Below are 67,060 nucleotides of genomic sequence, written 5' to 3' on the forward strand. Positions count from 1 at the left end.
ATCAAATCAAAGAACCTCTTCCTGTGAGGCAACAATGCTAATCACTGCACCACCACAGCCAACAATGTCATTGTGTTACAACTAAGCTTGTGAAATGCACTTACTGTATTCCAAGCAAAGGAAGCCCAAGGCATTCTAAACTCTGAAACCATGATTATTGTTAAAGTTCCTTTAATATGTAAGCAAAGGTTAGTAACTGTCAGAAAGTAAATGAAATGTACATACATGATGGTAGAAAAGACAATTGCCTTACACATATAATGCAAACAATTGTATGGCAATTGTTATATTCTGTGGCTATAAATTCTGATTTGACTCATAATGTAATATTAAGGAAATATTCTCCCCATTTAAAGCACTATAGAAATATGAGAAGATGGAGTATTCACAGAGGAAATGTAGCAGGCTAATACACTTAAAAGAGAGATAGAACACAAGCTTCATACACCCTTTCATTATAAGAATGGGGGAGAGCTAAATAGTGACACCCCCACAGAAGTCTAAAGTCAAAACCAGGAGAAAGGAGTTAGAATAGAAATTACACAAGGGGCAAGAATTTGGTTGTAGTTACACAGTGAAAAGAATACTGTCTGTTAACCTGTTTTCAGAACGCTGTCTCAGTGATGGAGAAAGAAAAAAACTGTAAAATATTTCATTATAGAGACTGAAGGTGAACTGATAGAAGACCCTGAAGTAAGAAGCAGTACAGGACAGAAGTCTGCACAGAGACTTACAAGTCGCATAAGCAGAGAAAATGAGACAAAAATAGAGGAAATGGGGAGTCATAGAACAAAGTCCTAAAAGGGAAATCGGAAAGTGTAGAGTTCCAAACTCTTTCTGTTAGTGACAAGTAGAAAAGTAAGTGCAGACTCTAAGCAACGGATATCCGTACTGTAAAAAGGAGAAGGAGTAAAACTGAAGACAAATTTTATTCTGAGATACTGTTTGCAGAAGGAATGCAAACATAGTGACGTGAAAGAAAACAGCTGAGAGGACAGTATCCACTCATACTAAAACAGAAATAGAACAAACTAAAAGAAAGGCGAGGACTCGAGGCTTATGCACATAACAGGGAAAGTGAAGCCAAACAATATTTTTGTCTAGAACTACCCCTTGTAATGAAAGACATAAAAGAAACTGCAGTGTCAGGGAGAGGAAGCTAAACCTTCCACCTCAACAAACATTTCTGCAGAAACCCACCTTGAGTTGGTAGAGTTAGCGGTGAGCCTCATTAATTTTAAAACCACAGTGGGAAGAGGTTACTTTAAGAAGGGCAAGAGGGAATATAGCCATGGTTGTAGAGATTATAACCACGGAAAAGATAGTAAACACAATGTACCCCATTACTTGTTACTCCTATTTTCAGTTAAAAGATGACCTCTTGATGTTCAGTACATAAAGAAAGAGAAGAAATTAAGCTTCTTTTACTAGTGCCAAAACCTTATAGTTACTAATAATGAAGATAGACAATAGTTGCCTGTTAGGAGGTCACCTGGAGATGGACATAACTAAAGTAAGGGTTTCGACTTTTTACTGGACATGAATAATGAGAGATAGACTACTTCTGTGCATCTTATCCAGAATGCCAGAAAAATGCACCCCTGTCTGGATTTAAGAGTCTAGTAATGTCTTTCGGCTTTTCCTAGTTAGTGGTCACCACAGAGGATCACCAGTCCACTTATGATTGGCAGTGGATTTTTACGGTGTTGAGTTGCCAGCCCAGCACCCAACCTTCAAAGAAGGCACACCCACTAACACACACACCTACTTGCATGTCTTTAAAGTTGTCTTGACCACAGGGAGGACATGCAGACTACACACAGAAGGTGCTCCAGCGGAGAATCGAACTAGAGAGTCTATTGCTGTGAGGCGACAATGCACCACCATGGCCATATAGTCTGTTGATCCCAAATGTATATTATGAAGGTGCTATTTTAATGTATTGATAAGGGCAATATGGAGCTACTAGTAAAATCCAGCAATCGGGTATTAGTGCATATTAGTACCAATTGACTATTCTACAAAAGTTCCAGAAGTCATGCCATTGCTCACAGATAATGTAAACTAGTAATGTTATTCTCCAAATTTGTATCCTTAAAAAGATACTTACTGACCAAGGTACTCCTGCATCATTTTTATGTCAGTGCTTTAGTGTCAAACAGTTGAAGACATTAGCCTATCAACCACAAACTGATAGATTAGTAGAAAAAGTTCAGTAAAACACTGAAATTTATACTTAGATTGTTACTGATGCAGATGATTAAAACTGGTAACAGTTTTTACTCTATTTAATATATGCAGTCCAAAAGGTACCATAAACTTCATCTGTATTTACCCCATTTGAGCTTTCTATGTGATAGGCATCCCAGAGGACTGCTTGACATTGCAAAGGAAACCTGGGAAGAAAAGAAGATGTCATTTAAAAGTATGATAGCATACTATGTCAGTTTGCTGGATAGATGGAAGCTGGTTATGTCCATAGTAAAATAGCACATAACCAAAGTCCAGGAGATGCAATAATAAATTTGTAAAAATATATGCCCAAATCAGAGAATTAAACCCAGAACATAAAGTATTAATGTCAGTACCCTCCATGGTTAAGTGGCAAGGGCCAGTTGAGGTGACAGAAATAATAACTGTAGTGAATTATAATGTTAGACAGTGAGGTAAGAGAAAGAAGAATTCTATTATATTAAGGTACTGAAGACATGGAAAGAACTGGAATGCTCAGAGGTGCGCTTGCAAAGGTAAAATTCATACACTAGAGCTGAGAATCTCTATCTGAAAGAGGAACCCTTGTCAAAAGTGCAGAAAATGGGAAGTAAGATACCTTATATTAAGAAATAAAGGCGTGTTTACAGACATGCCTGGGAAAACTAAAGTGAAAGAAGATAACAAAGAGACAATGACTGGAAGCAGAAGTTGCAGAGTACCAGTCAGAAGAAGTTAGTAAGAGAAGAAGTTCAAAAGATGTTCAAGCTAAGAGTGATAAGTGAATAAAGCAGCCCAATAGCGCTAGTTCCTAAATGTGATGGAAGTATTAGATCCCACAAATGTCTTTACGAAACTGAATAGGATATCAACATTTGATAGTTATTCCTTGCCCAGAGTTGACAGAGAACCTAGAAAAAAACATGTACTTGACAGCTCTAGACCGGATAAAGTATATGTGTGGCTTCAGCTACCTTTCAGAGGCTGATGGATATAATACTGATGGCTCACTCCTGTTATGCTGCATCTTAGAATGATATGTCCAGTCATTCAAAGGGCTATGAGTCTCATCACAAGTTTAGGCTGTGCTGCAATCCAGAAGGCAGGCACACTTGGCTGTAATAGCTAAGAGAAATAAACTTAGTATGGTGGAAGTCACCTACTTAGGATACCTTATAAGAAGAGCAGTGATAAAGGCACAACTTGAAAAAATACGAACCATAAAAACTGGTCTGTAACCTCCACTGAAAAGCAGGTGAAGCCTCTAATTGAACTGGCTGGGTACTACAGAAAGTTTGTACCTAAATTCGCAACTACTGCTTGCCCTTTGACAAATTCCCAAACAAGAATACTCCAATGAAGGTGTGATGGTCTCTTGAAGCAGACAACACATTTAAGGAACTAAAAATTATCCAATGTTCTGAAGCCATGTTAGTGTGTCCAGATTTTACTAAATAATTTATACTATGTACCAATACACCAGTGGTAAGTTTAGGAGCAGTGTTATTCCAGAACATTCAAGGTGAGGTGAACCCGCTACCCTGAATCAGCAGTAAGTCGAGCAGTATGAAATTAGATACTCACTCACTGAAAGAGAGTGCCAAGCACTAAGGAAGGTTTTCTATGCCCTAAAGTACAATTTATTAGGCAGGCATTACACTTTAGTAGCTGACCATGCCACTCTACAGTGGCTAAGTAAGCAGATGGGCAGCAGTACCAAGCTGTGGTGGTAGACAATCTCCTTATAACTCTTTCAGTTCACAGTGCTGGGAAGGGGGTCATAGCATTTTGGTTTGACAAAATGCATATGTGCCTTTAAAATTATCATGTGAATAATAAGTTCCCAAAGTATCATTCAGCATACCTCTCAACCTCTTACAGCAAGAAATCTGGACAAAGCCATAAATAAAAGTGGGGCAAAGGCCCAAAAATAGGGAAAAGTTTTAAATCTTGCTCTTACAAACTTAGAAAGTTGATAGAATAACAGGTTTTACATTAGCATGGATTTTCTGAAGGGTATGAAGTCGGAAACTTAACTATTTGTCATTATTCTCTAACTGCAGTCTTTAAAGATTTGCCACTAATTTGCCAGAAAACCACACTTTTATGAAAAATGTACCAAAAATATATGGCAAAAAGTCTTGACATTCTGCGAAAATCTGTACAGTTGAGAGGTATGTATTGAGTAATCTGCCTGTATTACCTAGCTAGCTAGCAAGACACTAATTGACAATTATTGTGGTATATAAAGAATTAGCCTGCAAGCAGAAAACAGGAAGTTAGTTGCCCAAATAGAGCATCAAAGCGGAAGAAATCAGGACCTTGCCTAAAGGCACTGAAGGTATAGAGTACAATGGCAGAGTCAAGCCCTGTTGCAGAGGTGTACCAGGTGGAGATACCAAACACTCAGTCATAGAATCTGGACCTGAGAGAGGCCTGCAGCCTTGGAATTTTCTTTCAAGTGAAGCCATTTGCTGAATTAGCCAAATAATTTGTATATATGTGATGGAGAAATCCTGGTAGGCACTGTTTCTGCTTATTTTAGAAGCCATGAGAACTATTTTAACATATATAATAAAATGTGCACTATTTTATATTTGCTGCCTCCAATGTTTCCTTGGACATTACTATATATATATATATATATATATATATATATATATATATATATATATATATATATAATTAAAGCATGAAATAGAAAACCCATAAGAGAAAATCATGTGGTGTGAATGTGTATAACATATTAAGATTTCCAATGGGGAAATGCTCATAATTTATGTTACAAGAATAGCTTCTGCTGCATTCAGAGCTAAAATTGAGTCAAAATTACTTTACAAGAAAGCTGTGTGAGTCACAGTGAAAAAAAAAATGAAGTGAATGTTTGGGTAACCAGTAAGCAGAATAAGATATGATTATTTAAGGAGAGAGGGGGATATTTAAATGAGTAGGTCAGAAGGGAGCATGATCCACTTCGGATAACAGAAATATCTGTAGCAACATCTAATGATAGGTGCTTCTCTGTGCTTACTGTTTACCAAGTAGACTGACAAGTCAAGCTAGCAAAGCTAGCTCCAAACTGTACACACTCAATACATTTCTGTGCAGATTTTTGATGTCTCTATTTGGAATCCCATAATCTATAGAAATATTCTAGAGTGCTATAGCTAATACAGTTGAAAGGCTAGATGGTGTAGTTAATACCATTAATGATATCTTAGTCTAATGTGCCTCAAAGTAGGTACATATCCATTGTCTAGCAAAACTACTAGACAGACTATGGCAGAAAAGCTAAAAGGTGAGCAATAGCAAATACTGAATCTTTATAACCTCACTCAAATGTGTGGTCATACATTGTCATCAGAATGGATTACGCCTTATCCTGATAAAGTAAAAGCAATTAGAAACATGCAAAGTGTCATGATAAATCATATATTTTGCATTTCAAATGATACAATTTGTCTGTAAACTTAATATTTACACCATGTGGTACAGTGACAGTTATAACATCTAGAAAATGATGTAGCATGGTTTTGGTCCAGTGGACAGGAAAGTAATGTTGCTATGTTAGAGTATCTAGTCAGAGCAGTGCCTACAATCAAGTTATATGACATTTCAAAACCAAAAGACATTGTCTTTAGATGTAAACCAAAAAGAGATTGGTGCAGTTTTGTTCCAGGGAAGTAGGCCTATAGTTTATAGATCAAAGGCCTTGACAGATTCTCAACATTATGCTCACATCAGGAAGGAGATGTTAGCCTTAGTGTCTGGTTGTCAACATTTTGATGACTATCTCTATTGTAGAATAATAATAGTGGAATTAGATCGTAAACCACTGTATAGTATATTAAAAAATGTTACTTAGAGCACTTGCAAAGTTCCAGGGAATGCTGCTATCATTGCTGGACTCTGTCCTGCAAGTTCAGTACAAATATGCTAAACTAGTATATATAAGCTGATACATTGAGTAAGGTGTATCTTCAGGAGTGGGCAGATTTGCTTAAGATAGACCTAAAGGTGTTGCAGGTTGTTTAACAATTGCCAATGACTATCAAGAAGCTGCAAGAACTCAAAATATACAAAAGATGACTATGAATTCCATTTACTGCATGGCATCATTATGTCAAGATGGCCTGGTAGTGCTAAATTACATCATCCTATGATATCAGTTTAACAGCTTATTTTCCATACAATGATGTGCCCTTGTCTTCAAGACCTACTATTTAAAGAAAACAGTTATTATTCCTCCATTTTTGTGAAGAAATATGCACAGTAGAATTGATTATTCGAATCCAAACATGACTAATTACAAACAAGAGCTTGTGATTTTTTTTATATTGCTCAGGTATGTCTGACATATAGATTAGATTATTTGAGATTATAACGTAAGCAGTTTGTTTAGAAATCAAAGCCAAAAAGAAACAATAATAAATCATGATACTTGTAGATGCTTATAGTAAAAACTTCATTTTCATCACTAGTTCCAGTAATCATCAACAGAGTTGCTTCAAGAAAGACAAAGGAGATGGAAGTACTGTTTTGATAGATCAGCGAGAAATCTGGCTGTTGTACAAAAAAGGAGAAAGAGGGGGTGCATGAAAGTGAAAGTACAAAATCAAGATTTTGGCAAAAAAAGTACAATGCAAGGCATAATACTAAGTGAGAAAAATTAACCAAAATCCTATCTGATTTAAGGCCAGGAGAGCAGAGTTTAAAGACAGAATCACAAACACCTATGGAAATTACCAAAAGTAAGAGAAGACATTTCATTTTCATTGTGTATGCAGCCTACTGCTAATCAAAGTAGTGTAAAATACCTTAGTGATAACTTATTGTCTAAACCTGGGTCTGAAAAGTTGTTGTAAGTGTCCACAAAGGACACTGATTAAATGATGAAAACTGAATTGCATCAGACGTCTGCTGCTGCATTTCATGATAAAGCACTACAGAACTCCTAGCTGACTGAATCATATCTACTGTCTGGTCAAAATAGTAGTTTGGGATCAGAAAGAAAGTAATTTTAATTGATATGATGAGCAACTATTCAAGATATTACACAACTATGATGGGATGCTGATGGCAGCTGCCCCAGGTGCATGTTATTTGGGGGGCATAATTAGCAGTTGCCAATATGGCGAGAGTGCAGTACCATCATTATTTTAAGAAGACAGGTGATATTGTGGGTTCTTAAATGAATGCCAGTATGCATTCACAGCTGTTTGCAATAGTGACTACAGCCAGTTATTTCATAGTTATAGCAAAGCATGTAGAGTTTACATTTTTTTTTGTCCTCAACTCTTAAAGAGTCAGTGACTGTAGATAGCTAATGGTGTTGAAAATGTGTGTTTTAAACTGCAATTGATATAAACGTACATCACATGACACAGATGGTTTTGATATCATGTGTGTATAAAAAAGATTTTCTTTTAAAATACATGGGAAGTCACATATAGCAACACGTGAATAATGAGGATATTTATTTAAGAGATAACATTAGTGGGAGTAGTCTGATATGTAGTCTGTTGCCTTGACTCAGTCTACATTACAATGTCATTGTGTCAAAATTGAAGTGTGTAAGCCCCTTCACTTGGCTAGAGTTGATAGCCTGTGATCTTTATAGGCATAGAAGTGACACCATATTCTGTAATCTCTGTTTAAACTCAGTTATTACATCATAGCCTAAGTACATAAGCAGCATATCTCTCATCTGTCCAGATTTTTGCAGAATGTCCAGATTTTTACCTCACATTTTTGGTCTGTCCGTCATAAAATTTGTAATTTTCTGGTAAATCACTGAGGACTGAAGTCACTAAATAATGACCCATACTTGATCGCTCGAGGCCCGGGTTAACAACGACTGCCACCAGTACTGTTGGCCAACAGGGTGCTGGCGGAAATTGGGCTACTGTTGGCCGAAGGAGGACAAGAGGCGAAAGGCATGGCCGAAGGCACGTAAAGGCTAGGACTGTGATAGTGAGGGTCGGAACTTTGAATGTTGGCAGTATGACTGGTATAGGGAGAGAGCTAGCTGATATGATGGACCGAAGGAAGATTGGTATATTGTGTGTGCAAGAGACCAGATGGAAGGGGAGCAAGGCTAGGTGTATCGGAGGTGGGTTCACATTGTTTTATCATGGTGTGGATGGGAGAAGAAATGGTGTAGGCATTATCCTGAAGGAACAGTATGCTAAGAGTGTTTTGGAGGTGAAAAGAGTGTCGGATAGAGTGATGTTTATGAAGCTGGAAATTGATGGTGTAATGATGAATGTTGTTAGTGCATATGCTCCACAAGTTGGGTGTGCGATGGATGAGAAAGAAAAATTTTGGAGTAAGTTGGATGAAGTGGTGATGACTGTACCCAAGGGTGAGAGACTGGTGATTGGAGCAGATTTCAATGGGCATGTTGGTGAAGGGAACAGAGGGGATGAGGAAGTGATGGGTAGGTATGGTGTTAAGCAAAGGAATGCAGACAGTCAGATGGTAGTGGATTTTGTGAAAAGGATGGATATGGCTGTGTTGAATACGTATTTTAACAAGAGGGAGGAGCATAGGGTGACATACAAGAGTGGAGGAAGATGCACACAGGTGGATTATATCTTATGTAGAAGGGCCGGTCTGAAGGAGATTGGAGACTGTAAAGTGATGGCAGGGGAAAGTGTAGTTAGGCAGCATAGGATGGTGGTTTGTAGGATGACATTGGTGATCAAGAAGAGGAGGATGAGTGTGAGGGCAGCACCAAGGATCAAATGGTGGAGATTGAAAAATGGTAATTGTGAGATGATGTTCAGGGGAGAGTTAAGACAGGCACTGGGTGGCAGTGAAGAGTTACTGAATAGCTGGGTAACTACAGCAGAGCTAGAAAGAGAAATGGCTAGAAAGGTGCTTGGTGTGACATCTGGAAAGAGGAAGGAGGACAAGGAGACCTGGTGGTGGAATGAAGAAGTACAGGAGAGTATACAGAGAAAGAGGTTGGCGAAGAAGAAGTGTGATTGTCAGAGAGATGAAGAAAGTAGACAAGAGTATAAGGAGATAAGGTGCATGGCAAAGAGAGAGGTGACGAAGGCTAAGGATAAGGCGTATGATGAGTTGTATAAAAGGTTGGACACTAAGGAGGGAGAAAAGGACCTGTACCGATTGGCTAGACAGAGGGATCGAGCTAGTAAAGATGTGCAGCAGGCAAGGGTGATAAAGGATAATGAGGGAAACGTACTCACAAGCGAGGAGAGTGTGTTGAGCAGATGGAAAGAGTATTTTGAGGGGCTGATGAATGAAGAGAATGAGAGGGAGAGAAGGTTGGATGATGTGCGGATAGTGAATCATGAAGTGCAGTGGATTAGCAAGGAGGAAGTAAGGATAGCTATGAAGAGAATGAAGAACGGAAAGGCTGTTGGTCCAGATGACATACCTGTGGAAGCATGGAGGTGTTTAGGTGAAATGGCAGTGGAGTTTTTAACTAGATTGTTTAATGAAATCTTGGAAAGTGAGAGGATGCCTGAGGAATGGAGAAAAAGTGTTTTGGTACCGATTTTTAAGAATAAGGGTGATGTGCAGAGCTGTAGTAACTACAGAGGGATTAAATTGATCAGTCACAGCATGAAGTTATGGGAAAGAGTAGTGGAAGCTAGGTTAAGAAGGGAGGTGATGATTAGTGATCAGCAGTATGGTTTCATGCCAGGAAAGAGCACTACAGATGCGATATTTGCTTTGAGAGTGTTGATGGAGAAGTACAGAGAATGTCAGAAGGAGTTGCATTGTGTCTTTGTGGATTTAGAGAAAGCATATGACAGGGTGCCTAGAGAGGAGTTGTGGTATTGTATGAGGAAGTCGGGAGTGTCAGAGAAGTATGTAAGAGTGGTACAGGATATGTACGAGGGTAGTGTGACAGCGGTGAGGTCTGCGGTGGGAGTGATGGATGCATTTAAGGTGGAGGAGGGATTACTTCAAGGTTCAGCTGTGAGCCCTTTCTTATTTGTAATGGTGATGGACAGGTTGACAGACGAGATCAGACAGGAGTCCTCGTGGACTATGATGTTTGCAGATGACATTGTGATCTGTAGTGAGAGTAGGGAACAGGTGGAGGAGATCCTGGAGAGGTGGAGATATGCTCTAGAGAGAAGAGGAATGAAGGTCAGCAGGACTAAGACAGAATATATGTGTGTGAATTAGAGGGAGGATAGAGGAATTGTGAGTATGCAGGGGGTAGAGGTGGCAAAGGTGGATGAGTTTAAATACTTGGGATCAACAGTTCAGAGAAATGGTGAGTGTGGAAGAGAGGTGAAGAAGAGAGTACAGGCAGGATGGAGTGGGTGGAGAAGAGTGTCAGGAGTGATTTGTGACAGACGAGTACCAGTAAGAGTGAAAGGGAAGGTCTGCAAGAGGGTAGTGAGACCAGCTATGTTATATGGGTTGGAGGCAGTGGCATTGACAAAAAGGCAGGAGTCAGAGCTTGACGTGGCAGAGTTGAAGATGTTAAGATTTGCACTGGGTGTGACGAGGATGGACAGGATTAGGATTAAGTATATTAGAGGGTCAGCCCAGGTTGGAAGGTTTGGAGACAAAGCCAGAGAGGCAAGATTACATTGGTTTGGACATGTGCTGAGGAGGGATGCAGAGTATATTGGGGAAAAGATGCTAAGGATGAAGCTGCCAGGTAACAGGAAAAGAGGAAGGCCTAAGATAAGGTTTATGGATGTGGTGAGAGAGTACATGCAGGTAACTGGTGTGACAGAGCAAGATGCAGAAGACAGGAAGAAATGGAAACAGTTGATCTGCTGTGGCGACCCCTGACGGGAGCAGCCGAAAGAAGAAGAAGACTTGAATTTCCGACTTTATATCCATTCAGGAAATGCATGCTAAAACAAAACCTGTTGTTCTAACAACTTTCTAAGCTTATTAGAACAATAGTTAAAATGTGTCCCTATTTTTGGGCCTTGTTCCCCTATTATTTAAAGCTTTGTCCAGATTTCTTGTGCTAAGAGGTTGAGAGGTATGATAAGCAGTGTTGCTGTATCTGAATTAATAAGAGAAAGCTCCTGCCATTATGGTACATATTTAGCATAATGCATTCTTCTTTCTGCACCATGAAATGTGTCACCACATGATTTTTAAATATTATTACTTGCTCTTTTACTTTTAGAAACAAACACATTCTATTTTAGCCTGTTTTCTTTCAAGCATATCTTATGAATGTTGACACCATGGGCATATGCAGAGTTTGAACTTATAGATCCCCAATTTTAAACTTCAACCAGACTGTTCTGGTAAATGGCAAGATATTTATAGATAGTACTAATAGATATCAGGATTTAAAATACAATCATTACAGCTGGCTGGATAGCTATGGACTGCTGTAGCTAGGTCATCTGGTTCATATTTTCATAGATTAGTACTAGACTAACTGCCCTTCTCAGCCATGTTAAGGCCTAGCCAATTACCCAATATGAGAATCAAACCCTGCACCTTGTGTTTGTAAGGTAAACACCCTAACCATTACGCCAACCTCCCACCACTGAACAGCAAATCAGTGTTTTGTGGCTTAAATTCAACAATGGGGGAGGGGTGCATATTTTGTATAAAGGGACTGCTAACAAAGACACCAGCATGCAGAATGAGTCAATGTGGTCTGTTAAGGTTACCATCAGTTGCTTGGTTGCCTTCAGTATTAATTACATCTGAAATAAATGTTATATGATAAAGAATAACAGATTTGATAAAAAGAGCTGTTATCTTTCTTTGCTATATAATGGTTGCTTGCTATAAATATTATGTAAGTAGATTCAGGTAGCTCTACCAATTAATTTTATGTTACTTATTCCTCATCGGACCTGTACATAGTGCTGTTGACAGCATAGAGACTGTGGAGATGGTCAAGCAGGAAAGGCAACAGGCATATATAATAGGAAGAATGTAGAAGCCAAAATAAGATATGTAAAATGAGTTGGAAGGAGACAGAGAACTAAGTAAATATGGTTACAGGTATAATATAGCATTCATTTATATTTGCAATTTATTTGCTTGTTTATTTAAAAATATTTAAATGCTTGCTCCTATATACTTCACTTAACATAGGCAATACACACTCTAAAACTTAAATGTATCTACAGATCACTCATATTAGCATGGCAATATCAACAAATAAAATTCAACAAGACCCCCAATTAAAATTCTAAGTTCTAAAAGTAAAATGAATGGCCCAGCTGAGACTTTAATAGACTCTCCTAAAAATGGTATTTCAGGGGCTTTCTAAAAGAGACCTCTAACTTCCATGCCCAAATCAAGGAAGACAGATGATTCCAAAGAAGTGGGGGGGGGGGGATCCTGCCAGATGTCTCCAAATGAGCTATAGAAAAGCCAGAAACCTATTAAGATGAAAACAATAAAATTACTTTTAGTTATAATTATTGGTTAAAACTAGACTTATTACAAAAATATTGATTGTTTTAATATCAATAATTATTAAATCTGTATGACTTGTTATAACTGTCTTATAAATAGTCATATTGTTTGTTATTGGTTAGGTGTAAAATTTTAATAAAATTTGTCGACGAATAAAAATAATTGTATATATTGAGTACTACATATTGAATACAAACTGATCTAATTACATAAAAGCAGAAGTTATACACAGCTACTGAAATACTTGGTACTTCAGGGGCTAATGAACATGTGTGTTGCTGCTAGATGGACTACATGGGCACCATACATTTGTTCTCCTTTTAACAAGTTTTCACAGTGCCAGCAGGCTTGCACATGCCTTTTTCAGTGATTCACAACATAAACTTGTACAAACAAAGGCCATCACAGTTCTAGCTCTGTACAGCATAAGAATATTTGTGCTGCCTCCTTACTGTATTACATACTAATAAATACAATGCCTTCAACAGCTTATGCATACTTATTACCACTGTAAGTGCTAGTTCTTTGTTTATTTTTTTTTTCTATATTCCTTTTGCTTCTATGGCTCTCAGTCCTCAGTTTTCTTCCAAATGAACTTCAACCCATTTATTCATCTATGATGGGGTAGTCCCCAGAACCAAGAAAGGAGTGACAGCATTCAGACAGCCATGAGGGTTGTTTCTGTCCTCATCAGCATCCTGCAAGTGAGAGCATTTCAAATTCCTAACCTCATGCCCTGGATGAGAGGATGAGTTCCCTGAATCACCAGGGGGGGGCCCACAGAACCATCCCCATCTTTGTGTATGCTCACATGCACTCCTTAATGATGACTATTACCAGATGGATCTTGGTAGGTCAAAAGCCCACCCCCAGTATATATTCTGTTCAACTTCTTCCTTCCCCCAGGATGGGCATGCCAATTAGCTAATATACCCTGCAACTCTGTCAAGTGCAAAGCCTTTAACTGAACTCAGATCATCTGGGCCATAGTCAGGACTTTACACTTCTGTGCCACTGGATCTGACTACTTCTTTGTTTATTCTTTAGGCTTTTTACCGCCAGTTCCTTTATCTTAATAAAGTTGGCTTGATAAACTAGAGCTTATGTCCCTCCAATTGTACCACAACAGGTGCATTTATATTACACAAAATACCCTAGGAACTTAGCTTTACTAGAAACCACATTAATCAAACCACAGACAAAGGAGAACTGTTCTTCCATCTTTATCATCTATCTGCTCCTACATATTAATAATGGGAAGTTGTGCAACCAAAGCTCTCAGAGGTAAATTCCCTCCTAAAAAAATAACTCCTGTTAAATGCAAGCTTTAAAGTGTTCACTTGTACAGCTCACAGATAGTTTTTTTTGAGAGACTATACTTGAAGTACAGTCTGGGCCACCCACGCCAGCACTCACAAACTCAAATACTTAGAGCTCAGGATGCAATATGAACTAACAATAAAGTAGGAGAATCTGGTTATTTGATAAATAAGCAATCCATGTTATTTTCACAACCAAGCAGTTTTTGAAGACAATAAAAGAAATCTCCAACATAAAATCCAAACAAAGTAACACATCAATAACAATTTAAATAAAGCAAACTGTAAGGACTTAGCCAAATATATTAGCAACACCTCCACAAATATACACTAAACTGTTGCAAGTAATAGCCACCGCTTTCCCCATCCTCCCTTCCACTCTGCAGCCCAACAGTAGCCCCCCTCATCACATCCTCCTTAAAGAGCAATAATTTAATTCCCCCTTTTTAACTGAGTGCAGTCTCAGCTACAATCATTTAAAATGCCTCAGAAATTAGAAAGAAAGCAAAATCCCTACCCTAATGCTGTACACCCATCTTTCCTCTGATTAGCTGCAGAGCAAACAGCAAAGCCTCTAGCTAACAATGTTAGTCTATTTCTGGCCTCAGGTACTGTCCCACTGCATCTCAATATGGGTCTATTAACCCTAACCAAATATCTCATCCCTATCTTTGCCCAATAATTGCAGACAAGTTTCAAATTTTTACACTATCATCATCATTTAAAAAATACTATATAAACAAACAAGAATATTTGTAGACCAAAAAAGTGCTTTCAGAACTATAGACTACTCACTGTTGTCGATGAAAGTCAAAATCAAGGTTTCTGCAAAAACTACAAGTTGCTTCTAGAGCTACTTCCTTAATAAACATTCTACATGGATGATGAAAAATAATACCTAATCACAGGCACCTTTAAATCAGACTTCACATAGGGATCAGTCTTAGGCTCCATACTCTCCTCTTTGTTTACCAATAATATTACCAAAAAATATACCACCCGACAGTATTACATTGTATGCTGACACTGTTATACTTCACCATGCCAGCCCCTCCTACTGAGCTGAATAACAAAAGTATTTCAACAAACTATCCACGTGACTATGCACAAATGGGCTACAGTTTAACGTAAATAAAATTTCCACTATACTTTTCAGAACATCAGAGATTGAAATTAATACCACCCTTACATAACAGAAAATAAATGTGTGCCTTACAATGGACCTTTGTTTTAATTTTCAAACCTAAGTGGAGCACTTTACAAACAATATAAACATATCTAAAAGCCTGCAACTTGTAAATAACCACCTTTCACCACAAACATACATAAATTACTAGCCGTAGCATGTGCCTTGTCCATAACCACTTTAAATTCTTGGCAGAGTATGTAGCACTAGTGCAATTTATAGAACACCACTGGACCACACAGCAAAAAAGCCATTTGGCTCCCTGATCTAGCCACAGCATGTATCTTTTTTGCAACTTTAACTTTCAAACTGCTAAACTCTAACTACTGTCATGCATTTAAAAATAAGTTTAAACTGAAATCCTCCCATTACAACCTCAGACAGGACAGTTCAGCACCCTTATCTTATAAAAGGCCAAAGTTAGAAAAGGCAATAAAGAAAAACGTTTTTCCCAAAATATGCCCGGCTAACTGGAACCATCTTCTCTGAGTCATCCTCAAAAACAAACTTTATACATAGTTTAGAAAACAGTTACAAGCTCACCTTAAAAATGCACCCCAGCTCTTGTTTCATCCAAAACATAATACCTCCTTTTTTCTTAACTCTGAATATTAACAACCACTAGATTATTATGCCTCCCCCCACAGTGATCTTCACTGGCCTCATACAAAGACTTGTGGATATAAACACATGAATAGTTCTATGTAATTATAAAAATAATTCATAATAAATAGGTTCTACCACCATACTTCTCTTCCCCTAGTGCCAACTCCGTTTACCACCTTAATGACATTAGTTAACCTTTACCATAGCCTTGCTTCTGCCCCTAACCTCAACCCTACTCAGTAACTTACAAAAAAGCCTCTCCCAAACTGTACCATTTCACAAGTCACCCACACAAAACCACATAACTATACATGCACAACACTAAATCTGTTCCCATACCTAGCCCTGACTCTAACCTTAACCTGTGATCACGTGCATGCTCACACCCACACAATTAATGTCAAAACTTTCAGAATATCCAAACATTTTGACATTAGTAAACAACACCTCTTACATGCACACAAGCAAACCTTACGCACCAAATGAAAAGTTAATGCTCCTAATATTGACAATTCTGACATTCAACATACACTTCCAAAAAAACACAGCAATTCACTTAGTAAATATTAGCTGATTTGATAAAGTAGACTGTAAACCAAATAACAAAGTATGCTCTAATACATGTGAAAAACTATGCATGTGTCAAAGTATATAGAACTTGTCTTCTGGCCCAGGTCATATCTGAAAAGGGTTACTGGCCAGTCCATTTACCTGGTAACAAAAGCATAAACAAATTAAAAAATATATCTTTATTTAGTAACCGTCTCCATGGTGTAGAGAATTTGAACCTTAACTATGGTCAAGACAGCCTGAGGTTGACTAGCATCTCTGGCTCTGGAAGAATCAGGGAGAAAGGGGTGGGAAAGAGTAGCTTTGCCAGCTTTCCCTCTCTTGGTGGGAGGGGCTTTTGCCTATGATGAAGACATATCCCCAGTGATGGAGCCGAGCCATAATCATGGAGGCATATCGCCATTAGAACTATGGCATCTGTGAGGAGGTCCAGATCTAACTGACATTACATTGTGAATTGAATGATTTGGATGACTAAGAATATGTGTGCATGGTAATTGGACTGTAGATACATCTGAGGGCAGCATACAAACTACAAAACTGGACAAGCAGGAAAGACAACAGGCATGTGGCAATAATAAGAAGCTTGTAGAAACCAAAATAAGATACATAAAATGGGTTGGGAGGAGACAGAGGAGTAAAAGACGACACAGCCACTTATTTTCTGTTATCGTGATAATGGAAGATGGCTATAGGTATAATAAGGGAGGTAACATTAAAACATATATATATATATATATATATATATATATATATATATATATATATATATATATATATATATATATGGGATCACTACATAATAAGTTTGAAATACCGAATTTCAAGCTTCAGAGACTATATAGCCGAAACCCCTTATTACCGAAAGACTAGAAGCGCAAATTTCAAAATCCCGATCATTGGGGGTTTGACATTTGTGCTTCTGGTGTTGCGGTATGGTGGAAGGTCAGGTAAGTATCGATGTTTAAATGTGTTGGTTAGGGGTTTAGTGTGTAAGTGTGTGTTGTGACTGTGATGTGTGTGTGCGCGAGGGGAATGTAGGTGTGTGGTGGTGTTTCGTGTGTTTGTGTGTGTAGTGTGACCTTGGAGTTAGAATATTTAAGTAGGAGGGTGTGGGGGGCACAGGGGGGCTTGCCCCCCTGCTTGTCTGTAGTTTAGGTTTGTGTGTTTGTGTTCTGGCGAAGGTGTGGGTATGTGTATGTGTGTGGTGTATGTTGAGTTTAGTTTTCGGTAGTTTGAATTTTGTGGTTTTGACGTTTCAGTATTTTAGTGTTTCGGGTATTTGGTCTTGAGATTTTGGGTGTCGGTAGTTTGGGTTTTTGGGATTTAGTAGTGGTTCTATATATATATATATATATATATATATATATATATATATATAAGAGAGTTTATATATTTTTTATATATATATATATATATATATATATATATATATATATATGAGAGTTTATATTTTTTTGTTTATATTTTTTAATTTATTTGCTTATTTACTTAAAGTATTAAATGCTTACTTATATGCATTTTATTTAACATAGGCAATGCACACTCTAAAACTTAAATTTATCTACAGATTACTAAAATTAGCAATATCAGTAAATAAAATTCAACCAAACCGCAATTAAAATTAAAAGTTCTAAAAGTAGAATGAATGTCCCTGCAGAAGTCTCAGAAGACTCTTCTAAAAAATGATATCTCAGGAGCCTCCTAAAGGAGACTTCTGACTTCTATACCCAAATCAAGGAGTATAGCTGATTCTAAAGAACTGGAGGAAATATCCTGTCAGCTGTCTCCAAATTAGCCATGAAAAAGCCAGAAACTCCTCACCCGATGATCTGAGCTGCCTTAGAGGGATATAGATATTCAGCAGCTGTTTCAAGTAAACAGGACCCAGATCATGCAGGACATGGAAGGCTGGATTATATGCTTGACAGCTTGATGGTCAGACCTAGAGATCAAAGGAAAAATAATAAACAACCACTCTCCTTACTGACAAGGAGCAAATGAAGAAGCAAGACAGCATCATGTGATGTCCTGTATGCACCATAGCCTTATAGGATACTTAAGATATATTCACACACACACACACACACACACACACACACACACACACACACACACACACACACACACATGCACATTTGTGAGGAAAACATGTCAATGTGGAACACTTATACTTCAGGTAGGCCTGTCATACTGAAACATGTAGAAGGTTAATGGACAAGATGAGATCCAAGAACTTGAAACCTAAGATGGCAGGGTAGACAGATAACCAGACTGCCAGAAAATAATGGATGGTAATTAAAGTCTACAGAAAAATATAGCCATTATGAAGTTGCAGGTCACACACACACACACACACACATGCACATTTGTGAGGAAAACATGTCAATGTGGAACACTTGTACTTCAGGTAGGCCTGTCATACTGAAACATGTAGAAGGTTAATGGACAAGATGAGATCCAAGAACTTGAAACCTAAGATGGCAGGGTAGACAGATAACCAGACTGCCAGAAAATAATGGATGGTAATTAAAGTCTACAGAAAAATATAGCCATTATGAAGTTGCAGGTCTCAGGGAGATGCAGGTTCTGTTTGCTGAATTTGAATGCAGTTTATTTAGGGAGGAACAGAGAACATGGTTAATCTGTTTGCCTGTGAAAATGAAGTAGTCAAGAATGATTCATCTTCAGTAAGAGTAGAATACCAAGAAAAAAACAAGATTTACTGTAAAGATAAACAAAAATGTATTTGGCAGGTGTAGAGAATAAAAATAAAAAAAAGATCTATGAAACACTGGAGGAAAAAATGTAGAAGCCATCATCATACCTAAACAAAGCTGTGCATTACAGTGTGAAATACTTTGTCAAAGGACAGCAGGATGTAGGTGTGCAGGGCAAATGTCTGAATGCAAGGGAAGCAGGTATCTGTCTATCAATTTGTGACATGGCAGTATGGCCACACATATAGCATTTGTGATATTGTATATAATGTATATGCAGCAGCAAGGTGATGAATTGTGTACACAGCAATGATATGCTTACAGGAATGAGACTACGAGGTACAAAAACACTCCAGTTACTGTGTAGGTACACTGTGATAGCAGAGGTATGTGGGATCATAATATGGAATCATGATGATGAATTAAAAGCACTGAACGTCCGTGAGTATGTACTTCAACAGGTAAAACTCTGCTTAAGAAGCAGGATACACAGGTGAGCTGATTAACTGTCTATTCTAATAACAGGGGTGACTGTAGGGGTGATCAGTCATTTATCCATAAGTTTCTTCCCTGGAGCAACTTCTTTTTGAACTATCCTTTGACTAGGTGACATAATCACTTAAATAATGCTGAGATTCTCCAAGACAGAATATATAATATGCACGCCAGGTGCATTGGTAATGACCCCATATTTAATGTCAATAAATGTTGCTTCATGAGACATGTCAAAAAAGTGCAAAACTTGCAACTATAAGATCTGAGGTTAGCAATAATTAAAACTTGTACCTAGTGTGTAGCTCCCAAACTCAGAAAAAAAATTATGGCTCATCTAACTTTAAACAGTATGTCTATTTAAACCAGGAAGTTCATTGTACGTATTACTTTGTATGTCACTGAGCTTATCCATTATTGAATACAATGCTGCATTTTGTATCATTCCAACCAGCCAGCTGAAATAATTTGAAAAGGTACACTGTCAGCTACAAAAATCATAGGCTTCAGGAACTGTGTGTGTGTGTGTGTGTGTGTGTGTGTGTGTGTGTGTGTGTGTGTGTGTGTGTGTGTGTGTGTGTGTGTGTGTGTGTGTGTGTGTGTGCTGTCAATATTTACATTTGTGTACATATGTATATTATGTTTGAAAGAGAACATAGCAACACTAGGCTACAGCAGAGACGCTTCTTGAAAGTCAGTAGGTCATAAATTAAATGAATGAATCTATGAATCATCCTAATAGCAAGTATAAGTATGGATTAAAGTAAGAAGAACGGGAAGGGAGAAATGGGCATAGGTGGCAGCTTGGAGGGTGAAACTTCAAGTTTAACTTTAAAAAAGGACTTTTGTAAGTAAAAGAGTAGTGAATCTCCTGAAATAATCTGCCAGAAGAAATAATGGAGAAATAATGGACTGCAGGTTAACAGATAGTGTCAATGTGAACTTGAAATGAGTGGAAGGGGTAGAAGGAGCAGTTTAATAGATAGTTACTACTACACATGCTCAAAACACCATAGATCTTCTGCCAAAGACTTGACTGTATGACATTGTCAAAGGGAGAGAAAGTATTTTGCAGATGGCAACAAGATTTCAGAAAGATCTTACTAGAAAACTGAATAAAGGTGCTTGATTTCCTGGTCTAGGCAGTGGATGAATTCAGAGCTATAGATATATCTGGCATCTGACACAGTGTTTAACACCCTCTCCTCACAATAAACACATATTACATTGTTGAACAATCTTAATACTGTTACTGTGAGTCCTAAATGCAACAAATGTGCGGTCAGCTGGAGAGGTAGATGGTGTTTGCGGTAGCTCTCCGTATTAACTGAAATGATTATAATCATCAGTGACAGGCTAGCTTAGCTATGAGCTCCATCTGTCTTAGTGACTTAATACATGCCATTATTAAATGTATGCAAAGAATACTTAAGCTAAGAGACAAGCCATTAGGTGCTTTCAAAAGATGAAACACCTAAGTAAACTGCAGAAATATTTTTATGCATGTAACTGCAAAAAAGCAAATAAAGAGTAGAAATGACTTCAGCAGTCTAAAAGCAAGGAAAAATAGTGGATAAAATAGTGGCATGACTCAAGAATGCATTAGCTGAGGGTATGTAATCAATAGATAAGGTGGAGGACGGCAAAAATGAAGGACCTGCAAAGACAGTGTCAATAGGGATGAAGGTTCAGAAGGGTATCCACAGTCTTCCTTATCTACTATCACATTCTCTATCTTTCTAGATAGCTCTTCCTAGATAAAAAGGCCTTCTAGTACATGCATCTCATGTACAATTTTTCAAAGCAGTCCCAAAGAAACAGGACTGGATTTATTAATCCTGATGATCAGTAACAACCTTAATCTCTCCTGCTGCTTTTTGGAGACATTCTGTCTTTGTCTAGCATCCTGCCTTCTTTTCACTTGGTGATGCATAGTAATGAAATCATAGTTTTGCATTTCAGACTTCTCTTGTGTATTAAACAGATTAACTATAAACTTGAGATTCTGTCACATCACATTCAAATTTGAAAAAGACTGTTACAGTTCAACATGACTTGTCCAGTACTTAGAAAGGTCCTTTTCTAATGCAATAACCATTTGAAATAAAAGAATAGTTAATTTCTCATGTATAACTAAAAGAGATCAGCACACCACCTGAAAGCAAAAGTTTATTATCCTCTCAATTCATCTAAACACATACCAGTTTTCCCCTAATTGAGCGCTTCTTCAGTGTAATTAAATAAAGCCTTCCGCCTCCTATATCCACCTCAATCATGACATAACTATCCATTTAATACAATCTAGAGGATAATAAATGATTGTTTCAGCCCACCTGTTGGTTTCTTTTGCTTTGAATTTATTTATCCATGCACTGATTTGGTGCTCGCATCCACGCATATCTTTTTGTGCATAATTTGACATGTATTGCCATGAGTTTCTGCTTGTTTCTGCCTAGTCTCAAGCATTGATTTTCCATTGTACGCCGAGCGCTTGTTCTTGGGCTCTATATAAGGTGCTTTTGGTAGAAATGTGTGTGTGAGCATGTATATTTAGGGTCCTTAAAGTAATGAACTATCAAAGTATCATTAGCATATAGCATAAATATTGAAGCATCAGTACAATTAAAATGATACTCATACAAATTACTTGGGCAAAGCACTAATTTATTAACGTGGGGGAGAAAATACTACAGAGGGTGATAATTGAGTAGTTTTTTGTCTGTCACTTTGTTATATACTGATGTAACTTCAGCTTTCCCTTGGATAACAAAAACAAGCAAAGATATAATTTGTCTGCTAACAAAGACAGTAATGCATTGACACCTTACACAACCAAGTAAACAAGTGTGACATAATGACACCGTACACAACCAAGTAAACAGGTGAAACATCCTGTCACCTTCTGAAACCAGGTAAACAAGTGTGACACACTGACACCTTATGCAAACAAGTAAACAAGTGTGTTATCCCACTAACAATATGGATGTGCAACTGCTAGGTGATCTCCTGCTGAATCATAGGACTACACTGTGAACAACAACAACATAGCCACTAATATGAGGAACTGGAGTGTTTCCATATGTACCACTGGTTTTCTAGTGGTGTTAACAATGGAGGTGAAGGGCAGGAACATTATAGCTTGCTTTTTTTGCAGTTCAGCGGGCATGCATGTCTGTGTTGAAATTATCAAAATGTTTGGTATTAAACAAGATGTATATCCACAAGTAGAGGCTGTAACTGGAGTGTAACCAACGCAAGCACAACACCTCCCTCTCATACTCATGCTCATCCTCTTTATGTCTTTGCTTTCTGACTCTCTCTCCCTTTTTCTTTCTACCTCTGTCTTCAGAGTCTTTTCAGTTCAGGAGGCTCCAAGCAAAATTAAAAAAAAAGAAATGGTTAAAAGGAATGCTCCATCCTGATTGGACAAGGGTAAAACAAATGGTTAAAAGGAATGCTCCATCCTGATTGGACAAGGGCAGCTTTCACCTGTTTCGCAGACTTATTCTAATGGAAGAGCTAAAGATAGTCTAGTTAAAAGACATGTCGCATTTTAATAATCATAGTGAACAACAATCACAAAAAGGCATCTGGGAGTATATTATGTTGTGATGACAACTCCTTTTGAAAGGAAGAACCACAATGCGGTTTACTGTTAACAACATAAGCCATTATTTCACAGATGTGTACCCTAGCTTATGCATTAATACAATGGAAACTGAGTCCTTCTTTAGTCCCATTGGCAACATACTGTGCACTGAATGTAGCCAAAACACTCAGCAGTTCAGAGAGCGGAACAACTGCCATAGTCTAACAGTATAACTATCTGTTTTACATAACTCTGTAAATCCTTATAAAATGTATACATTTTATTAAAATCATACCAGTTCAGGTATAAAGATACTTCGGGAAATCATGTTCATCATAGTTACGAATAAATAAAGATCTAAATTCAGGCAAGCACTTTTCAAAACAATGCTGTTCATGGAAATCAGTAGAAAGGTTAGGGCATTCAACCAGACATAGGCCATAGCTGCAAGGGGTGGACTTGCAATAGAATGGGTATGTTGCTTGGTCATAAGTACTCAGTCATGTATTGTAGATGACACTTGTCACCCACAATACTGTAAATATGACCTTGAAGGGGGAATATTTAATTTGATAGATGTATTGAAGGCACAGTCCTCCACGAGTGTGTAATATAGTGTTTTAGTTTTAATGAACATTGCTTTCAGTAAAGATATTTTTCCAGGCATGATTTTATCAGTTGTGTTTGAAATACTAATGGCTTGATAAGAGTTCCCTAATGCTGCTAAGCTGAGTGCTATGCTTTCTATCCCATCCCCACCACTATACCCAATTGCCTTCACTCTCCCTTTCTTTCTTGTGTTCTTACTGTCACTCTGTCTGATTGCATCATTCCTCAGAGGGTTTATTCAAGAGTGTGCATCATGCAGAATATGTATTTAACTTATACCTTTGTTAACCAGGTAACCCCACTACATGCAAGTGTCCCTTTGTAGGGATGATGTGGAAGCACAGTCTGGTTAAGTACCCTGCTCAGAGTTGCACAGCAGGCAAATGGAAGTGAAAGGAATCAAACCCTGCACCATTTGGCTAAAGAAAATATTTCATTAACTGTTTAAAGCCTTAATCCACTGTGCTAACTGCCAGAATAGCACTTCTCGTGCTTTATTTGCAAGATTAATGATATGCAGTACTTGAAGAGAAAAATGGAAAGAAGACATAATTTCAATTGGAAATAATACTGAGCAGTGTGCTTCTCCAGTGACCTCGGAGTTCACTAGTGAGTACAAGCAGCAATGCTGAGTCAATCCCAGAAAAATCCCCCTTGCAGCAATGTCAGTAATTCCCTGAAACAGTGTACAGAGGTGATAACGGGGAATGTGATCCTAATGAACTGGCTCATTTCCCAATCTATGGAATAAGTTATCAATCTAGTAAACCAATAACCTATGTTCTTCGATCTCTTAAGTATCCTTCCCCTCAGTGAAGCTGCATGCATCTATCCCTTATATTCTTGAGCTTTTCTACTTTTTTAAATGTAAGACCACGCCACCACCCTCAGGAAGACTGTTTAATATATATATATATATATATATATATATATATATATATATATATATATATATTTATATATATATGGATCTACTTCAGTAGATCGAACTTTTACAAGTTCGAACCACATATGGCTGGGACCATATGTTCAAACTCGTAAAAGTTCAAACTGAAATAAAAACACATAAAACAAACAAACACAAAACTAAACATCTATAGCAGGGGGGCTATGCCCCGCTGCTCCCCCCATACCCCCTTACTTAAATATACCAACTCCAACATCGCACTGCATTGCGGAAATGGGAAATCTTCCCTTTCCACTCTGTACGGAGATCTCCATTCAGTCCAATCAAACTTTTACAAGTTTGAACACATGGTCTCAGCCATTTGTGGTTCGAACATGTAAGCGTTCGATCGACTGAAGAGGACCATATATATATATATATATATATATATATATATATATATATATATTAACACAAAATGCTCTCATCTATTCTGAAATTAAAAATGTTTTTTTTATTGTCCTCATGATGTCTTGTTACCCATCTTCAGAAAAGCATTACCCTGCATTGCAGGATTATTTTCCTAAAAGATGTTTCCTGACCAAATGCAATCAATAGGAAAGGATTGCTCCTTCTAGGTTAATTACAAATTTCAATGTGCTTCTATGAGTCAGAATGGACAGGCTGAGGGGCCAGTGGCCATATGGGAAAAAAATTCAATAATTAGCAATTGCTTTTTCACTTATCATGATGAATACAGGTGCATGCAACAGCAGTCTACAGAAACCAATCACTTATAACATTTCTTGATCTACAACATCAATATAGCACCCATTTAAAGGAATGACATGTTTTACTGTTTTATAAAATTTTATTTAAAAATGGCCATGATATAACATTTTAACTATATTTATATATATAATATTTTTATATGTATATATATATATATTTATATTACATCAATGTCTTTAGCAAATTGCATTTCCACGGTTTGGCCTATACGGCTTTACAAAAATTTAAGGTACCAGATCTGGTTACTTACTTTCTGCAACAAAATGCAGAAACCAAAATTATCACATACCGTACAACATGTATTGAAGGTGCAGTATAAACGTACACATCAGGCTTTATACACTGAGACACCGAGCAAGCAGAAAAAAAATAAAATGTACCATACCAGTCACAATACAGTACAGTCATACACTGCTCCTTTTGCTATATGTAACGTTTGTTTTGTTTTTTAAGGCTCTACAAAGACTGTAAAGAGAGTGCATTTGTACCCCTTTGTTTCAGTTTGGCTACAAAAAATGCTTTCATTCAAATTTTCCAGTCCACAACTTTATACAGCATATTTCATCATCAACAAAAATGTACATTTTTACAGAGAATAGCAGTAGCATTTTTTTTTATAAACCACAAGAAAAAGAAAGTTCCCTTCTCCATATATCCAACTGCACATTTAGTAAGAATAGTATCCAAAAAAAACATAATAGGATCCACTCTTAATTGGCCTGTGTATTGTAAATAAACTTACTGTTGCTAGCCTCATAAAATAGTATTCTTATAATGATTTATAAACAGGTAAACATCAGTATTTAAGCATCTCAGTCTTCCAAGTCAAATATTTTCAGAGTACCAAATAATCTAAATTATACAAAGGAATGAAAAATACTTCAAATATAATACTTGGAATAATGATTTTTGAAAAAGTGAATGATCCCTAGAGGGCATTACAGTCACTGAGCTCTCTAGGTATCTGAGAAAATGGAAGTAGAGTGCTAATGAAAAAATGGTTTATTCAATTTATTTTCTTTTTCCAGATAGAAAACTAGCTTAATATTCTACTATCCAAAAAGCCAGTTTATATTGCAGCATTTGCACACAAGTTCTCCAAAAGCTCAGAGCAACTCAGATCACTTAATAGCAAACGTAGGGTTGCATTGATACACACCACCTCAAAATACTGTGGTCAGCAAATCGTCAACCATATCTGCAAACACCGGAAGTGAATTCCAGAATGCAGTTTGCTTCTTCAATGCAAGAAGCTTTCTGTTAACAAAGCCCTTGATTTTACAGGCCTGCTTCACTGCATATTGTATTGGCAGTGAGATTAGCCATGTTAAAGTGAGGGCATGCATAGAGTTTGGGGCAGAACAGAAGCTGACATTAAAGTTAGATGATGCAAACATGTGAAAGAATCAGTGCTCCCAGGACAGGCGTGTAGGACTATTATTTCCAAAACCTTTCAAATGTATTAACATTTTCAAAGTACCTCTGTCTTGCAATTATTCATAACTTTGTTCTGAATAAAGGTACACAAAAATACCTTCTATATCAGAGCCATGCTATCAAGACACATTTTTGAAAGAGCTGTTAGCTCTGTTTCCCATCAATGTATTATTTGCATATGCATCAGGAGGCAGACTTCATTGTTTCTGCTTAAGACCTACATATTACTTTACAGAACTGATGACATCCACTCAATAAAGCTCTTTCTGACTGCACATTTTCAGTCATGCAATGTATAACATTTTTGTGTAAAGGACCCACCTGCGCAAAAATGCAATGAACTGAAGCCAGGTGAAATAATCTTAGAGAAAGTTTTTACTACTCCCCATAATAACTTAAGTAAATAGCAGCTGGGTTACAAAGAGAAGCATATTAAGAGGGGCCCTGTGCTTGCAGCATGAGTTTCCAAAAAATATGGTTACTCGCTTGAGTGCATCAAGCTAGTAATATACTTTGTGTATGGCATTGCATTAAAACCTGTGTTGTCTATGACATCTGAGATAAAACAGGTTTCATTTCTTCAGTCTCAACAGTCTGCAGAGAAAACATATCACCTCAGTGTCCTTCCCGAGAATGCATAATGCTTGCTGAATAGACTACTACGTGGGTCACCGTTGCCCACTGCCTTCTAAATGCAGCACTGTGTGATGGAGATTTCTTGTGTGTTTTGATTCCAGTGGTTCGTGTTCCTCTATGAAGCTATCAGGGCTTGCAGTTCCATCTAAGGAGCTTCCACAGCTCGAGTTTGGAGACAGGATGTCTTGGAGTAGGTCATCTTGTACCATCCCAGGCTCCTTGATTTCTTTTATAACATGGCTGCCTTCCTCTTCCTGGTCATTAAGCAGTTTGGCTAGGAAGTTAATGTACTTCATGGCCAGTCTGAGAATTTCATTCTTGCTAAGTTTTTTGTCAGGAGGATGAGTTGGTATAAGTTTACGGAGCTCTGCAAAAGCACCATTCACGTTCTGCTGCCTCCACCTCTCTCGGCTGTTGGTGAAAATTCTTCTGACTACTTTCTGAGGACCTGCTTAAAAATTATACAAGAACACAGTCAAAGATAAGCCCACAGAAAGATAAGCCTGCACAGAGATGTGACATTTAAAAATAACAGTATTAAAACAGTATATACTGTAGTTGGCATTAATTAATAGCACTAGTTAATTTCCCACAGTCTAACATATTCAGCCCCTATAGATTTTTTTTTATTTTAATTTCATATTAAGTATTGTCAAAGAGGGTGGCACAATGGTGCAGTGGATAGCACTGTCACCTCACAGCAAGAGGTTATCTGGTTCAATTCTCAGCTGAGATGCCTTCTATGCAGAGTCTGCATACCCTCCCTGTGTTTGGGTGGATTTCCTCCAGGAGCTCTGATTTCCTCTCACATTCCAAAGACGTGGTTGGTGGACTGGCCACTCTAAATTGGCCATACTTGTGAGCGTGTGGTAAGGCAGAATAACCGCAGCATGGTTAGCTTCCTGGAAGTATGATCCTTGGCTCTAGGTGATTGTCACATTTGAAGTGACACCCTAACACCATGTGCAAAAATGAGGAAAGGGGTTGTGAATGGATGAATGGATGGATGGATGGATTAAGCTTGTTAAAGAGTATGCCTAAATTCTAATATACTATAATTTCATACTTCCTGGATTGAAATATCCCATCTCAGTAAAAAAAGTAGGTTGTTTTATTAACCATTCATTTCTGCTCCTCTTCTCTGCTGACTGTGACTTACTGTCTTATCCTAAATCAAGGTGTAACATGTAATATACCCCAACATTCAAGGTCAGGATTTCTTATTCTAAATGTCAGCTGGTTCCTATTTAAACAATATGTTTCAAAACCAACTCAGCATTTTATTTGTTTAAAACATTTATATGGAGATTTATCCCACCAAATTAGATAAATTTTAAGTGTCAAAAAATGAAGATCAATATCCGAGAAGGTAAATCGCTGAGTTGTCATTGACACTCAGTGATAAGAGCTGCTACATGATTCTCAACAGCCAAGCTGCAGGGAATCAGGGATTTCTGATCATAACAAGCTGTTCTATTACATGCACGTTTCATTACCCATGGCAAACTACGGGGGAGGAGGAGAGTGACAACACGTCTGTTGTTCCTCCAGCCAGCTCCAGCAGCCAAGGTACTCTGTCCGGGTGGAAGGGGAGATAAAGGTGGTGTGCACTAACTTGGATATTGCTGGTCAAGAAGCAACTCAACAGGAAGTAAAACTGTGCTGGGGTAGTAATGCTAAATGTATGTTCATCACTTAATCTGCTTCAGCTGTTTCAAAAAAAAAAAACAACAAACACAGCTCAGCTAAAATACTACCATTCAGCCTTCTGCTAACTTCATGGATGATAACTAAGAGGTGTGATGAACTTCCTGTTTATAGAACAATCACTATGTCGTTCTGCCAAGTCATACCACAGTTTGTTACCACAAAGCTCATATTAGAGCAAGCAGGGCTACTGTAAAAATAAATTAAACTTATAAATATCTTGTAAGAGGTGGATTTAGACAGTGTTCTAACAAAAAGTCACATATTTCTAGTTAGCCATTCTGAAATGCCTATCTTTTCTCACTTTCCAAGACAACTACACATTAATAAAATACAGAACAGTTAAAACTGCAGCTTAAAGTATCCCACTTGTGTAACATGTACTACACATACAAAGAAACAGTACTGAAAGACCTCTCTTATGCACACAATAACACACATGCACACACACACATACACACACACACACACACACACACACACACACACACACACACACACACACACACACACACTTCATATATACACAGCTCTAATCCATACAACAATATATACACACACACACACACACACACACAACACACACACACATACACAACTCTTATCCATACAACAATACACACATACACACACACACACACACACACACACACACACACACACACACACACACACACACACACACACAAACACACACGTTCCAAGACAACTACACATTAATAAAATGCAGAACAGTTAAAACTGCAGCTTAAAGTATCCCACTTGTGTAACATGTACTACAGATGAAAAGAAACAGTACTGACAGACCCCTTTTACCCACATAACAACACACATACATATACACAGCTCTTATCCACACAACAATACACACACACACACACACACACACACACACACACACACGCATACACAACTCTTATCCACACAACAATACACACGCACAGACACACATGCACCCACGCATGCACACATACTCATACGCACATTAAAAAGTCATGGAAAAAATGCAGTATTTACATATTTCCAATCAAGAGAAGTTCTACTCCTGTAAAGTTAAGTAAAGCATCATGTTACTATTGGTGTTTGTTTTCCTGGATAAGTTTAAATCTTTGGCCAACTGTACAGTACAAATTTCGAATATGTTTAGAAAAAATTATAACTAAGTGCTACACAAAAGAAACCTACTCTTTTAAAACTGTATGTGTATGTTTTGTATTAATGTTCCATTTCAGCATTTGAAGTACCCTAAAAATGTGATTAAATGCTTAGGGGATATGGCATCAGACCTCACAAATCTATTAAAATTTTAACTGGATTTCTACTTTCAGAACCATCAGCCCATGTTATGAAATGTGCTTCAGTCACTAGGGAGACAGATGGGTGGGAAGTGTAGTGTCCAGTACAACTCACGCACTTGGTGTATGGTGAAGGACATGGTGACTTACAGCAGGAATTGGGGGTCCATATTTGTGGCACCAAGGTTAAGTGCAAGAATAAATGTGAGTGCAGCTGCTAAAATAGTGGAAAGACATCCACCACTGATGTCCCAATTAACAAAATAAACAAACTGGACGTGGGAGGCTATTCAGATGGACTGAAAGGATGGGTGTCGCAACTCACCAAGCACCACCACCACCACCACTACAGGTACAGGAGAACACTTCTTGGAATATATTCTAAGCTGTAATAAAGCCAAAACTGTGGACTCTTCAGGCAAAGTACATTTTCCACAGATAGTACTAACTCGGGAAAAGCCAAGAGTTATGGGCATGTATCTTTATCTTATCACGTCCACAGGAACAGCAGCAGAGCATAGAAATATGACAGCCAGGGATATACTTAAATGGAGTGATTCTCGGTGGAAGAAAAAGAATATCACAAATTAGGGAAGGGAGACATTGAGAAAAACACTATGTAATGAAGCAATCAAGGAAGAAAGATAAAAGAACAGGACCTGGTTCTGAGTGTTTCTTTGTTGCTAAAATTTGATTTGTCAGGGGGTTATGCTGCCAGGAACAAAAGGGACATTATTTTTGAATTTAGGAATAGGCTTAGGAACATCCACCAGAAAAAATGCATACATCCTGTTCTTGGCCCAGCAAACATGGCAATGAATTACCATACCAGGATTCCTGAGTAAATGTGAAAAGTTAGCAAGGGAACAGCAACTTTCATCTGATTTAAGTACTGCAGATCTCTCAACTGTACCTATTTTGAAGGTACATTCCTATTGTCATGCTTGATTTACCCCTTAGCACAATTTTCTAAATCTTCTCATCACACATGCTTTTGAAGGTGTTAACAGAAGGCTAGACCACAAGGCCAGCACCCTGGGGACACCGATAATTTAAAGAAGAGGACATTCATGTTACATCTCCCCTTTTTAGAAGCAAAAAAAGACTTTGTGAGGAGCATCTTTATAATATCATTAATTAAAGTTTTACAGATTTTAAACTGTGCCTTTGATAATATGTTTATATTTTTTGCATTATTTTTGCCGCTTTCAGTTTTTTTTTAACTTGTGCTTTTGAGTATAATCTCACAATCCTACTTGAAGTGGGAAGAAATATATACTGTTTGGCATTCACATTTTATAGCACTTAAGCACCCAGACATTTGGCTGGACATACCTACTTTTCAAGAGCTTTTACTTGTTTTGAATGTCTGTAGGTTGACTGGTATGCTCGTAATGGAGGTGATGATAACAGAACCCTTTCCCTAACATGGTTTCTGTTAGTCCAAATGAAAGGTCATATTTGACATGCATAGTAACCATGGCTTCTCATCATACCACTTAACTTCTGTGCAAGAAATCTGGACAGAGGTTGAGTGGTATGATGAGAAGCCATGGTTACTATGCATGTCATATATGCATAGTAACCATGCATAGTAACCATGCATAGTAACCATGGCTTCTCATCATACCACTCAACCTCTGTGCAAGAAATCTGGACAAAGCCAAAAATAATGGGGAGACAAAGGCACAAAAATAGGGACCGGTTTTAAATACTGTTCTTCGAAAGTTGCTGGAATGGCAGACTTTGTATCATTATATATTTTCTGAAGGATATGAAGTCTGAAACTCAAATGTCTGTCATTATTTAGTATTACTTAGTGACTTCAATCCTCAATGATTTGCCAGAAAACCAAAAATTACAGGTAAAAATGGGCATTCGCCAAATATCTGGACAGTTGACAAGTCTGCTTCTCGTTGCAGCAATTCAGCAGTATTTCTTATAAACGCAGCTAGGACTGAGAGAGTTGTATATGGACAGTAATGCCTATATAACTTTTACAAAGCTACTGGTGAGTGACTACTGCAGTAAGGCAGCTTGTTTTCCATTTCAGCTCGATTAATGACTCTCATAGTTAATATCCATCACCAAATAACTCAGCTCGGTGAAATGGCAGAAGTACTTTTCCTTTCTAGAAGGAAAGATATTTGCATGTGGTACACCTGAGGAGGCATTGCTCACAATGGGCCAGTGGTGTGATGTCTAACAGAAAGGTTGCTTCTAAGCATTTTCTCACTTGACTGTACATGATCAAATCATCCACAGATGTATGCCCTTTAGGCCAAGTGAATGTTTACAATATGATATGGAGTACCAGAAAGGAAATCATTGGTCAGATGGAATTAGAGGACTACTTATTTCATTTAATATCCAGGTGAAGAAGGGAGCAACACAGAATGAATACTGCAGTCCATTATTGCTACTTATGATATTTGAATAACATTTATTAGTATAGTACATCCTCTGCCTCATCAGCAACAACTCTTCAAATCCATTTGTTTGTTTAGGGGCCTAAGGAGAGTCTGAAACAGAGATATTACACCAGGATATCGTCTTATGAAATGTAAGTTACTTTTTGAAAATAAATAAATAACACATAGTATTGCATTAATGCTAAACAGATTCAGCTCAAGTGCCCTCTATGTTCAAGATATCTTTTATTTTTAGGCATATTTTTGGACACTGGTCTCTGGGTCTTCTCCTACAGACTGCTATCTGCATTTTGACTTCAAAATCAAAATTAAAACCATAATCTAAGCTCCAGGCTCAGGTTTGCCTACAATATAGTCACAGGTTGCAGGCTTTACTCCTGGGCCTCAGTTTCAACTCCAAAAATATGCTCCTTGGCTGTAGTCCTTTCTCCCAGGTCTCAGTCTAAGCTCTGTAAATTAAGCACAGTTCTCCAGTAATAGTCCACATATTAGCCTCACCCGTACACTCTGCCATTCCATATCTGCAGGTCTTCATTTCATCACTTCAAACTGTTCTTCCGGTGAAGATCTATCTACCTGAATGAAGTCTTCTTGGCCTCTCTCTTATATGGTAAATGCCTCTTTGATTGGCTAATTGTGTATAGGAAGTATTGCAAGATTTTTCCCACACTAGTCATTGACAAAACATTTAAAGAAACAGACACATTTTCTATCAAGATGTTACAAACTTACAGTTATACAATACAATACAATACTTTTACACAATATATATGTACACTCAACAGGATCTCTCACTCTCTCTGTATATATATATATATATATATATATATATATATATACACACACACACACACACACACACACACACACACACACACACACACACACACACACATACTATAAAAACATAATTTTTATCCTTTAGCCAGAAATGAACACTGCATACCTGACATAATGGCATTGTAAGTAGCTATGTAAGATCAAACAAATTTAGATTATGTCTTGCTATCCACACTTCCATTCCCTGTTGCTAATCCACTTGATACAGTACTCTCTGTTCCCTGCAAGAATTCCAGCTTAACAGTTTACCAAAACAAAAATTATCACAACTGATTCATAACACAGTGATATTTGCACTGTTAGCAAATGTTTACAGTCCTGAAAGAAAACTCTATCTATGAGGTACTGCGGTAGCCCTCAAAGAATTAACCTGAAAAAAGTGTGGAAAGGTACAGGCAAAAAGTCATGCAAATTACATCAACTACCTTTTTCACGTTTCGTGTAGTGACAAACTTAAAGGTGGCAGTGTTTTTATAAGGTGTCTCTATCACCCTTGTATTAATTCCAGTGTCCCTAATTTATTCTGCTCAGCAGAATAAGCATGTTTAATATGCAATACAGTTTCCACTGTAATCGATGACTTGAATACTGCCATGCATGTGAGTCTGTTCATGAAGCAAGTGTTTGAAAGTATTGCATGCCGGGCAGGAACCATCTTGCTTCCTCTTCATATAGATGACTATGTCTATCAATACTGTTGCCTAACATAAGCTAGGTAGATGTTTTTAAACAAAACAATTAAAATGAATAATAATTAACAATTATTAATAATAATTATTTAATATTTCAGAGAACAGTATGCAACTGTAACTCTGATAATGGAACATTGTCTGCAGGAATACCTCAAGGCTCCATCCTGGGACCCTGATATTCACCATTAACAATACACCTTTTGGCTTGTCCTCTATACATTGCATAATATATGTACATGAGATTCTATTTTTTATATCTAAGAGCCCCCTATCTTGACATCAACAAGATTTACAAAATGACTTCAATGAAATATGGAATTAGCGAATAAAAAGATTCAATCATTGTGTACAAAAACAAATGGCATGTTGTTTGGTGCCCCAGATTTACTTAAAATCAAGTAAACTCTAAAAATATTTGTCCTGATGGGCAATCCACTCCCAGAGCAAAAATACCTCAGTATACCATTTGATGAACACGCTTGCTCACTACTAACGCTAACCACATAAATCCCCATACTCTAGCTCAACACAAACTAATTATAAATACTCAAAACGTCTAACTCAAGAAGCAAGAAAATCTATAGCAAACCAAAGGTTAATGTCAAGATTAGAAAAATCAGTTAACAAAATCTATTTGTAGCTCTATATTACTCCTACATAACCCCATAGCTGCTCTTCACAAAAAAATGAAAAGGCAACAATATTACTTGACTGCACCAAATTCAACATTACTCTCTTACTTCTGCTCACCCCTGCAATTCTAAACCGAGACACAGAGATATCATATATACCCACTGTTCAAGCAAAGATGAACCTCTCACCCTAGCAAGGCACCCATTCACCAAAAAAATGTGAAAAGCACTTTCCAAACCTGCCTCTGCCTCATGGACTTTGCTGCCTCAAGAAATCAGGACAATTGATGAGTCCCAAAAGTTAAAAAAGAAACTTGTTAAGCACCTTACTGGTTAATAATCACAGAGCAGCAGGAAAATGCCTGTGACTCCTTGTACAGTTAGCTTTGACTGGCATACTGATGATTGCACCACTTCATATATAGTATCATATTAGAGAGCCTCATATAAATGTATGATTTTATTACAATGTCTTAACTGGAACCTGTAATGTACTACCTTGTGTACCACCCATGCTGTAACAGGCTGTTGTTACCTAACTGGCCTGGGTCAGGACTGTGAAAGGTAGGGGTACTAGCTCATCTACCCTGGTTAATAAACTAGAATAGATAGATAGATAGATAGATAGATAGATAGATAGATAGATAGATAGATAGATAGATAGATAGATAGATAGATAGATGGACAGACAGACAGACACATAGATAGATAGATAGATAGATAGATAGATAGATAGATAGATAGATAGATAGATAGATAGATAGATAGATAGATAGATAGATAGACAGACAGACACATAGAGATAGATAGATAGATAGATAGATAGATAGATAGATAGATAGATAGATAGATAGATAGATAGATAGATAGATAGATAGATAGATAGATAGACAGATAGGCAGACAGATAGATAGATAGATAGATAGATAGATAGATAGATAGATAGATAGATAGATAGATAGATAGATAGATAGACAGACAGACAGATAGATAGACAGATAGATAGATAGATAGATAGATAGATAGATAGATAGATAGATAGATAGATAGATAGATAGATAGATAGATAGATAGATAGATAGATAGATAGATAGATAGATAGATAGATAGATAGATAGATAGATAGATAGATAGATAGATAGATAGACAGATAGACAGATAGATAGATAGATAGATAGATAGATAGATAGATAGATAGATAGATAGATAGATAGATAGATAGATAGATAGATAGATAGATAGACAGACAGATAGAGACAGATAGATAGATAGATAGATAGATAGATAGATAGATAGATAGATAGATAGATAGACAGATAGATAGATAGATAGATAGATAGATAGATAGATAGATAGATAGATAGATAGATAGATAGATAGATAGATAGATAGACAGATAGATAGATAGATAGATAGATAGATAGATAGATAGATAGATAGATAGATAGATAGATAGATAGATAGATAGATAGATAGACAGATAGACAGATAGATAGATAGATAGATAGATAGATAGATAGATAGATAGATAGATAGATAGATAGATAGATAGATAGATAGATAGATAGATAGATAGATAGATGGGCAGACAGATAGGCAGGCAGATAGATAGATAGATAGATAGATAGATAGATAGATAGATAGATAGATAGATAGATAGATAGATAGATAGACAGATAGATAGACAGATGGGCAAACAGATAGGCAGACAGATAGATAGATAGATAGATAGATAGATAGATAGATAGATAGATAGATAGATAGATAGATAGACAGACAGACACATAGAGAGATAGACAGATAGATAGATAGATAGATAGATAGATAGATAGATAGATAGATAGATAGATAGATAGATAGATAGATAGACAGATAGATAGATAGATAGGCAAACAGATAGATAGATAGATAGATAGATAGATAGATAGATAGATAGATAGATAGATAGATAGACAGACACATAGAGAGATAGATAGATAGATAGATAGATAGATAGATAGATAGATAGATAGATAGATAGATAGATAGATAGATAGATAGATAGACAGATAGATAGATAGATAGATAGATAGATAGATAGATAGATAGATAGATAGATAGATAGACAGACAGATGGGCAAACAGATAGGCAGACAGATAGATAGATAGATAGATAGATAGATAGATAGATAGATAGATAGATAGATAGACAGATAGACAGATAGATAGACAGATAGGCAAACAGATAGGCAGACAGATAGATAGATAGATAGATAGATAGATAGATAGATAGATAGATAGATAGATAGGAAGACAGATAGACAGAAAGATAAGACAGATAGACAGACAGACGGACACAGAGAGATAGATAGACATTCAGGTAGAGAGATAGATAGACATAGATAGATAAAGAGACAGACACATAGGGAGATATAGATAGATAGATAGATAGATAGATAGATAGATAGATAGATAGATAGATAGACAGATAGACAGACAGATAGATAAGACAGATAGACAGACAGACAGCCACAGAGAGACAGATAGACATTCAGGTAGAGAGATAGATAGGCATAGATAAATAGACAAACACATAGAGAGATATAGATAGATAGACAGATAGATAGATAGATAGATAGATAGATAGATAGATAGATAGATAGGCAGACATACATATAGATAGACAGATAGACAGACGGACACAGAGAGATAGATAGACATTCAGGTAGAGAGATAGATAGACATAGATAGATAAATAGACAGACACATAGAGAGATATAGATAGATAGATAAATAGATAGATAGATAGATAGATAGATAGACAGACAGACACATAGAGAGATAGAGAGATAGACAGAGATAGATAGATAGGGGTACAGATGGCATGCATAAGAGATGTACAAGGGTTGTGTCCCTGATTATTTTCCTTCTAACCTTTCACTAAATCACTATTTTGTCACTGATCAATGCATTCAGCATTTTGCATTCAAGCAGTACTCAGTCTTTAGCAAACAGTGCCGTTCTCTCTCACATACATACTACAGTACATATCTGAATTATTCTGTTATCTCTACTATAATTTACCTTTACCACTTATTCTATAATACTGTGTAAATTCATGAGATATTATTGGTTACAAACCATGGATGCATTGTGGACAAATCAGTCACAGAACAACATATCAGACTATGATATGTCAAAAAAAATATCCTTAAGAACAAAGCAAAGTGAAGCCCAAGAAGTGAATCTTGACATCAATGCTGAGATTGCAAAACAACTGAGTTACACCTCTTTGTAGTGGAGCTTTAGCTGGTCTGATGTATTGCTAGTTCTAGAAAAAATGTAGAAGTTTAAAGTGTTCTATAGCTTCAAAAGCAGTAACTCACTTAGCATTGCAACAGAGACAATGGCCAGAAGCTAAGCGTCTATCTAATGGACAAATGCCATTAAACCTGTAAGTCACTTAACTCTGCCACATTTATTTTCTTGTGTGTGTGTGTGTGTGTGTGTGTGTGTGTGTGTGTGTGTGTGTGTGTGTGTGTGTGTGTGTGTGTGCGTATCTGTATAAGAGAGAGAGAGAGAGACACAGAAACACAAACACACACACACACACACAGTGAAGTATATTACCAGCTTTTAAAATGGTTTCATTTCTCTGCGGTGGCCAGTACTGGCTTCTTTCATGCTGTAATACAAGACTAGAGCATAACAACACCAAGAAGTGCTTAACAAAACTTTGTTAAGTATCATTCTTACATCAGAAAATGCCTAGCAAAGATGTGTTTTCCCATATTCATTGTATAGCTGTGATGCTCCATGTACAATAACATTATTATAATTATTGTTAGTTGTTATTATAGTCTATGGTCTATGAAAATTATTACATACCAGCATAGCCAGTTAATAATACTGTACTACTATCATAAATGATAATTGTGTTACTCTAAGTACAAAGAACAGTATAACAACTTAATTAAAATGTTTTTGGGGGGGTGTAATTAGTTGGCAGATTTAAAAAATTCCCTACAGAGTATTCTGTCAGAAATATTGGTGGAGCAAAGGCCTGTAACTAAGGAAATTAATGTTTTGACACAGGATCTGAGTTGCCTAGACATAATAAACCCTCATTATGTTTAATTCTGTTGGCTGCCAAAAAAAGTAGTTACTAGAAAATGGAAATCAAATCTAAACCAACTGTATTTCACATATTGAATATTGTAAAAGAGATAAAAGAACTAGAAGTGGGATCTTTAGAAAGAGGAAGGAGAAAATGACATAGAAGTAAATGGAATCTGTGAGAACAATACATGCAGAATAATGTTCAAGAGGAGGAATGAAGTTTAAGGGAAGGCAGGAATTGGGCAATTTACGTAATGTTGGAGTGAATGGTAGTTGCTCCAAAAAAAGAAAATATATGTAATGTATAATGTATGCAAATTAAAAAATGTTAATATAGTTTGTTTTCTTTTCTATTAGTGTATGTGTGCTTATGTCTTAAGTGATAATTTAATAAAGGTATTTAAAAATATTGTGTTTATACATATTTATAAAAAGTAAAATCTTTTGGGAAGCAAGATAACTATGTTTCACTGTAACCATACTTATCAATCTACAAGAATAAAAAAATACTGCTGCGATACTGATAAACTGTTTGGAATAGGGACTAGTTGATTGCTGGCCTTCTCGCGCAGCCATTGCCAAAAATATTTTAATACCCAGACTTGAATATGGCCATCCTTTTCTAAATGTGCATTCATACCAAAAACACTCACAGTATGCAGACTGCTGCTAAAATCTGCATATTCGTTCCATTATCCGAACCACAGAGAAACCATTGCAATTTGCTAAAAAATTCCAAATGGTTTCAGTGCCTCACAGGGCCACTTTTAAGTACTCTAATTTAAGGTGTTAAAACACAGTCGCTGACCCTCTTTAAGAGTGACACTATATTTACAAACCAACCCTTGTGTACTTAGAAGTATACAGGATAATAGTTTCACTCTAGTATGTCCTCCATTAAAAACTGCTATAGGTGAGAGTGTCTTCTCTAGACTGGAATGTGCCGACAGACATAAAAAAAATCTGGAACCATTAAATGCAAGATGCATTTAAACAGCATCTCTTTACTGGATCTACCTGCAATTGCTACCATGGCAATGGTTAGGTAACTTATCATTACATGTCATGAATACCAGAAAGCATTTAATAAACTTTTCTCAGCCTATTAATGTGGCATCTTATAAGCAAGTATTTCACATGTAGATAGGAGTTTGTGTATTATACATAGAATTGTACTGTATGTTATGCACATCTTAGCTTGCATTTTTATATATTTTTTTCAATGTACTATGACTGGATATTTTAATGTTACTCTAGCTGCAGTCAATCATACTACATTCTGAATTTTGCTATGTACTCACTTTGTATATAATATTGTTGACTGAAATACTGTGATGTATTTTCTGCTCTTTGATTTCAGGTTGTGGCTAAAAATGGACAATAGACCAGTCCACTTACCCTATGAATAAATAGTAAATAAATAAATAATAAACAACAGCTTTGTCAGAAGTTACTTTTGGTTATTTTGTAATCCAACATCTTGGGTTTCTTCCAAAAGTCAGATTACCTAAGTATATCTCAAATACCCACAAATCAACCAATTTATAAAAAAAAATCTGCCTGTTACACTTTACTCCTCATTATTAAAAATTAGTGGTTGCATAACATCCCTCTAAACAATGGAGTCCTGAATTGTAAGATCCCAATAACTAAGGCTAAAAACCCAGACTCTGGTGCAAAACAAATCTGAGGCAGACTATACCCAACAGTCCCATAACAAAATATAGGAATTCTGAGTTTGCCATTGCTTAGAGTTTGTGACATTGTGTTGAGTGCCAAATTTTGATTCATGATCCTAGTTCTAAACCTTATCAGGGTGCCATCATTCAGGGTTCTGTCATTCAAGAAGCTGTTGTACTCTGACATTAACTATGATTTAACAGCAATAAGATATTTTAAGGGTAGTTTGCTGTAAGGACTACTATGCTGAATGTACAAACAGCCACAGTCACTCACTCTGACATGCCTTAATGCTCATTTATCCATGTCTTGCACCTCTTAAAAGATGTTATGTGTCACTTCCACTAGTGCCAAGATAGATATTAAGTTGCAACCAACATATACATCTATCCAGCAAACAAAAAATAACAGAAACAAAGGACATACAGTAGAAAAGTGAAAATAAGTAGTTGGATGTCAGTACAACAGCAATAAATATGGCAATGTATCAGCTACAAAACTTAGGAAGCCAGGTATAGTTTTGTTGAAGTCTCTCATTTGTGCAGAGATTTTATTTTGATAGTACAGTTCTGTGTTTTTAATGTACTGTAAATGAAAACTATACTCCATTTGCTTGCAGGGTGCTTTTTTTTGCTGAGGCTCTACATTTTAGTTTCAAGTTATCACTGCTTATGGCAGTCTTACCCCCCAGCAATTAATAAGGGGGGACAGTGAATTCCTTAGCATATCAGAACACACCAGAACAGCACCTGAAAGGCTAGATACACTGAAATAATCTCCCAAGAAGGAACAGTCACATTTAATCATATTTACAACAAAACAAACAACTATGACTGCTTATAGTAATAAGATATTTTATGCCTCTCAGCAGATGGTGTTAAGAATTCTTGCACACTTTTTCAGACGCAGCCATCAGAGACAATTCAGCTAAGAAAATATAAGGCCCATAAGACAAGTAACATGACTGACAATACTAATGGCATTTATTATTGCCAAGTGGTGTATTACTGCAGTCCTGAGGTGCAGCATCCTCAAAGGTATGAGAACAATAACCAGAAGGGTACTGGTGGGCAAGCCCCATATAAGAGAGGTCTGGGGGCTTTGCCATCCGCACAGGAACAAACTTAAGTTCAGTGATCCAGCTACATTATTCTAGGTATCTGGCACTTTTAAGCAAAACAGTCATCAGTGGTATATGCAAATGCTTAGATCCCTATCAGAAAACAAAGAAAATGTGTGCAAATTATATTACTATAATATCAAGAAAATGATTATTGTGCAGATAAATTATTTACTGCATGAGTCAGCATGATTAATGCCGGATTTAAAAATAAATCCTCATGATTTTTAAGTGTACAACCCTAGTAAGCATTTTTTTTGGTAGTGACCCTGATTACCCTTCTCTACAACAATTTGCTCTTAAGCCTTCAATGTTTGTTCAAACACAATAATTTTCTGTAATAATTTCATTCTAGCCAACGGAAAAATCAGATATTGTAGCTCAATATGTGTGTCTGCTTTTATGTCCTGAATAAAACAAGATTCCTTATTATCGAAAGCTCCTATCCCAGCCCTTATGAGTGATTAAATATCATTACATAGCTTGGTGCAATAAATGCAGAAACATGCAACAGCAGCCAGCCTTTTACCTCTTACTGAGGAACATAATGAAGCTAATGAATCCAGCAGTTAGGCAGCAGTGGCTAAGAGTGAAAATGGTGATTTTTAAACACCTATTGTCAGTTAAAAACTAGAGACCGCTTATACAAAAACAGCAATTCCCAAGATTGCAGTGTTTGTTGCTTTCATTATTTTGTCTTCATGGTTTATACTATAACTATTCACATGTTTATGATGAATAACTTTTGCTCTCATTTCACAGAGCCATGTTCCTTCACTTGATTTTAAATATATTCATAATTAATAAAACAAAACTGAATCTCTCATTCCTTTGCCAGCTTACATGCATGATCTGTAGCTACAAATAAAAACACATGTGCATATATACTTGTTCTGAATAGCAAGGACTACAATATTTATTTTTTGTCAGTATTAATGGTATTTGATTTTGACTATGCAATGACTGCTTCCTTGACTGAAATAGTCTAATTAGCTCTTAGAAATGAGAAATGAAGATACTATCAAAGTGTGTAATTAACAGCCCCGATGATGCTGACAGTGCAAGACAGATATACAGACAGACAAACAGACAAATACATAAATACATAGATAAAGCAACAGATCAATAGATAGATTTGGTGCATAGGATCATAGGAGGTTACTAGGCTAATGGCCCTGGGGCCCTTACAAGCCTAGCCAAGAGTTTATCCCAAAAAAGAAACCTCAGTCAGCACCTGTTACAACTGTTAATGAGGGACACAGGTGGAACCCCTGGGACAAATTTATGGTTTCTCATCCACTCATCAAGGTTTCGCTTGAAGTGGGCCAGCAAGGTACTCTGTTTAATGTGTATGGGAAGTCTATTCTGAAGACAGGGCAGTCACTGGGAGACAATCCTGTCTCTCCAGCAGGTTTTGTTGATGTTGCATATTAGATTCAGGCCTTCTGAGTGGGTAATGCACAAGGAGTTAGACTTATGGATATGGAGCATTTCTAGTAGGGCAGGGTCTGAGACTGCCTTGTAGGCGAGACACAGATCACCTCAGAGCAGTCTGTGTGATACCGAGCAGAGTGATAGTGATTTGAGCCTATCTACACAGGACAGGTGTTGGAGGCCATGGATTCTCTTTGTGAGGTACTTCTGTGGCCTTTCCAGTTGGTGTAGATGCTTGGAGAAGTACATATCAAATGGGGCATTATACTCAACTATTGATCTAATGACAGAAGAGTATAGAGAGGTAATAACCTCCTTTTTCTGGATGTAATCCCCTTACTTATGAGATGAACCAAGTAAAAGGCTTTTCTGACCACTGCTTCTACATAATGGTTGAATGTGAGATTGTTGTCAACTTGAGTACCCAGGTCTCTCACCACAGGTTGTGTGCTTAGGGGATTGCTGTTGATGTGGTGATCAGTAGGGGCCATGTTTTTGCTGAATGGTATAATACATTTTTTTGCATTTAACTTAAGGCCATAACTTTGGCAACAGTCATTTGTTGCTGTGAGACCCTCTTGCAGTATGTTAACATCATTTGGGGAGTCAATGACAGCACCCAACTTACAGTCATCTGCAAACTTGGTCAGCCACAGGCCTTTTGTCTTTGCCTGGACCTCTCAATAGTAGATGCTGAACAGTAGGGCTTCCAGGACAGATCACTATGGAAAACCAATAGTGACAAGTCTGCTATCGGAAGCGGAGGTGCCTATTTTGATCTTGAGGGTTCTGTCGGTGAGCCAGTTGGCCACCCATCTGATGAGATAGAGAACTTGTGCACACACACACACACTAGGGGAAATGTGATATATATATATATATATATATATATATATATATATATATATATATATATATACATACACACATAGACACACACACAAACACACACACATATTGCTATATTTATGCAAACTGTACTCTTGAAAAAAAGAGAAAAATATCCATAATACAATTAGTACTAACTAAACTAAGAAGGATGGGTCAAGTAAAAGTGGATTGCACAGTTTTGTCATTAAAGCGGATTTCAGTTTTCATTCAGGGTCTGTTCTTCACAAATGAGAAGACAGTGGACTCTCTCAATTGACCATGAATTAGTTTCAGACTGACGATACTCAACTGAAAGTAACTACGGCATAAGCTTAAGGTTATCTTTAATCAAAAGTATAACTCTTTAATTTTTGCCATAAAGGCCATTAAGGAGTGAATTGTGTAAATTAAATGACAAAAACAATAGCTAAAATACACATGTAAAGGCAGGTAGAAGCTAGTTTTGCCCCATAACTCCCCACTTATTTCAGACTTTAAATTAGCATGAAGCACTCTGCAGCCTTCTTGTGTGTCCCTTAGCATGAAGCCGATTTATCCTTTACACTTTATCGTTGCTCTCACTTTTTTTTTTTTTTTTTTTTTGCAAAAAAAGAAAAGGCATTATATTTGCTAGAAAATCATAAACATCTAAAATTAAATTTTACAGTCATGGACCTACTCCAATGATGCCACCAGTTGTAACTTATGTTTTAATTTCTGAGGACACCTCTTTCACACTGAGGGACTGTGTCTCCATAATACATGGATTTTAATGTCCATAAATGCCCATGTCCCTCATTTCTTAAACACAAGGTTGAAAGGCAGGAACCTGCTTCTAAACATAATGCCAGTATAGTGCCCCACCAATGTGACAGGATAGACTGTTAGGGTGTACTCAGGCACAGTCTTTTCACTTAGCTGAGTCTCTGGATAGACTGTTAGGGTGTACTCAGGCACAGTCTTTTCACTTAGCTGAGTCTCTGGATAGACTGTTAGGGTGTACTCAGGCACAGTCTTTTCACTTAGTTGAGTCTCTCTCTCTCTCTCTCTCTCTCTCTCTCTCTCTCTCTCTCTCTCTCTCTCTCTCTCACTCTCTCTCTCTCTTTATCCCTAGCACATCTTTAAAGTCTCTGTTCCCTAGAGGTCAGAAAATCTTAAAGTCAGAAAATAACTGTCTTAAATAACTGTATAAATAGCCTGTTTAGAGTTAGAATTACACATCTGAACCTAAATATTTTATTGTGAGTGGGGAACAGCTGAAATGCATGCCTGTCTTTCTTAGATTTGTAGGAGAGACTATTAGAATTGGTTAGTTTTTAATGTGGGGTTGTTGGGTGCAACAGAGGGAGACTTTGGATACAACATGGACATTTATAGTTATACCTTTGGTTATGTTATGAGTTTGTGACTGCATACAGAAGCAGTACATTTTGTAGGTTGCAGAAATAAAATGCATACATGAAGTCATCACAAAACAAGAAAGAAAAATATTCTCACACACAATGGTAAAGATTGTGGTCACATTTGCTTTCCATTGCTGACTACACTCTGAAGGAACTGCAATGTATAACTGACCTGTATGCATTTTGACCTGTTTTAAAATTGTCAGGCACCGAGGGGCTATCATTTCAAAGCTGCTGCTTGTTGGGTAAAAAGTAGTCCTGAGAAAATAGCTTATAGATCTAAATGCAAAGGTAGCTTCTGGATAAGAAGCTTGATGTTGATCAACACACAACAACAGTGCAATTAGTTAATCTGTCAAATGTGCTGATTGTACTGTTGTTAACTGGGACTGTCAACTGAGCACCTGCTTTTTTTTTTTTTCAAAGAACTACACATAGACCCTTAGACAATATCAATGCAGTACCACAACAATCTAACAAAGTATATATGGATACAAAGGTAGGTGTAAGCAATGTCTACAATGCTGATATAGCTGTCATGAATAGTTGCCACTGCTTGACAGCACAATGCTTTAGGTTGACATTATGAAATACTTATAAAGGACATACCTTCAGTTATTTCCACTTCATAAGGAGCAGGTCTTCTTTTCATTCGATTATTATTAAACATGGAGAAGGACTCCTGATCTCCCATATAGCCACTGCAAAACAAAACACAGAGTTAGAGCTAAGAGGCTGGCAACAAAAGTGATATACATTAAACTTCCCCAATGGCGGAGACAACATGCTTATAATGAGACTACATGGGCTTGGATCCTGCTCAAGCCCTAACACTGAGGGATTCCAGTCATATGTGGTCCAACAGGACACCAGCTGTATGTGTGTGGATGGCTATGTCTGTGTGTGTGTGTATACCTACAGACAGACAGATGTGCGTGTCTACTGACACAGACAGATAGATAGATAGATAGATAGATAGATAGATAGATAGATAGACAGACAGACAGACAGACAGATAGATAGATAGATAGATAGATAGATAGATAGATAGATAGATAGATAATGTAGGGCTTCCATCCATCCATCTTTACACAACACAATTCCTGTTTTGTCCTGTTAAAAAAGATGATAAATGGAAAATATGCAGAGATTTTAGGGCAGACATATTTCCTAAGGTTCCTCTAATGGTTGCATAAAACAATTATTTTGCATCCTAACGCCTTAATATTATAAAAAAATAACAGATACAACTAAAATTCTGAAAGACTATTCATAGGTTTTAGCAAAAAAATTGATGCCCATTCCTTTGCTCTGGTTTGATTTGTCCTGCAAAATTCTTAAGTTTCTAAAAATGTTCTACTTTGGGCATTTGAGGATTCATCACACAGCTAGACAGAGAGACAGACACATCTATACACCTCTCAGCAGACAGACACACACACACACACACACACAGCCAACTTTGAATACCTACACATTTCAGTCTCAGAATAAATTAAACAGCTGAATGACTAAGAAGAGAAATCGCGGCAGAAGCTCAATAAATAAATCAAGAACTATTTTGCAGCTGTACCTATCACACCATACTGCACCTACCCATTTATTGTGGACAGTGGCTGACCGATGTTGTACAGCATGGCTCTCGTTGCCGGTAAATTCAGAGCAGGAGGGCTCAACTGAACCATTCGGGTTTCACTGGCTGGATGACACTGAGACAACACAAGTGGAATCGGAGGTCTGCACAGTTCGGTGGTCTGCACTTTTTGTGCCAGCTCTTCTTTCAGCTCCTTTCCTTTTATATCCAAAACCCCACCTCTCCTCACGAGCTCTATCACCGGCATATCCGCGTCCTGGGCATCGTGGGATTTGTGAGCTGTCTCCTTGGTAACGCCATTTATCAGCACTGCGGCCCCTGCAGCAGACTGGCGTTGGTCTCTGTGGACTGCCAGCCCCTCCCCACAGTCTTGGCCTGTCGTGCTTTCCTGTTTGTCCGAGTTTTCTTTCTTCTGCAGGGAGTCGTGATGACTGTGGTGATGCTGATGGTCTTGATGGTGATGATTATGATGAGGTGGTGTTACAGAAGTATCAGCCTGTGCATCCGTTTTAGGTACCTCTTCGTTTAATCTTTCCATAATAATCCTCAAAGTATGCAGTAGAAGTATGAGGGAATAATTACTTTCCTTGGGCTTAGAAAACGGCTAATTGCATGATCTATATAGAGAAAAAGAAATTAAATATGATTCAGTACGTGTTTGCTTTTGCAATATTATTTTACAGAAAAAAAGCCTGTAAATGGAAACTGGAAAGACTGGCCAGTTAACTTGTATTAAGGATTTCGTATAGATATATAGATAGACACACACACACACGTGGGTGGGTGTGCATTTGTGCTCATTACTTCATAATACCCAGTTTTTTTTTCCTTTCTAATGGAATTCATGCCATCAAAATCCCCATTCACCTCATTTATCCCATCAATATTTACACGCTGATATCCAGCAGTTACAAAACTCCACTTCTGTCAAGCAACCCTCTTTTTTCAGGTGTATCCCAAGAGCCAAAAGTGGGAAAAACAATTTACCGCCGGTCATTTAAACAACACTCTATTCATTAAGGTGGGTATAGTAAGAAATGTTATTATTTATTTATGTATTTGGCATTTGTTTACCGGGAAAGTCTGACTGGGTCATGAGGTACCTATCTTCAGCGGAGGCCCAGGGAGAAAAGCTCCAAATACATATGGTTAACAAAATGAAAATCTAGGCAGACATAGTAAAGTCATAACATGCAACCACAAATATGAAAACACATTAGTTTGTCAGAATGAGAACTTAGACATAACACAGTCATAACATTCAAGCACAAATTTTGAAAAACTGCACATTGGTTTGTCAGAATAAAACACAACAGGCATAATAAAGTCACAGTGTTCAAGCATAAATTATATGAAAAGCTTGATAATAGGAAGCTCAGCATGATTTACACAATAGATGATTATCCTAACAATTATTAATATCATAGAGGTCATGAAATATGGTAACATATTATATTGGTGAAAGCCTAAGATAGTACAAGTAGAGAAGGGTAGGGTGTAACAGAGGGAATAGTAGAGATGAGAAAAGTATGTGAAGTCATTCAGTGTGGAATGGACGTAAGCAAAACATCACAAAACTATATGTTGACAAATTAAACTTATTAAACATATTATTGCATGGGTAACTATGCTTATTTTGGTTGTGACGACAGAAGATCATGAAAACAATGCATGTCCCCCGCAGTACTGCTTAGTATCCAGTTTTACTATTTTAACACAGTGATCCTACATAATTTATTTTATCAAATATCGATCTAGCATTAATCGAAAATGATGCCTGTCCAACCCACCTATATGGTTAACAAATGAATTAATTATCAAACAAACAAATTTAAGACACTGAAATATCATACAATCAGACTTTTTACAGTTATTATCACGGATAATTGATCCACTTAGTTCACATTTAATATGGCGTCCAGTGCCTTTATCAGCACAGTAGTTGTATATTGATTTGCAGTATACAGTTTCTCTTTCTGTACACATGTTGTAATCCGTGTATTGCATGCATATTTACGTAGGTTTCTCTGAAACAATTTCAAGAAAATATTGGTTAAATCTATCAGGTTTCTGGCGCAAACAAATAAACTCCCTAATAAAAATCAACTTTCTGAAGAACAACTGTATCAAGGCATACCTGTTTCTTACAGATGTTGAAATATTTATAGAAAATAATATAAATGCAAGTTAATATTTTGTGATGCAACCCTTTAAAATTAAGGAAGCCTACGACTTCGGAAATTATTGGCTCTTATTCAATTACTGATTTGTGAATTTTATTTTAGCTCAATCAATCAAATATATTCAGCAACTTTTTCCATTTGCAAAAGAACTACTGCAATGAATTATCGCATGTTTGTTTCCCTTCCACCACTGCTTACCAGGATTTAATCCAAGGAAGAGGAAGTTAAACGTAACTCCTTGTGGTTGTACAGCAAAACTTGCAACATAGGCTGCTGGTTTATGTAATTAAAACTAATAATTTATTTCCACTAGCTAATATTCCCAGAATTAAGCCGATGATCATTACATCCGCTGTGTTTGATTCCGTTTCATTATCCATTCCTTCAATGAGTGAGGAAAAAAAATAATCAAATAAACAAAAACTCCAAATAATGAGCTGAAGGAACAAACCGTAGGCAATAGCAGTTAGCAGTTCATAAAAAATATAAGCTTCACTTGTATTAGGATCAATTTAAAAAACAAAATTCCACAATATTACGATAGCCCTTTTTATATTTTAGGGACAGTTCATATTCCGCAAAATTACAAGACTTTCGTAAAGAGAATATGCTCGCACACGCAAAAAATTATACAGTCACTGGTGAAAAAAACTAAAATGCATGGCGTATGAAAGTGAAGCTATTTACAATAAGCCCAGCCTTTGCATACTGTTACTTCACTGGTAAGAACGATGCACCCATCCACGGTAAATTATACTGTAAATAATATTCTGCCCTATCCAGTAGTATCTGGTACCTGACAAAAAGCATTAGTTTGCAACGACTGTAGTCCATCCTTACAGGTTTCCATAGAGAAGGCAGACTCATAAAAGGCATCTATGATTGGTTAAGTTGTTTTGCATCGATGAAACTCATATTACACACGAGGCTGGACATATCAACGATAATACAAAACGCTGAGTATCTGCATGCATGGTTTGTTATGACGTTAACAGTGAAAACTTATAAATGTGGGCCAAACAATTCTGCTACATAGCAGGAGGAGGAGGGAAACAGTCAAAGGAAATATGTAGCCCCACCTCCAAAGGACAGCCAAGCAAGCCTTCCAGTGGCCATTTACACCTACTGGCAGTCTGGCACAGGTTAGTAATACCCATGCTGCTCCATTTATTCCCAAACTACCATTATTATAGGTCATCCTTGTCATATTTGCATTTGTGCTTTGGCCTAACTAATGTGTCTGGTCTGATTCTGATGCATTGAACTCATACCTCTCAACCTACGGGCAATGAAAATAGGTACAAAGGCACTTACAAAGTGGGTACATCCAGCCAAAAATCGGGGCATTTAATTAGCATAAAATGTGTACACCAAACGGCCCATAACTCTTCCTGCTCCCAGTGCTATTGAGAAACACATTTAAAAAGAGAGAGAGAAATTAAGGAAAATATATGCACATTGTTAAAGAGTCGGTGTACATCTGTAGAATTTAATGAACTGTATTGTAAAATTGTTTATGTTTCTGAAAAAAGGTGATGTAAGATTTGTGTCCTCTTCCTTTAAATTATTGGTGCCACTGGTATTAGTCATGGTGTGAACATCTCTGTGTACTTCACACCCTCAAAAATCACATGTGATTGTGGGGTCAAAAAATTGTGCGAAGGAATAAATCAAGCCAGAAAATGGGGACGTACCTCCAAAAGTAGGTATATGTATCCAGGGTTAAGTCAGGCCTGAAATTGGTTCCTCAAAATAGGGACAGTTGAGAGGTCTGCTCACCGTCCAGTTACAGGCTCAAGCATCGTTTTTTATAGGTTCATAGGTTGGTACTAGGCTATCAGCCCTAGGGCCTATACAAGCCTAGCCATAACAATTCCCTGGCTATTTCTTCCCACACTATTTACTTCCCTGGACCCCTTCAAGCAAACGCTTCATTGGTACAGTAAAAACATCCATTTTGAGTAACAAAGTTTGCATCTATCAGTTTTAGCACCTCATGTTTGCATATGCTGGCATCGCATAGCTCTCAACCATGAGCACAAAAAATCTGGACAAAAAATAATGCGGAGACAAAGCCCCAAAAATAGAACAGATTTTAAATATTTATCTTACAAACTTAAAAAGTAGCTAGTATAAAAGATCTTGTTATCACCATGCATTTTCTAAAGGATATGAGGTCTAAGACTCAAATGCTTGTCATTATTTAGTGAATTAAATCCTCTCAAATTTGCCACAAAAATCCAGAAAAAAAACACAAATTTTATGAGGACCAGACCAAAAATATGCGGCAAAAATCTGGACATTCTGCGAAAATCTGGACAGTTGAGAGGTTTGCTTGGAATTGGAAACGTACCTTCTCTAAAAGACCCCCCCCCCCCCCCGGTATTCTGAACGTCATTATTTAATTACGTTCGCATCGCTAATATTTCCAGACAAATAAGCAGGGATGGGTTTTATACATAAAAGCAAAAATATTAGTACTTGAAACGGGTCCTCCGACCAATGTGATTACCTGGTTAACAAATGTAAAAATAAACATAAATAAAAAATATTTATTTTTTGCTGGAACGCTGCGTTTATAAAATCTAAGGTACTGCACATCAGTCATAGCTAAATACCCAGATTATCAATAAATCTGGTTAGCTCTGTAAAGCAAATAACAGTTCTAAATCAGTAAAATTTGACGATAATCTAAGCATCTGTTCTGCTAACATCTGAAATGGACTTCTTGCTGACATTAGGACTGAGTAAAACAAAATGGTCTTTAAAAGTATACTGAAATGTTGCCTGCTTAAAATCATTGGTGATGTTGTAACTCTGCTACTACATGACCTTGGTACTCTGTTCCTCTAGTCCGTGGCGCATCTGCTCATTCATTATCACATACGATCTCAGTTATCCTTTACTATTTGATATAGACTTTTTCATCTACAAGCAAACGGATCCTATTTGTATTTCATAGTTGCTCATAGATGCCCTGGTACTCCGTGCTAGTATTGTATGAGGTACTTACTAATTGCCACCCAACTCATGTATCGGGCTTAATTATCTCAAAAAACTATCAGGATAGCATGGCCAATATCAAAGATGATGTCCATTAGTGTCCATTGTGGGGGTACTTAGAAGATATCGTTTACAAAAGGGCTGTGTACAGTTTATACACATTACATCTGTATTGAGACACCCGTGCTTGTCCCGCACTAATAGATGACTGAACCTGACTGCTGGATTTGAGCCTTGTTGGCAATACCTGTCTTGATCTAATAATTTTTCATGTAGTATGGTCTTTTGTCTATCGTTTTTTTTTAATACAGAATTATTGGGACTGAAGGGCTTGGTACACCACTTATACAATATTAGGTAAGATTATGAAATCCTAGCTAAACCAAGGCCAGCCAGTGTATTAGCGATAACAACAAACAAAATGAGTTGATCCTGCTTTTACTATCTGAACATCACTATAACAAAGACTTGACAGTAGATGGTTATAACCATGTTCATCTTTTCTGAAATTTAAGCATTACTAATTTTGTTAACACTATGTGTCAAAGTACAATGGGACGTATTTATCATGGCTTCCATTGTAAATTAGCCCTCCCCAATCAGACATCCCCACAGCAAAATACAGATACAGTAGTAATTCCAATGAGTTTGGTCCTTATCTCTCCATAATGTGTGCCCTTATAATATGCCCTTTATAGCCAAATGCAAGTTTTTTTTAAAAAAAAAACAGAAATACGTTTTCTCGGAAAATCTGAATTGCACACAGACCATATCTCATAAATTTAGTGCAACAAAAATGCATACTTCGGATCATGTTCCTCAGAAAGACTGATTTCAAATAGCAGAGAAAATGTAAGCAACAATGGCCTTTAAGATGCACTTTATGTGCAAGGATACTGTAACAGCATCTTCCTAATGCGTTGCAAAGTTATTTATAAATAGTTAGACGGAGAGACGGAGAGAAGGCAGATAGATACAGAGAGACATACAGATATGTTTGTCTAAGATTTTACTTCTTTTTTCTTCATGCCAGCTTAAAAGGGAAAAGTCTGTGACACATTGATGTATTTAACCCCTCCCCCGTGTTAATCCACATTGCTTTAGAAAAACTGGCTGTCAGAATTAGCCATTCCTTTCCCTTATTACCTGTGCAGTAGGCAAACAAATATTACCACAAAACCCAAATGCAGTCAGAAATAAAAAATGTGCAAAACAGATCTTTAATCAGAAACAATATTGTTCATACATTTTGCCTTTACTCTGAGTAAAACCCTTAAACCTAGACATAGAATTACATTTTTATTGGAGTGGAGCACCACGCAACAGGTTAACCAACTCCACAAGGAAAGCCCTCCTACTCCACCTGACTCACAATTAGTGTGACTAAGTCCGAGGCTGTCCTAAAGGCCTTTTTGTTCAGCGTATGCGGAATATTGAAACACTACAGTGATGTTCTTGTTTGCAGAACTTTGGCAGAGACTCCATGATAAACATTCCATGGTTTCCGGGTAGGATAAAAAGGCTACAATGTTTTATGACAAACTTAAGCAAAATATTGGGAAATTCAGTCACTTGACTTAAGGGAGGCAGAAGTTACACAGGTACATTGTTGAAGCTTTGTAAACGTATTTAGTTAATCCCTTGTTGGTTCTGTCCCTAAGAATTTTGCTTTAGTGAGAATGCGGATTTGTATTAGCATGGAAACGAAAATGTTTCTTTTACATCGCCAGGTAATTAAAACAAATTAAAATATTAAAATACAGACACACATTTTACACATGTACTATAACACTGGAGAGTGGGTAAAGCTCGGAAGGTACTATATAATAAAGGCAGCGAAGGCTGGCAGCATGTTCCTTTTGAGTATGTGCCTTTTCAGCTTCCCTGAGTATGCAGTATCCTCTTTACCGTACACTCCCTTTTGTTTTTATTACTGTTTTGCCTCATTTAATATAGCATTTTCGAAGAAAGAGTTTATATTACCAAAATCCTATCAATTGATCTTTACAAAAAAAATCTTCCCAGAGCATACTCCACCCCAACCCCGCTTTGCAAAATAATTTATTTATAAAATTAAATAAAAAGTTTTATTTCAAAAATCCGTCTAATAATTTCCGTTTCAGTACTTCGCTGCTCTCATCTTATTGCATAATAATAACAATAATAATAATTGGGTGTTTTTATATTACAATTGGATACTGTGAGACTAAGAAAGTGTAATGCTGTATGGTTATTAATCAAAAATAAAATAATTTTATAGAAAATAAGAAATGTTAACAGACTACATTAACCATGTTTGTACAATTAACATTTCTAATGATATTATTCCATTACATAACTTAGTATTTACTGAAGCAAAATACATATCAATATGTACAAAACCTAAATTGGTAAATCCACTTAGCATATTTCATTACGTTTCTACTTATTTTACATAGCTCTTAAAATGTGCTTAAGTAATGCTGCATATAATTTACTTGAAAACTGTAAGTACCTAATACTGTGACCACGATGCTAGATAATTATAGTTCAGGAAATGTAAACAGTATAATACTTTTCTATATGCAGACCGTGCAATCGTATAATACCATTTTAGTATTTAAACATGTTCTTGAATCTCCAACTTCAGTTTAATCTGCAATTTCTGAATTAATCACAGTGCTTTCAAAACATATTTTTATGCTGGCCTATAGAAATTTTGCATAGCCCAAAGCAGGCTGAAATGCGCATTACCTTTGTCATTGAAAAGAAATTAATAGTAAACTGCGTTACTGAACTTACGGTTGTGTCTCTCTTAAAATAGAGAGGAAAATAATAAAACCATGGTACAATTACTGAATAAATTTGTTTATGAACTAATTCAGCGTGCATCTGTGTGTGTGTGTGTGTGGGGGGGGGGGGTATAATACGTATTATTTGTAACTTCTGACTGACAGTTGCTACGAAAGACGTACTTGCATCCGTGTAAATAATAGCATTCAGTTTCAAATAATCAAAATAAAACCATTTAAAGTGCGGAAAATAAGCTGCATTAAGTCAATATTTTTGGTGACAGCATTAACTATTTTAATACAGGTAAATAACCAAATTATGGTGGTGGTTAACATCTGTTAGTGAAAGAAAATGGCTGTGTGGTCGGCCAGATACTAAACGAACGTTCAAAATTCATACAAGAACAGATAACAAAAGCAGAACATACACATACCCAAACGCTTGTCCAAGGTGTACATACTATACCATCATGACTAAAACAGAAATACGTTTTAAAACTTCACTTAGAAATCCTTAACAATCAGGCGCTGTTTTCATGCACAAAGAAGATGTATCCTGCTGTATTCTGGTTGCCTGCAAGCAATCAGTAGAAATATTTAAGCACATAACTATTAAACAACATGAGTTTAGTTGGTCTTCTAAAACATTATAAACAAATAAAAGCAATCGATTTATAAAGAAACGAGAAACAAAGGGCAATTTACTTACCACCTGATTTCCTTAGAAAAACTGAGGGGAGCCATTTTGTGGCCCATTGCTGTCTGCTATGTGTGTGTGTTTAGTGCAGTAAGTGTTGTGTGACTGCATTAGGATTGGATAATTCCACATCACGTCCAGTTTCCTATTTAGTATGGAGAGAGGAACACTAGAGCAATGTGGCCAACAGAGATAAGGCAACAGCTCTGGCCCGCCTGCCCTGATAAGCCGCTAAACCCATTATTTATGAAATGATTCATTATTATTTGGCAATTTTATCGAGGGAAAGCGGAAAAATATTGCAGGGATATGCATAGGAATAACTCTGGAATGCATGCCTTATAGCTTTTTGTATGTGTGTGTGGTTAGATGCTCTTAAAAAGACACTGTAAGGAAGAAATAGTAAAATACACCATGACTGCCCACATTTCAATAGTTAATTCTTTATTTCTGTTGAAAGTAATTATACCATGTTTTGATTAAATAAGAAACATCTACTCAGCCCTTAATTAAATTTAATGAGCCAAAATAAATTGCTGAGATACTGGCAGGGCTTGATACAATGCAGTAAACAAAGCAATAGACGGAGGGCATTTAAGCAATGATTTCCTATAGTTCTTATTCACTGTAATTTCAAGGCATGATAGTCTAATGCTGCAGTTTTAAGGGGGAAAATAACAATCCTAAGTGTTATTTTTCTGTAAAGAGTGGTCAGGTGGACTGAAACACATTCATGCCAACACACCGTGTAAAAAGTATTTTGTGATGTGCTTTTTTGCCCCGGGTTAATAATGCTAAGATTGCTAGCGTCCCCGATGTCACCTCTCTGCTCCTACCCATCTATCCAAAGACATTACTTCCTTTTAATTATTTAGAGGGTGGTGGTATTATGGTTAATCTGTTAATTACATGTTACACTTGGTGGTCTTCTCTGCATACAACTGACTGGCCATTACTCAATATGAAATGTTCAGACTACAGAGATGGAAATTTTCATCGATATAACTTGATATCAAATGCCTAGTCTGGCAGATGGAAATTCAGCAAGCCTGACATAAAATCCATTGATGAAAGCACCACATACACACACACACACGTATACAAGTGCACAATATATGTATGCTTAAACGGTGTACAATCAACAGTATCTTTTAAATCAGAAAGGTGTATACGTTATTAGCACTACATTATTATGTTATTGCATTGAACAGTGTTACTTAATTGATAAACTTACAATGGAACGAGTTCACATGGCACGCGCTTAACTATTTAAAATGTCTTAACCATTATGTATAGTTGAGACAGCAATACCTTCTTGTTCCGCAAATGTACTCCACCGCCCATAATATAGATATCTTAATTTGGTCTATCCAGTCTATACAAATATAGTTAATTATTTATTTGCTTACGGATTCATTCTGTAATTGACTGCCGCATTCACCGACTTCTGGTCACCAACTAGAATAGGGACTGCAAGAAAAATAGCAGTCTGCATATCCTCTCTGTGTAGGTTTCCTTTACTTCCACATCGCGATGACAAGCTATGGACTAAATGGTGATCTTCGATGGGCGCGTTGCGCAGGAATAGACTGGCGTCCTAACCAGAATTGGTTTCTCAGAAGATCTCCGAAACAGATATTGCGACTGTTTGAGATTGAATGAACAAATAAATGAATGTAGGAAAGGAATAAATGAATGAATGCATGCATGCATGCATGAACGAACATTAGACGTGTTTGCCCGTGTGTGTTTATATACCTAAGTTTTTTTTCACAAGCTAGAGCAAAACTACAGTAGGCAATATAATTAGAGAGAAGATATCCCCAAAGACACTGCTGGAATCTCTGGGAATCTAAAGGAAAAGGTTCAATGGGCTTAGGATTTCTACACAGTAATTTTCGGTGAATGGACAGCCTAAAACATTCATATTGATGGAAACAGTAAATCGTGAATTTGCAGAGAGGTACAGTCATTCCAGAGACGTGTTTACTTTTCCCTGTTTTCTCGCAGGGCTTACATTTGGTACTACATAGGAAACTCAAATAAGAAAGCTGGCGTTCTTCTTAACAAAAGACAATTTACGCAAAGGCTGTATATTGCTTCCACAGTGAGATAAGCCACCAGATGAATGGAGTTAGTGGCACTGTATACTTTACGTCTAAGATCATGGGGAACAAGCATTCCTCTCAACTTCTTAGCACAAGAAAAATATCTGGACAAAGCCAAAAATAATGGAGGGGGGAGGCAAAGCCCCGCAAAATAGGAACGCGTTTTAAATATAAGGTCTTGTGTTATCATGCATTTTCTGAAGGATATGAAGTCTGAAAAACTGAAATGCCTATCATTAGGTTGTAAATTTATGTCTCAACGATTTGCTGCAAAAACCCAGTAAACCACAAATTTCACGAGGAACAGACCAAAAAAAAAGGGGAAATCTTGACAGCCTGCGAAAATTTGGACATCTGAGAGGTATGAACAAGGAAATGTATGGCCCCCGCTCTACAGACTCACACAGCACACTGCACGGGTGTAGACAGTACTGCACTGAGCACAATTTTCTGAGCATTACTCAGAAACATTTAGGCTTTTCGGGCCATCTGAATTAATGTTTCCAGCAGCATGAGCATAGATTACCTACAGGGAGGAATGTCAGGTAAAAAATATCTTTATTGGTTGTAGCGGAAATAGCTGATTATTGAGGGCTGTATTTTGAGAGACGTGTCAATCCCTAAAATACCAGGTAGGCTGGGAGCAGCAACGACAGCTTGTGAGTACAAAATGGAAATCTCTGGATCCCTGGCACGCACATTCACAACTACCCACTGACCTATCATACACCGCTACAGCTCCCAGCGTGTGTGTGCTCTGTCTTAATCCAGCCTTAAGGGTGATGATGTCATCCGACAGTCTATAGGAAGTAATAACTCGTAGGCAGAAATCTGGTCAATATTTATTCTCTGCCTTGAAAGTTCTTAAATTGTATTTATCAATAGGGTTGCCAACTTTTCAAATGCCCAAAGTGGGACATTTTTTGTAGAAATGTGAGATTTTGCAGAACAAAACATACCCACGGCTAGTGCAAAGGGCAGAACTTCACTTTTTTGCCAAAATAAAAGTTTGTTTTTGTATCACTTGCATTGCTTATTATTTCTCATATAATATCTATGTGTTTCAGATACAAAATTACTGTTTTATCAACTATTAAAGAAAACTAAAGAAATATATTTTGTCTTAAAATCTCAGGACATTTGCCGTTTTTAGGGGTTTTTTTCATATGACACAACTGCCCAAAGTGGGACTGTCCCTCGCAAAGAGGGATAAGGTGAAAACCCTATTTATCAAAAATGAAAAAAAATACGATGTAGTATCAGATTTTCTAGCATGTAAAAGAAAATTTAAAAACTGACAACATACCTCCATGCACCCCTTTAGTGTGTGAGCTGCAATTACAAGATGTTATTTAAAGCATTTCTTTCTCACATGCACGCCTCTCAAAATGTCACTGCTGTTCCAGGGACATCCACGATTGTCACTTACATTTTAGCTCTGTTCTTCTTAATCCCTTCTAAAATTAGTGACATTTGGAGAAAATGTGGTCAATTACATTTAATAAATAACGGCAATAATTTGAGTTGTAGACTTATTTTTAATTAAAAATGTATAATAACATTGTCTTATCCTGTCAATCTCTAATATTTTAAAAGTGTCCCTGATCATTTCTGGATTTGTCCCTGATTCTAATGAGATTTGTCTGTGATTGGTTGAGTGTTATAATCACATGATTACATCGTTTACATAACATATTTGATGATTATCAGAGATGGTATTTATACAACTAATACCAGAGCTAAGAAGTACAAAATACGACCATTAATATAAAATGGAGCAATTCAATGTTTATTGCTATTTCAATCACTCACTGTATACACGGCAGGCAAAACTGTTCTTGTACCAAGAGAAATTTTGTAATAAACGCAATTAACTGACAACTGAAAAGCTATACATTGTATAGCCTAACTAACATTATTAACCTTGAATTTCAGGAGAAAGCAGACTCCCCAACCCATAATGTATTATTATAATTACTAATTTCTTTACTTTTTGTCAGATGTGTACTATTCCCTAAACACATGTCTGCTTTGTGAGGATAATGTTAAGTCTTAAGAAGTTTAAAAGATGCCCCTAGTCAAGAAGTAAACAAGATGAATCAGTGGGAATTAAGAAACACAGTGGCCAAATCCATCGCCATTTCGGAGTCCTGTTGTTAGAACTTTTTAAAACATGAATTGTTTAATTTCACAAAAAAAAAAAAAAAATACAAGGAGATTTCCTCAAGAGACCACTAGTATACAACGTATCTGTGGCGTAACCATGTCTTGCTTTGGGTGCCTGTGCATTTTTAATTGTATGTCTTGGGAAAATTAATTAATACTAGCAAGTCTGAACATAATTCTAAATTTCTTTAGTATATGGCAACTATTTAACGGTAGACATTCTGTTATAAATGGAGGAGTACAAGAAAAGGTGACGCAACTAGACAACTGTTTGTTATGGCATAGAAAAACAAACAAATCTTGTACGTTGCATTGCCAAATAATCCATTTTCTGCTGAATACAACCTTGCATTTTATAATAAGCTATTGGCAAGGTTCGCATCAGATTAACTTAATGCACACTTCAAGGCTGTGGCAAGGCATGAGGCCAACAGCTGGATAAAGTCCTTTAGTATATAGTGCAGCATGCCCGTTGCAGGTATAATATAGCTTTTCATTTTTTGTAAGAAATGAGCCTGAAATGTTGAAGAAAATGAATAAGAAAGTGCACAAAGGAGAGTTAATGCACTCGACCAACTTATTTCTTTCAAGTAAATAATATAACTGAGTTTTTGATTTGTTATACATTATAACTAATCTGTTTAAATTATTCGATAGTGGTGCGGGGAAATGCAATCGAAGCTGCCTTTAAGTGTTTCCATATTTCCTCACATTCCAGTTAAAAAAAAAACTCACTACTACCAGTGTGCCATAAGTGAAAAGAGGCAAGCTATATGCACTTGCTAGCAATATTCATGTTGAAAAAACATTTATTCATCCATTCTAACACCTTAGCAGTGATGTTAGTAGCACCTGCAACACCACACGGCAGGACTATACTTAGTTTCCTACATTGACTCTTCTAATACTCTGCAGCCTTTAGCAGCTGTACCGGTAGTATTAACTTGCATGCTAAATAAACCCGATTTATTCTGTTACCATTCCATTTTCTGAAGAGAAGTAAGTCTGCAGGTATAATTGTCTCTACTTATCAGCAAGTCACATTTTCTTAAAAATGTCAGTTTTAGGAGTAGCACAGCGAAAGTCTGAGACACACACAGAGACGTCGCTAAAGATCGGGAACAGTTGAGTGTTATGCAAAAATGTTATAATAGTTGCACATCTTTTTTCCTAGTCTGCCTTTCCTGCTAAAGCCTGAAAATCTGCTTATCACAGCAGTTATTGCATGAGCAGCACAAATAAAAACGTCACCAGCAAAGATATAAGAACTACAACCACGAGATGATCACAAGCAACCCTAATTTCAGAAACAAGCAGTGAATACTTCAGGTACAGATATGTTTGCACACATATATGTATACGTGTTTGTGTGTGTGAGTGTGTGGGGGGTGTTTCTATACGTATAAAACTATAATTATTAATGATCATCAAGAATGCAACATATCTTCATAGGTTCATGGGTATTTACTAGGGTATTGATCTGTGAGGATGTTAAGAATTCCTTATACTTTGCATACAAATAACCCAGAGGCCAAGAGAACAAGGAAATACTGATTCATGCATTTTTTGCCCATAACCACGAGGGATATATGGCTGTTATCCTGGTAGTGCTCAAAGTTGCCTGGGAAAAGGGGTATCACTGGTTCATTTCTCACCCTTGTCTGCATCATACCTCTCAACCTATTAATACAAGAAATCAGTGTTAGATTAGGGACTTCCATTTTAAAGTAATTAGGCATTATGCAGACTAAGGTAAAATATGTAGTGTCAGACATACATGATTGCATTCAGTTTTAGAAAAAGACAGTTTATTAGTACAGTACAGTCTTCTACAATCAGGACAAAGCCAAAAATAACGAGGGGCAAATATCCAAAAACAGGGACATGTTTTAAATATTGCACTTATAAACTTAGAAAGTTGTTAGAATAACAGATTCTATGTTAGCATACATTTTGTTAAAGATATGAAGTCTGATACTCAAAAGCCTATAATTATTTACTGACTTCAGTTCTCAATGATTTGGCAGAAAAACACAGATTTTATGAGGTACAAGCCAAAAACATGAGGCAAAAATCTGGACATTTGAGAGGTATGGTGTGTGTGCCCGTACCTAATTTTGCAAGACGGTCACGATTTGGGAAGCTGTGTCAGGGAAAAGTTTACTGGGTCTAAAACTCCTTAATATGATACAAAACAGAGGTATAGCCAGACCCAGAGAATATAGTTTCGTAATCGTGTCCTCTTATTGCTGCCCCAACCCACCTGCCATTTAAAAAAAGGAAACGCCCCCCGCCCCCAGCACTTAAATGTTTGCACCACTTTCCCTCTAAAATCATCAAACGTATATATTTTTTTTCAATCTACAAAACTCTTATTGGATGTATTAATTCAGACAGTTGTTGACATAGTTTGGCCTAAAAAAGCCATGGCTTCTCTAAGTAATGTATAGAAAACTGTACTCAGTAAAGTACAAAGATTATTCCTTGCTATACCCTTGTTACAAAACTGTGGAAACAATTCTGTGTAGTATAGCGCATGTCAGTAACTAGTGCCACTTAGTGAGTGTAATAAGCCAAATAAACACATTTAAACTTAAGAACTTCAAGCAACGTGAATCGGTTTCTTCTTCAGAGTTGCGAGAATTACACAGTTATCTTTAATTGTGCCTCAGAATTTAATATTTTTGAGCAATTAAAATAAAAATAGTGCAACACATTTGAGGTTACAAATTTGATGGTTCTTTAAACAGTTTAATGTTTCTTAACTTAAAAAAAACAGTATTATTACATGCTTCAATAAGGGAAAGTCAGCAATGTCTGTATTCTGCTACTGTTAATTCCGCTCTGCAGCATTTATAAAATGTATATTACTTAAAATGTAGAGGAGAAACTTGCTTGATGCCTTGGTTTGCAAGCCTTGTTTAAGACAAGGTATACATGAAAGCTCTCAACTATGCAGATTTTTGCCTCCAATTTTTGGTCTGTTCCTCATAAAATTTGTGGTTTTCAGGCAAACAATTGAGGATTGAAGTCACAAAGTGAGAGACATTTGAGTTTCGAACTTCATATCCTTCAGAAAATGCAAGCTAACGCAAAACCTATTGTTCTAGCAACTTTCTAAGTTTATAAGAGCAATATTTTAAATATGTCACTATTTCTTAGCCCTTGTCCCCCATAATTTTTGGTTTTGTACTGATTTCTTGTGATAAGCGGTTGAGAGGTGTGTACAAACCTCTCACCTACTACAGCAAGAAATATGTACAGAGCCATCAGTAATGGTGGGACAAAGGCACAAAAATAGGGACACTTTTTAAACATTGCTCTTATAAACTTAGAAAATTGATAGAATACCAAGTTTTGCATTAGCATGGATATTCTGAAGGGTGTGCAGTCTCTCAAATGGTTGTCATTATTTTCTGACTTCAAACCTTTATAATTTGTCAGAAAAAAATTATGAGAAACGGATCAACATTATGAGGCAAACATCTGGACATTCTGCGAAAATCTGTACAGCTGAGAGTTATCATGTGTTGTATGTGATCGATTTTTAATATACCGAGAGAAATATCACAATTTGATGTTTTCCACAGAAAGACAATATTACTAGACCATAACTTTGTAATTAACAAACGGCCATGCACTTCTTTCTAGGACCTGTTATGTTAAAAAAAAGGAAGCGCAATGTTAAAACTACTTAAGCTACTTCAGTAGTTCACCAGAACTACATTCCTGGTCGTTACAGAGGGGCACTTACAGAGCTGCAGCAATGATTTATATCTATTTTTGCTAAAGTACACAACGGGAACTGTAACGGGGTTACATAAATAAATTGTAACGGCTTCAAATACAATCCCTAAATGACGTCCGCAAGGGCTGTGTAAATATTTTGGAGCTTTCTTGACAGTTCTTAATCTGTAATTGTTCTCTTCGTCCCCATTCCCTATAACAACGAGAACCAGTCAGTAACAGCACTCCTAACAATTAAGGCGGGCAGCTGCGGGACACGAGCCGTATTGTTAGAACACTTGCACATCTACAGGGTTTCCATAAGTCACGAGTCAGTATTCCTTTCCTTTTAGCGCCATCCTAGAGATTAACTCAGGAAACAGCAGGTCAGCAGCAACGGCTCCCCTAAGCACACCGGAAGCGCTGGAGCCGAGCGGGGGAAGGTTACGTCACAGCTTGGCTGGTGCTTGTAGATAGAGGGTGGCTGGGGCTTGGTTTGGAATAGGGGATCACCTGCTTCTGAGAGATAAGAGGCTTTTCTCCACTACCCGCAGGAGCTGGCTGTGGCCTCATTAGGAAACGGAAACACTACAAAAAATGCCTTATGCACTATATGTCAATTTATCCATTAACTGTCCCTTTCCCTTTTTAAAACGAAGATGAAAGAGTGCAAAACATGTAGCAGATATGTGTTCCCCAGTGATGTATATAAACAATGTTGTCGCCACAGGCTTTTACATATGCAGAGTTGCAAATAAATGGGGGTATTTGGTAAACATGGTTGGAATATAGTACTGGCAGTATAGTAAACAGCAGTTAAGAAGTACAAGAACTCTAAATATGAATAACATTGAAGAATGCAACACTCAGCAATAAACATTCAGGCACAACTTTTAATATAATCATGTAATCTAAAGATGCAGCTTCAATGACTTAACGCCAGTTTAAGAATCTATTTTTCAAATACTAATAAAAAGAAGTGCAGGAAGTTGGAACACTGCTACTGCTGCCGGAGAAGTACAGGAGCAGAGTGTCTGAATTCTTTCTCGTGTCATTCACACCCTGTACTACAGGATAAACAGCTGTAGCATTTTCCACATTTAACAACACTGTGGTGATAATTCAGAGCGTATAAAAAGCATAAAATAAGGTGCAATTAGGTATCAGAGGCCAAAACAGTAACAAATAATAACGTGATTGCTTTTGGCCTTAACTGGTCAGTAATAATAAAGGCAGATACATAACATTAATGCTCACCAGTTTATTATGATTAAGTTATAAAGAAAAATCTTTACCTGCCCAGTGAGTAAAGGCACTTGTAATCCCCCATTCTACTCATTCTCCCAAGCATGGCCTACTCTGTCATTCGAATCTGACTACACTCTCATCCTTTCCACCTGTGTATTCCTATTTTCTTCACAGCAACAAACCCAGGCTTTGTGTGAACCTTTGCAAGCCACTTATCAAGTATGAATATAATTTCTGTATGCCTTTTCTCCAGTTTTCTTTGCCTTGTTTTCAATCTCAAGTGTGAAACTTTCAGTTGATCTGTGTGAACTGGGTGTGTAGCACTGGATCATGATCTTGAGTTGTGCAAAGCTCTATGAATTAAGCTTATACTCCTATGATAATTGTAAATAATTTAGTTTATTGCCCAAGGTTATGCACCCTAGTTCTGTTAATGCAGTGCACACTGTAAGAAGCCCCTGTCACAAAGGTAGCTGGAAAGTTATAAGTCCTGGTTAAGTTGCCCATGAAGACCTCGCTACTGCAATGTAACTGTGGGCCTACCAATTGCCAGTGAAGTCAAAACTGCTGCTTCAAATAGAATCATCCTGGCTCCCACATCTAATCCACTGCCATTTATGAGGGTTCTCTCACCTGCCCTGCTCAGGAAAGCCAGGAATTCCTCCACTTCTGTAAGGCTGTTCAGTATTGATTGCCTTGGTTTTGGCATGCAGTATCATATTGGTGACCCTGTTATGCATCTGTACTATTGTCCTGCTATGGCCACCAACAGCATTAAAGTATTGCAGTACTTACTGCCACACATGGCCCTGGAAGACCTTGTCTACTTTATCCTTTTCAAGGAGATGCATGCCACATAGTAGTACCTATGTCTCAAGTACATTGCTTGACATGTAAGGGGAACTTGTTCTATAGTTAGGGGATCCCTTGGGTTAGGAATCACTCCAAGTCTGCTTATTTTGTCATAAGGGTTGAAGTCTTAAGAAAGTATTTTTAGTATTATCAGTATTTCTGAGATGGAGAAGGCTAGTAGGACAGGATCTGTCATAATCTGGAATGGAAGGCATTTCTAATAAAAGAGGGGTGTAGTATACGTTTAAAAACCCAGAGGTAATATGGAATGTGAATCATTTGGCAGGTTAGGGTAAAATACTTGTCATTACAGCTTCACTAGAGTAAATTCTCTCTTATTCTGTGTATTGAGCATCCATAGGCCTTGAGCCTTTGGCTAAAATATCAACTGTTAACAAATTCTTTCTAGCTGTACAGATACATAAATTGTTACTAGGCCAATGATGGGGGCGGGGGGGGGGGGGGCTTTCTAAGCCTAGCCAAGTTTTTCCGAAAGAATAATGATAACCTGTATCCAAATAGGACATTGAGAGCCAGGTATATATAAGCTACATTTGTCCATAAGGAGCAATGGTGCCAGGCCCGATGTAAATTTCTCATTCTCCATTCACTGGTCTAGGTTGTACTCAAACCGGGAATAGATGAACTGAGCTTCACATGGATAAGAAGCCTGTTCCACAGGAGGTGAATTCTCTGGGACACATATCTGTCTCTGCAGCAACTTCTGTTTAAGTCAGACAAAATTCAGGTCCCTAAACCATGTATTTCTGGTACACTTAGACTTACGAATATATAGGATTCATAAGTGTGGGGTTTGTGAATGTCTTGTAAGCCAGGCATAGATCACTACTCAACAATCTACAGGAGACTGAGTAGAGGGAAGGGGTGTCAAGGCACTCTGCATAAGTCAGGATTGTTACACTTTCTGTTCTTTTTGTAAGGCACCTCTGAGGTTGCTCTGGTTGCTGCATATGCCTGGTCAGGTACATACCAAAGAAAGCATTGTACTCTATGATTCTTCTGATAAGGGCGGGGTACAGTGGGGTAATGACCTCTTTGAA

At 37.1% G+C, this 67,060-nt stretch overlaps 1 protein-coding gene across 4 annotated transcripts; it reads right to left on the reverse strand.

The window, feature by feature from the left end:
* Positions 1-25,639: 25,639 nt before the first annotated feature.
* On the reverse strand, positions 25,640-57,389 carry TAL1 (TAL bHLH transcription factor 1, erythroid differentiation factor). 4 transcript variants are annotated; one of them, XM_044085827.1, is made up of 4 exons: positions 57,309-57,389; positions 47,248-47,862; positions 46,261-46,352; positions 25,640-27,899 (listed from the first exon to the last, which is right to left on the reverse strand). In XM_044085827.1, exons 2-4 carry the CDS (start codon positions 47,781-47,783, stop codon positions 27,481-27,483), a joined length of 1,047 nt encoding a protein of 348 aa, XP_043941762.1. In that variant the 5' UTR covers positions 47,784-47,862; positions 57,309-57,389; the 3' UTR covers positions 25,640-27,480. The 4 variants fall into 4 exon arrangements, with proteins under 4 accessions (XP_043941762.1, XP_043941763.1, XP_043941760.1 ...); XM_044085828.1 differs by lacking the exon at positions 57,309-57,389 and adding an exon at positions 55,912-56,031 and having other exon boundaries at positions 25,640-27,896; XM_044085825.1 differs by lacking the exon at positions 57,309-57,389 and adding an exon at positions 55,912-56,028.
* Positions 57,390-67,060: the final 9,671 nt, after the last annotated feature.

Source organism: Protopterus annectens, chromosome 10.part0, assembly GCF_019279795.1.
Source record: "Protopterus annectens isolate FY-2018-M chromosome 10.part0, PAN1.0, whole genome shotgun sequence".
NCBI lineage: Eukaryota > Metazoa > Chordata > Ceratodontiformes > Protopteridae > Protopterus > Protopterus annectens.

Bases quoted from the DNA above. Each gene is read 5' to 3' on its own strand.
- TAL1 (XM_044085827.1), bottom strand. From the start codon at position 47,783: ATGGAAAGATTAAACGAAGAGGTACCTAAAACGGATGCACAGGCTGAT. The intron at 46,353-47,247 runs GTAGGTGCAGTA...TTTGTTTTGCAG, and splicing joins CCACTGTCCACAATAAATGG to TGGCTATATGGGAGATCAGG. The intron at 27,900-46,260 runs GTATGTCCTTTA...ATAATTTTTAAG, and splicing joins TGAAGTGGAAATAACTGAAG to CAGGTCCTCAGAAAGTAGTC.